The sequence below is a fragment of the Cavia porcellus genome, unplaced genomic scaffold (assembly GCF_034190915.1).
Source record: "Cavia porcellus strain 051 isolate PalLab524CR breed Dunkin Hartley unplaced genomic scaffold, mCavPor4.1 scaffold_19, whole genome shotgun sequence".
Taxonomy (NCBI): Eukaryota; Metazoa; Chordata; class Mammalia; order Rodentia; family Caviidae; genus Cavia; species Cavia porcellus.
Genome location: NW_026947502.1, coordinates 20,907,827 through 20,979,915, shown reverse-complemented (window position 1 = coordinate 20,979,915; position 72,089 = coordinate 20,907,827).

Genomic DNA, 72,089 nt, shown 5'->3' with positions numbered 1-72,089 from the left:
ACTAAAATGTCCAAGCATGCTCACTCATGGGGAAATAAATCATGACATCATTAGCCTAAGAGATACCATTCTTTGATAATTGGAGAGCTATATCAACAACATGGAAGAATCTAACATAATGTCATGAAACAAGCCAATTATTTACAGTTCATTGCATTTAGTTAAATTTATATGATTTCAAAATTCAAAAACAATATATGATGTCAAGAGAGTGAGGAGGAGAGAGTAGAAAAGGAAGGGACACACTCGCGTTTCCTGGGTTCTAGGAAGGCTCTGATCCTGGATCCCAATGCTGTTTGTGCCCATATGTTAGATTTATAAAAATTCATTAAGCTGCATAATTTATGTACTTTTCTGCATGCATGTTTGGCTTCACAAAGGAGCTCAGAAAGGAAAACTAAATTTCTAGTTAAGTCTGCTGATGAACTAACCAACTGTATTTTTTCCCATGTTTGATTTGACTGTCCCAGCCCATGTGTCATTTCCAAGTGCAAAATTTCTCAGAATAGAGGTTTTTAGGGTGTTTTATTTTCAAGATCTAATAGTAGGGATATGGGTCATTGCTGAAAGAATCTGTATTTTAAAATTTTGCAAAGATTCTATTTCAGAACCTGGATTTGAGAGTAATATCATCGTCCGATTTTTGCCAACTTCAGTGTGAATAATAGATTTGAGATGTGTTCCAAGATCTGTTTAGTTACAAGTACTTCAGACGTTTCCAATACAGGTAATCGAGATATATGCTACACTTTGAAAAAAAATCAGTTTTGTGTAAAGAAATGAATCTTCCATATGGACAGTCTAGACACTGTGGCCCAAGACAAGACAAACTTGAACAGGGAAAGGCTTCTGAGCTCTGAAACCCTTATGCTGCAAAGACTGCCTTTGCATAACTGTAAACCTGGGTCTTTCCTTAGTGTCTAACAGTAATATGTGTATTATTCAGACATCTAAAATTATGTGATAATGCTGGTAAGATTCTACTACATCACAAGGATCAGTTTATTTTTTTTTTTGTTTGTTTGTTTTTTTGTCTTTTTCATTTTTATCGGTACCAGGGATTGAACTCACAACTGCCTGCTTGCAAGGCAGGCGCTTATGCCGCTGAGCTAAATCCCCAGCCCCAAGGATCAGTTTAGATAAACTGCCATTTTATTAACAATGCAAAGGTTAATATTCACTGCAGGTTTCTTAAGTGCCAAGCCCTCTTTGTAGGTGCATGGGCTCTACTCCCAGGAATGCACCAGGGAACTGTTTTAGATGATTTCTCTGTGTTATAAATGTTTATACCCTGAGTCTCAGATAGTCTTGAGCTAACAAGACTATCTTCCTATGTGGTGAGACCACGGTTCTATACTTGTTATCTTTTTGCCACTGAGAGTTATTAAGAAAATTCAAGAAAAAAAGGACTATAGTTAATGTTAAATTTAGCCACAGTAAGAAAATGACGTTACTGAGATTTATCTAAATACTCAACTTATAGTTGTTTACACACACATACATACAGACAGATAACCTTATGCTTAACTGTTCCCTCCTTCGGCAGATTTGTGCAATTACTTATCTTTTATCACATATATAATTACATTATGAAAAATTTCAGTTTGTTTATAAAAAACTTCCACAATGAAAAAGACAGTTCTCCAGTGTAGGTTTTATTAGTCTTGTTCTGTACTGTTTTGATCAATTCTATTATACCTGATGATATAGGCAACTCAATTTAAAAATAGCAAGAGGCACAATGGTAACCACTTTTGATCACCTGGTATTTTATTTTTGCATCATGTACTATGCCCACCCTTCTGTTCTAACTGACTCTGTTTTGCTCAGTCACATTTGGTTTTATTCTCTTCAGAAAAAGTAATAAGAACTGTGGTAGTAATAAAACACAAAAAGTGTAATTGTTATTGTAAAAAAGAGAGGAAAGGAAGGTGGACTAAAGGATATAACCACAGGTATGTTTGAGTGTGTAGGATGGAAAACCATATTACTGAGCTTTTGTTGGATCACTGAATAGAACTGTCTCCAATATCACTGTATGAATGTCCACTTTATATGCTTTAATTTTATAATTTGGACAACTGTTCCTCAGAAGACAATATATAACCTATTAACTGGTGATTTCTTAATGTATATTTTTTTTCCTTGAAACTCTGTTTTACTTGTACCCTTTTACTGCTTTGTTTTTCTGGGTCCTTTCTTTTTTCTCTTTAAATAAAAAAAGAAAAAGAAAAAGACAGTTGATAGGCATGGAAGTCTATGGTGAAGTAGTGAGCATCACAAAGGCAGTTCTATTAGGTCACAAACATTTTCTTGATCCCTCTCCAGTCTTTCTCTTTCTCCTTTATTGTCTCCCTCATTCTCTTCCCTTTCCCTTCCATCTCTTCTTTGGTACTTCCCTTCCCTTCTCCTTCCTTCTCTCCTTTTATAAAAATTTGTACCTAAAGCACAGAGAACAATATTAATATAACCTACCATAGAAAATTTACATGAGCAGTTTTTCTTGGTCTCTTCTAATCCTTTGTACACATACACATACACACTTGTGCATACACACACAGAGTCCATAGTTCATATAAATATATGCATTTTTAGTAAAAAGTGATATGCTGCATATACTGTTTTGTGACCCAATTCATTTGTGACCACATCATTCAAAAATAAATCACCTATGAGCTCAACTTCGCATTAGAAGCATTTTTACATCACCTCAAATTCCTGACTCCCATTGCTCCCATGAAACCATTGCCCAATGTGATATATGAATATTTTAAAACTTTCAGAGTGAAGCGGGGGCAAGGAAGGAGAAAAAGGTGAGAAACAGAAAGAGAGAAGAAAGAAATAACACGTGACTTTCAGGTTTTACAATAGTTTAGCAATTTTCAGAACAACTCCTTTGGCTAAATTCTATTTTTAAAGAATTCTTACATTGTGCACCAATGTTTTGAAATTATACTTTTGCCATAACATAATCTATCAGCACTTAAGAAGAATTAAATGAGAAAAGAAATTTTTGTTTTCTCTACCAGTACAACAATAAAATAAAATAAAAAGATGTCAAGTGGTTGAGTCTATTATTTCCAAGGAAATTATAGATATGACAAAGCAAACCTTTTATTTTGAAGCTAAAAATTCTGGACATTAAGAATACCTTTGTTAATCTATCTGTGGTAGACTTTACGTAAGTACAAGATTATCTGACACTCCATATATATTCAAATTTTGTGGAAAAAAGTTATTTGAAAATTAGCATTCACAGTTTTTACGTTTCAAAATAAACATTCAATAGTTGACAATTTTTTACAAACGTTATTATTCAATCCTTGGTTTAATAACAACTGTCTCCATTGGTCACATTTCTCCTAACTAGACATGAACATTTTAATATTAATATGATGTATGGATGTTTTAAAGTTTAAAACAATATGCAAGTAATTTGTATCTTTTGGAGTAGAATAAAAGTGCAAAATAAATTAATTTCAAATCTATCTCCAATGAATGAATGTAGAACAATGGATGTGTGTAAAACCATTATTAAAGACCAAGGAAACTTCAATTGGAAGTATGCACTTATATAATATTTAAATTTGAATAATTATGTTAATAATAATTTCTCTAGTAATTCAGATTAAGGAAAAAGCCAAAGAAGATTTTTATACTATATTTACAGAAATACATGAAACAGTCCTTAAAATAAAAATATATTTCCTTTGTGTGGATTACAGTACTGTATACATGTATGCTTATGTACGTGTACATATAGATTACTCAGCCTGACATGTGTGAATAAATTACAATAGTATGGTAAGATGGATGGACATAAACTGCTCTTTTTGCCAATGAGTTTATCTTATTCCATTTATACTAAAGTTCATTTTAAAAAACACACGCAAAAATAACCAACTCTTTTTGTTTTTAAAGACCAGTTATGCAAGACTTTAAAATATGGTTCCAGTTTATAAGAATGGACCACAATATGCAAAAATTTTAGAACCTTAATGCTGACTGATGGGTGACTGTGTGCACTTGCATGTGTGTGTGTGTGTGTAAAGCAGTTCCCAAAGTTGTTATATCATCTCAGTGTTTCTAAATCCTGTCAATCACTGTAGCTGTAATATACATATTTCATACCATCATGAGCTTCGTGAAATGCATATTTCTGTTTTCAAACACAAACAACCCACTTGACATCAATACATGAAGCAAATATAATGGAAACATTATTAGTAAAATGAACCCATGATGATAAATTGTTGAGTGTTCCTTGTGTCTTAAATATAACGTAGAAAAATAGAATTTTCTGAACTTAAAGTAGAAGTTGCCACAGGATCAAATAAATCACAGCATGCAGCAAACATAAAGAGGGACAAGTTGGAGTCAAAGAAAAACCACTGAGCAAAAAGCCAAAAACAGAATAGAAAGGGAAACCTCATGCAGAATGGAAAGCCAAAGGAGCTGATAGCTTTAATTAAATGGAGAGGAAATGGCAGGAGGAAAAGGAAAACTTCAATATGCAAGCATAAGACTGTCTCAGAAGATGACAGAACTTAATCCTATCAACATCTCATTTGCATAGTCATAGTAAAAAATAACAATGGTATTTTTGTGACCAAAAATATATGCAAAGCAGTCATTGTGATAGCTCAGTAGCTATTTTTGAAATGGAAATTTCCTTGGAATTTGAAACAGCCTCTTCTTCAAAACACCAAAAGGTATCAGCATCTACTTTAGACTAATGAGTGTTTCTTTAGTGTGATATCCTAGACTTAACCGTAGTATTCCCTCAGAGACAGCATTTACCTCTGTCTGTTAAAAAAAAATGATACTTATTTTCAATATGGATATAGATTGTTAAAAACATCTGAAACATTTTTTAAATGACTACATTAGTGCAATAAAGTTTTACAGCTATATCAGTTTGCTTTTTGCTGCACTGAAAAAAAATAAACTATGCAAGTTCTGAGGGTTAAAAATGAAACAAAATTATGGTTTGCTTTGTGGAAAAGTGAAATAAAGTTATGAGACTGCTGCAAAACTCTCTGATTGTTTATTAGTTGTGATTCCTTTCACCGAAGACTGTATAAACTTGTATCTCTGCCGCTGATCATGTGCCTTCATTCAGCACTAACATTTTAGTAAGAAAAAAAAAAATGTTAAATATCAAAGTAATAGATGAGCATTTCTCTAAAAGCCAATTTCATTAAATACCATTGGTATTAATCTTTCTAAATCTTAATTACAGCCTTTTGACATATTACCCCCCATTTGACCTTTTCTGCTCAATTCCAGTAAAGAACCGTAGGACAGAGAGGGATCCCAGCCCATGTAAGTCTACAGAAATGCACCATTTTAACACAGCAGAGCAAACAGACATGGTGACCCAAATTATATTTTATTCAGGAGTCAATGAGACCACATTTTTCAAAACAATCAATCAGGTTCAGATTTTCCTATTTCAACATTTAGACTTTCAAAAACAGGGGTCCAAAAGCCTGACCAGATAAAGTTCTGAAGATTAGGACCTTAGAGGGTAAAAATATCACTGAAGAACAAAACTTCCTCAACTAGGTACATGCCATAAGATTTAAAAACAATCAGTAATGGCAACCTGTAATTGAACAACTTCAAGTTTAGTTGAAAATAGTAGGGGCTGACAGTTCTAAGATTAAAAAAGTAATGATTGTGCTATTAAGCCACATTTGCACCAATCAATAGCTCAAAAGCATCCTTATTTTGTTAGAATCACTGAATAAGTGAAAGTAAAGTCTTTGAGAAAGGGGGCTTAACAAACATGCCCCAGCACCACATGAGGGTTCTTTACTGCTAGACTGCACAAATTTGAAAGGCAATTCATTTAGCGTAATTATCTTTTCCAATGAATTTTCCAATTTTCTTGATGTCTTTCTCTTTACATGTCACACATTTTTCTAAAGTTTCTTTTCCTCTCTCAAATCTTTCTTTGCCATCCTTTTGTTTTCTTTTCTGTTTTTTTTTTTTTTTCTATTTTATCATTTTTATATGGTTTGTATTGTCTGGTCATTTCATTTCTTTTTTTTTTTTTTTTTTTTTTTTTTTTCAGCCACAAACTGATTGGATAGTGTGGAAGCAGAGAAAGTCTAAGAGTTCAGTATAAAAATTTTATGCGATTTATATGGTATTTCTCCCCCTGCATAAGTTTAGATTTTAAATATGAATAGATGATGAAGAATAAGTAATTTCCACTCTTGTGAATATTATCACAACTTCAAGAGCACATCAGCAAAAACAACAACAAAAAACACAGGCAATGCTTATACCTATAATGAATGTTTATCTTTTTTTGCCTTTTAAAAATTGTTACAGAAAGAGAAACTTTTCCATTAAGTCCCTTCAAAAATATTTCCCTTAATTTTCAGGACCTTGCACTTGCCAGGCAGGCACTTGTACCACTGTGCTGTATCCCCAGCCATCCCCTTTGCTTTGAATACTCAGATTTCACCATTTTGACCACTTTCTGTTCTGGAAGCCTTCTTGTATCTTTTTGAAGAGTGACCAGACATACAGAGAAGGCTGCTGCTGCTGCATACCACCCAACAGAAAGGCAGACTTGTAAAACCATTGTGATGTATTTTCCCCCATCTTATTCACCAGAGCTGGCAGCACATGACTTCCGGCTCTTCCTCCAGGTTAGAGTGACCACCAAAGGTAAACATTTCAAATTCATTACGGATACAGAGGCAGCTACAACAGTGCGACCAAAGACACATGAAAGGATTTCCTAAGCTGCTTCAAAAAGTGGAAGAATTATGGGACAAGTGTATTCAAAATCAGGAGTAGTGTTCTCAAGCAGACTAATAGCATTGTGTCTTTTACTGTAATAATTTTTAAAATATTTAAACACACACTATGTTTTTATCCCATATATAAAAATGAGTCAGCCGAATATTTTAAAAAGATGCTTATGATATTGCCTTGTGAAGAGGACTGTGATTAAGCACTTTCTTGTTTAGAAATGAGCAAAGGACATTTGCCAAGACAGAATAAAAATTCAGAGCCTCGGGTGTTTGTCAGCTACAAGGTTATTTCTGTCTTCCTGCTCTAAACAGATAAAAATTAGAAGATGAGTTTTGCATTGCAGAAAATTTTCTTCACTTTTTAATATTACATCAGTTTTTAATTCCAACCCACTGTAATCTTACTCACTGACAAGGAAAGTAAAGTAAGGTTAATCAGTAGGCAGGTCACTGTGTGTTCTCTTTGACTTGAGAGCAATTCCTTTCCAGGTTAGAACACATCTACCTCTCGCAGTGGTGGCCTCCTTGTAGGAAACTCTGCCATTCTATATTCATTGTTCTACCTTGTCTAACTTCCCTGTTGCTTTTCAAAGGAGGTGTTCTGCAGATAATGCAGTACGAATCATAAATTTTAGGGCAAACTTGTATTATTGTTACTAAATCTATTATTTATGGGGAATAAATTTTTGCTAGATAGACATGTTGCTAAACATTTCAAAAATATTTTATTTTTTATCACAGTAACTCTAAATAGAGAAAGGGAGAATTTTACAATTAAGTTTTATACTGTTTACATGGCAGAGGTTATAGAATATATATCAATCCCCTATGAAACACTATTACTTAGGAATAGAACGCAAATTTGAGCTCAGGTTCCCAAGGCCTTCTAATCCATGTGACACAAAGGAGTGATTCTCCTGTCTCGGCTGTTACTTTAGGTTGTTTCTTCCCAGCCTAAGTCCTAGTTCCCATGAAACATTTATCTGGGGTCACTGAACTGCTGAGCTGGTTGCCATGCCTGGCTAGTGTTTGGGGTGCCATGCCTGGTTGGTGTTGGGGGTGATGGGAAGGGAGTTCATTTCAGAGTGGATTGTTTTTAGAGGAAGAGACTGTTGAAGAATCAGGCAAAGCCTGAATATGAATTTCAGAAAATTTCCCGGGATCAGCTGGGATAAAAAGCATAGGCAGCAATTTTCCACGTGCACGTGCAGTCCAAATTCTTCTTGTTAGGTCTGACATGGAGCACTATTTCCATAATGCACATTAATAAGGCAATTTTCTTGAAAAAAATAAATGAGGCGGCTTGCATGCCTTATTCAACTCAATTTCCAGGGGAGCTTGGTTGGTTTGGTGCATGGCGGGGAAGAATGCACCCTTCCCCAGCAAGATTTGTAACTCAGAGGTTCACTGCTGACCTTTAACATATATCTTCATAAGTTCCCTTAAATCCACAGTGTGGAAAACAACCTTCGTGCTCTTTAGTTCTCTGGGGCTTACGTGCTGGTGTTGTGCTAGTCATGTTGCATTAGATGTTATAACTAAGAGGAACTTAGGTTATGCATCATAATGAGATACAAGGAGGAAATGACGGGTGGATGGCAAAGAATCGGACAGCTTGAAGTAACTGACAATGATTCTCATGGAGATACCGTCCTCTTTTTGCAAGATCCCGAGCCCACACAGCCCTTTTTTCAATCTAGGCATGTTTACTAAGCGTCTGGAAGATACTTTGTTAGACAAAGAGTGTATGTAAGGATGAACTCAACCTGATCCTTGCCCTCTGAGGGCTGATAATCAAGTGGAGAAGAAAGACATGCACACAAAGGGGCAGAGTGATTATTAAGTAGTGCTTCAGAGCAGGTTTTGATTCTGAAAGACTTTGAGTAGTGTCCTGGCTCTGCATTTATTAGCGGTGAGGCTTTAATCAACTTATTTATTCTTTGTAAGTTTCAGTGTCCTAATCTGGAAGATGACAGTAATAATGTGACTTATCTTTTGTGGTCTTTTCGCCATGACTGTGCACAATGTCTGATTCACAATAATCACTCTGTAAAGTTATGCTGATAGTTTTAGAAATAGCACTGTAATAAGAAAAGGTAGCATGGTAAGTAAATTAAGTAAAGTACTGCCAGCATACAGAGAAGCAAGTCTTAATTAGATTGCTGAGGTCCTTAAGAAATAAAAGGCAGGGCTAGGGGTTTAGCTCAGTGCCATAAGCGCCTGCTTTGCAAGCTCATGGTCATGAATTTGATCCACAGTACCAAAGAAAAAAGGGTGTAGTCATAGAAATAAAGAATATGTCCACAGCAAAATGAAGCATTCAGATTTGAGCAGTGCACGAGATCATAAGGCTGTCTGTGTAGGCATTATCCAGAAGGTGGGAAACTGTCTACCAGACCATAAATAATAAATTCTTTTCTTTAAGTATATCATGCTTGTGAAGAAGTGTTTTTGCAAGATGATAAGAGAAATGCTACAAAAACACGTACTGTCAATTGAGGAAAACTAAGGAAAGGCTGATATGAAGTTAACAGTTATTTTAATTACGGATCTTTCCACACCTTTGAAAAGCTTATGCAGGTAGGAATGGGATGCAACATACAAGGATTTGTTTTAACCTACCATGGAACCTTTCTTTGTGATATGCCCATTTATAGGAAATCATTTGAAGAATAGTCTTCATAAAGATTGGGAAAGATTGTAGATTTCTGAGTACAAAACCGACCATTACTTTATTTTATGCTGTGCATCTCATTGTTGTGCAAAATGTTTTCATTTTTCCCTGATTGCTGATTTCAATCTTGATCTGTCAAGGCCCACATTCTGGTAATTTTATATTATCTTAGGTAGATTCTGTAATATTTCATTACAACTTTGGAAGCCCAGTTCAAAACGCTAATCTCTACTCTGAATCAATGTTCCACGTTCCTTCCTCTTCCCAAAAGCTGAATTGCTTCCAGTGTGGTAGGACTGGAAGAGGGAAGAAAGATCAGCTGATTTAATTCTGGAATCTACAGCCCATCATTGTATTAGGCAGTACTGACCATTAGTACTTCTGTGGAGCTGGCCTACCCCAACTCTCATCAGTATATGCCTGTGGACTTTTTGAGGCCCTAGAAAGACTCTTGATTTCCTTGATCTCTTGACATGGAAACTTCAGCTCCTAATCATCTCTATCTCTCCCCCACTTAATCATCTCTGTCACCTTTCTCCTTTCCACAAAAACTCAGTTTCCCGTGGCTCCCCAAGATGAGCCAACACAAAGCTTTAAGCAAAATACTTCCTTGCTGGGTAAATGACCAACTGACATTCATATCCGCATTAAGATAACTGACTTGCAGAGTGTCCTAGAGTACTTCTCCTGATACAACCTATCAGTTCTCTCTTCTCAACTCAGAGTAGCCTGGGGATGGAACAGCAAACAAGTGATTCAACCAGTGAACAGACAGAGTGCCATTTTCACTGGCACCACCAATGTCCTGAGTGATTCATTCAGAATCACCTTTGCCTAACCTCGAATGCATGCCTATTTTGATTCCTTAAAGAAGTAACCCCTGTAAGAGAAGAAAATCTCTCACCATCATTTCTGCACTCCCCTCAATGGCTGTATCTTGATGTCCTCTTCCTATTTCCTCCATTTCGTATACTCACACAGGGTAAGGAAGGAACTAGAAAAGTAGAGAGTTAGTGGCAGAAATACACTGATGTTTGGTAGACCTTGGGTTTTCTAGTCCCATGGTTGGAAACACCACTGAGGTTTAGTACAGAAATGGATAATGCTTGAGTTCTTCTTCACATTGTATCCTGAGGGACAATTCCTAAGAAACTATGTCTTAGTCACCAGTCTGCTACAAATGATCCAATTTTAAATTAGGTTTTATATGCACATATACGCATACCTACTTCTGTATGTCTATAATGTATAATATATTATAATACATTATAATATATGTCAGAGGTATAATGGGCTGAGATAGACTTGTGTGTGAATGAGAAATTTGTTGTTACAAACCATTGTGATATTTGAGTTTATTTCTTAGAGCATAGCCTGACCTATCATGACTGTGGCAGACATCAAGTGGCTTGGAAGAAAAATACAGCAGAGATGATAGCATGAAAGCACGGCTGCAGGAGGAGGCTACAACTTTGGATTTTAATAGCAAATCAGAAGAGCTATCCCTGAGGTATCCTTTGATTTGAAACCCAAAGAAGGTAAAATGGGAAGGATGCTTGACTGTCACTGGGGAGAAATTTGCATTTTTCTTTCCCATTCTCCATTCATGATGACACTCAGCTGATCTCTGGGCCTTAGTTGCCAAGAGATACTCTGTGGTCTTCCAATAATTTACCTTTTGTGCTTAATATAATTTGAATACGTTCTATTTCTAGCACGACAATCTAGCCTGCCCTCTTATTTACTGCAAAGAAACTACAGTGACTAAGGCCAGAAAACGTTGGTTTATAGATAGTCTAGTATTGTCACGCTGTTATCATGATATGTATATATTTTAGCATGTTGTGAACCTTATATTTGTAACTGTAAAGAAAGGAAGACAACTACACTGAAGCTGAGGCCTCAATGGGAGTCTTGTGCCTCTGTGATTTTTAATCATCTAAAAATGAGAACGTGCTTTAAAAAAAGGAATTTCAAATGAAAGAAGAAACATCTTTAACTGGAAGAAAATAACACTGTGAACATAGATACAGATATTTAATCCTAATGTGAAATGACCATTAAAAGCTAAGGGTCTCTTTTCATAATGCATCCCTCTTTGATAGGCAGCTGTGTGAAAGAAAAGCTTGTTTTAATGTGAGCAGAGAGTGAGGCACTCTGCAAACACTCAATCAATAATTGTGGAATGAATGTTGAAAGCCTATTTTTCTGCTCCTCCTGGTAGACAAGTGTTCTTGTTTTATTTTGTTTCCTGTTTATTTGCTAGTTGTATTTTCTGCCCAACATCCATTTCCCCTCTTTAATAAGAGTACACAGATTTTGTAGGGAATCTGCCAAACAGCTTTGCAGGTGGGGTAGGGTCATGACATTGGAGGGCTCTAATCTCCCCATGCCAGGGTATAACTCTAGGACCCAAAGCCAGTCACAATGCATCACTTGGAGATGAGAATTCTGAGTGGAGTAAGAGAAGAGAATGGAGTGGTTGGCACTGGTTCCTTTGTGTGAGGCTCTCCTGTTGTAACAGCTCATTAAATCCTGTTGTCCAGGTTCATCAGAGCTCTGCTGATTCCTGTCTGTTCCAATGTTTTATTGCTTACAGTTTTGCTCTCTTTTTTTCTATGCCATAATCACTGACAAGATAAACTAAAACAACACAAGTAAACAACTCCTCCCACTATGTAGACTCAATTTTATTGCTGCAAAAAGAATCTTAGCAGACACACACTTGAGGAAGAGCTAATCAAAATCACTTGGAGACCAACAAATTGGTTATGCCTGTGATTTAGCCCTGATCAGAGTTGGACACGCCTTTCTCTTCCCTGGGACCCCTTCCACCTAATATTCTAATCTTTCCAAGACTTCCTCGGGAGAATGGGACTTTGCTGGCAGCTTTCACTAATACTTCTCTATAACTGAACTTTCTTGTACCTATACTGTACCTTCCAAGGAGACATCTATAACTAAGAGAAATTAAATTTTGGTACTAGAAGTATTAGGACAGTGCACAGCTTTGATTGCAAGTTTACAAAGTGGTGATTGAAAATTGCTACATCTTTTCTTAGCACCTGGTGGAGGATAGAGGTAAGAAGGTAAACATATGCTCAGTAGATTGCAAATCCCTTTCCCTGTTGCCCATTGTAAGTTTCCTATGCATGAGGATAAGATATGGACCTGTTTATAAACATGAGGACAAATAGTCATATTTGAAATCGTTCCTCTTTTTTTCTCTTTTCAGTGAAATAGTAGGAAGAGACACATGGGATGTGTTGCATCGGAAATGGAGGCCAACAGTTCTCACTGTACCAAGTTCAGGTGAAGCAGAACATTTGTGGGAGTCCCTCCTCCATCCTACATCCCTCTGACAGACATCAGAACCACAAGAGCAGACCAGTTTGTTACGGAAACAGCCTCATGATCTTCTAGTTTAAATTTCAACCTATGCTTTCTACAGCCTATCTATTAATATATATAAATCCTTGCTCATATACAAAGACGGAAATCAGTTTTATATAGGAGGTTGCTTATGTCACCTTGGGATGGTCCATTTGCTGGCGTCCTAATGTAAGTTGTACTCTGTCCCTCTACAATTTTTATGGGCATCCACTCTGTAAATTATCACATAACTCCCTGTACTACTTAACATATTTCAGAACAAAGTCAGAAAAAAGTCTACTAGATTTCCCAGCAACCCTAAATAGTAAGTCCCTAATAGTCCAAATAAACTAATTAGGAATTGCAATTTAATTACACATTAATTACACACCATTTTCTTTTTAATTAGTGTCACTTAGAGATGAACTGTGGCCACAAATTTGTTTCTATTGATTTTGATGGTAATAAAGCCCAATTTAAAGTAATAGTTTTTTTCTTTTTCCTTTTTTTTTTTTTTTTTTTTTTTAGAAAACATTATTCAATGCATTAGCTTGGTTTTGTATTCCTTGCCTTCTTACCTAAGGTATTTTATCAAGTGGATTAGAACTTCAAATGCTATAGAAAAACAGGAGCTTTATAGAAGGATCCAAGACATGAGTAATTATTGCCCAGGTTTTTCTATGATGTTTTCAGTGTTTAGGTGAAGCTTTGAGTAATAATGTTTATAAAATGAAGAATAAAAAAAAAAAAAACATTTTTAGTGGTAGGTACTGCTCCTCATTTGCGTATCTATCAATTTTCCTCAGAGTTTAAAACCTTAGTGTCATTTAAATTATATCCAATTGTCATATATATATGTTAAATATCTGTGGGATGTAATAAATAATTGTATAAAAAATGGTTATCCACTGTGTTAAGTCTATCACTGCAAGAACATTTCTTTAAGTTCTAAAAGAACAGATTTGGTATCTTTAAAAATTCAAATTTTATGCTGACTGGAATTTTATCACAGTTATTACTACATTCTACTACTAACTTACAGTATCTAATTTATGATGTCAATTTAAATGCAATATTTTTGTATTCTTTTTACATTTTAAATTCATCACAATAAATTTGTATTTCCTTTGTTAAATCACTTCCTGGCTCCCAATTACTGAACACATGACTTTGCAACAAAAGACAATAATTTAAGTGTTTTTATCTATAAACAAATTCTAATTCAGTAGCTGAGTTCACAGCACCTTAAAATTTTTTTTTTGTAGTGCAACTCATTTGGGACCCCTCCTATCTCTCAGGAGTGATTCCCTTTCATCATTCATTTTCTGCAATAAATTTTTCTATTCTTCAAAAATTTTTTTTCTTAGAATAGGTGCATAAGTCAGGAAAAATATCACTAATTCAAAACTACTATCAATATCCTGTTATCTGGCATGGTTCGTCTCTACTACCAAAGTTCTCCAAAGTTGGCCAAAGAGCTTGCAAGAAATAAAGTGAAGGAAACATACTAATTCATTTAAGAAAAAATGAAAGCATGACATTAGCAGTATCTGGAGAAAATTTTCACTCTCTTGTGATTTGGAGTGGTTTTTATGTGTCACAGTTTAGATGCATGCATGACTTCTTGTCACCTTCCGGACCCAGTCACCCACTCCTCCTGGCTGATGTAAGTGAGATAAAGATTAAGGATGGAGCAAAGTGGACAACCAACTGGACTAAGTATGTTACAAGTCATAAAACCTATGGCTAGGTGATTGGCTGAACTCCAGGATTATGGCTCTTGAGCACTGGTCATGGGACCAGTCTGAAGACACAACTCTTAATCCTTTGTTTACACATGGGAAAGACCAATCAAAAGGCACCATTCTAATGTTTTGTGTATATCTGGTGAGAGGCCAAGTGAGTTTTCGATTGACTAATTTACATCTGAGGTGAGGCCAAGTGAGTTTTAATACGACAATTTTCTCAGTGGAATATTTACATGGTGTGGTAGCCAGTCAAGATTTTCTGGATACTAAAGGCACATTTTCTTTGTCCTCAGGGCTGCTGTGAGCCTTTTTCACTGAGCTTCTCTTCCTCTATAGAGTACCCTTTTATTGTATCTTCAATACATTTACATCTTGACTTTCCTGTGTTCGGGGTCTAATTCTTTGTTTGGAACACCAAGGACCTAGAAAGAAGCCACAAGGAATCCCTTTCCTGGAACATAATGGTCTCCATTGTAACCTCTTCCTCTGTCTCATTGCCCATGCTAACAATATTACTGGTTAGAGTGCTTAGTTGTTTCATTCCTTTAGATGTAATCCTGAAAAGAGTCATCCTCAAATATATATATATGTATATATGCATATATATATATATATATATATATATATATTTCTAGTTACCATACAAAGACCATTTGTTTTTAAAAGAAATTTCTCCAAATCTAACAGAACACTTTCTGTCTGCTGTAACAAGTTACGTATAATCCTAAGTGCAATGTATTCTAGTATCCTACAACCCCCTTATAACTCAGAAAGTAGAATCAATCCACTTCAATCTGTATTTGGTGTATGTTTACTGAAAAACTCCATTTGGTCCAAGGAATTGTGCCAAACTTATTTTTAAAAAGCCTGATGTCCTGGTAAAAGTTGATATTTTTTATTAAGGTTTCAGATATTAATAAGTACTAGTTTGTTATATAAAACTAAAATCTTTACTGCAGTCCAAATCGGACTCATGTTTTCAATTTCAAGTGGAAAACTGTATTTTTCAATAATAAGCTTTATTATTATTATTAATTATTGGGATTGTTTGAGACAGCATCTTGCTATTTACTTCAGGCTGACCTTAAGCTCACTACATAGTCCAGGTTGGCCTCATACTTTCAATGACCCTGAACCTCACCATGCCTGACATCAATGAAAAGATTTTTGGAAACTCTTTTTATTTATTTGGTTTTGTAGAAAATTAATGAAAACTATCCACTTCAAAACAAATTTCTGGAAATTTCTGAATTAAGACCAAAATATCGACAGAAATTTAGATGTTATGCAATGGTGTAAAACTCCTTACAAACCAATAGCAACTCCTTACAAACCAAAACTCCTTACAAAACCTTACAAAACAAAATTCCTTACAAACCAAAAGCAATGTTTAAAATGCAAATACTATTAGTAAGTAAAGTTCTCAGCTTCATTATGCTTCCAATTTGGAAATTAGCTCTGGAACTGATGCTAAAGAACAAGGTTTTCCATCAATTATACATATGTTTAATACAGCACAGATTGATTTATTTGGTAAGTTCAGAAAAGTGAGAAAGATGGAAGAGAACAGAAAGTGAAAGACTTCTTTAAAGTAAACTGACTGTAGCACAAAGATGCACTGAGTTTTAAACCATGAAAAATCAACTTTGACAGGAAGTATTTAAAGTGATTTCTGCCACTTCTTTTATTTAATGACCTGGAGTCTGAAAATGAAATTCAACAAAGCTATTTTTGTTTCTCTCTGCTCAATTCACTTAACATACCTGCAGAACAGGAAAACAACTCCGTACCTTTCAAATGATTTGATATGCCTGCTTCAGATCTTATCAAAATGAAATGAATGTGACGCTGAATAGCACTGAAATTAATTAGAAGCCTGACTCTGTCATATGGTGAAACACGCGTGAGGTTTTTGAATCCTGAAAGGTATTCTTTCATAGACTACATGTTGGCAAGAGATGATTGGGGTCGTTTCCGAAAGAGCAATTCCTTCTAAGGGCTCATGATTAAAATCTCTTCAAATACTGCCTTTGTTTATAAATACCGAGTGCTCTCTAGTCATAAAGTAATGAAGGCTAAATATACTTGTAACTTGGTGCAAAGTTAGAAAACAAGTAATCCTTTGCTTTTATATTGTATGCGAAAACATCTTCCACTCGTGTTGAGTAACACTGAATTAACAAGATAGAGAGAGTTGTCAGTAGTCACAGCACAAGAAAACACATCAGGAATTTATTAGATTTGGATTTATCAGTGCATAGAAATTCATGATGTTTAACTTAAAGGCAAAAAGAGCAGAACACTTTGAATAATAGCTTGAAGTGGATGATTAGCTAAGGGGATGCAACATTTAATAGCCAAAATAAATTACTATAATTATTTTATTACCTATGCTAACTGATTCCATTGTTTTTATTGAAATAACAGCTCCCTGAGGAAGGGAACAGTGCCTTTCAATGAATCAGTGAAGTAGGCTTGTATATTCTCCTATGGCAATCAAAACAAGTGAAAAATAGTCTTCATTGATAATACTTTTAATATATGCATTTCAACACTTGGAAAAAATATCCCACAGAAAGAAAAGATTGCCCACTAAAGACAATATGGTTCTTTGCAACTGTTTGGTCCTATATTTAGATTCTTTTATGAGTTCATGTCTTGAGAAATATTCTTTCTTTCCCTTGTTCCGACATTTTATTTTCTAAGGAAGATCTTCTGGATATTGGGATATACCTACCTTCTGGCAAAAATGTACAATGTACACAAGTGCCTGGATTCTTCCACACAAGATTCTCAAGGCAGTAGAGAAGAGGGGAAGTAAGTCAGATTCAGAGGGTATGTGAGGCCATGCAATAACAATATTACTTATTCTTAGTTAATTATACTTGAAATAAATTACAAGTTATTCTTATCAAAAGTAAAGTGGATATATTATGAGGTAGGTAAGGGCTTCCAAGTACGCTATGAACTGGTGGAAGACCCTCTCTCTCTCCTCTCCTTCCAGAGTCTCTCATGGCTTCTGAGCTTATCTGTGTTTGGGAGCATCTGATGAAAAAGCCTGGTAAATATTTCTTCCTTCATGGAATATTTCAGATGGGAAATAAAAGATTCATCTCCCATTGTGGACTGAAATTCCACAGAGACAAAACATAAAATCAAAGAGATGAAAAATCTGCTTTAATTTAGGAAAACTGAAAGGGTAAATTACAGAACAAAATTTTCAATACGAGCTTGGGCTTTTTCACCATTTTTTAGACAAAGATATTTTTAAAGTTTTTCAATCTAAACATGTCATGATTTTTATCAGAATGATTTTATTTTGTTTAGAATCGCAATCTGAGATTCAGATACTTAAAATAATTTCCTCCAAGACTTTGTCAAAGTTGGTAAGCTCAATATTTATTCCTTTGTTCACATTCAGCTGTAAAGAAACATTTACTGAGCCCTATTCTAATGTGGACACCATATTAGGTTTTGGCAATATAGTGGCTGCCTATAAGGACCTCAGACTCTAGGAGTAGACAGATAAACAACTGGCAATGCTGTGGCTGAGCAATTTAATAGAGATATGTGTAAGAAGAGGAGGGAAGTAACTTCACAGAGGACAGGGAAGTGTGTACACAAAGAATCAAAGAATTGCATGACCAAGTAAGGAAGAAATCTATATATGTCTCTTTTTCTTCCTCAAGGAGAGGAAAATATGTGAAATAAAGTTAATAATTTATGTTTACCTGGAATATGTACTTATTGTAAAATCAGTGAATATTCTGTAAGTGACATACTTAGGCTATGCATTTGGCAGGTGTCATTGCAGGCTTGTGAGAAGGAAATACAAGGAGGGATCACTTACATGGATGCTCTTCAAGAGATACTTTCCACCTAGTGGCCAAGTGATTTACCAATCACCCAGGCATCCCTGCATCAGATAATCACAAAGAATGGTCTCTGTTAGGCATATTAAATGCAGCATAAATACATTATGCAATGAAACTGTGGCTCACAAGAAAACATGTTAAACTTCAAGGCATCTAGCAGGACTCTAAAGGTGTGATAGATAATACAGTCAGATAATACAGTCTTGTAAAACACATGAAATTTTAAAATATTACTGCTTAGTCTGAGACAGGCCCTCAGTTTCTTTTCCTGAATCCCATCCTAACACATGTATCCACCCATATCCCAGTGTAAATATCTCTTCATCTATAGTCTCTCCTGACCTTACCATTTATGTTCCATTACTGTTCCACTCTCTATGTCCTTTATACCAATATATTTATTTCTAACTTATTTTGCTTATTTCATTTTTATAACTTCTTTATGAAATTTTAAGCCTCAGACCTACATGACCATTATAGTTGTACCAAAACTCCCAACTGGACAACAGATACTTATTAAGTGAATGTATGCAACAAGGAAAGGGTAAAGAGATGAACACAATTGTAAGCTGGATTTCTTCTTTGCCAAATTTTAATAGGGACATAAGTATCTGGAGGATTTAAAAGCAGGGATAATAGAATTGAGAGTGGCTTTTGTCCTACACACTAAAACACTCAGTGTGTGAATTTGAAGATGTTCTAGTTAGCATTTCTTCTAATCCCCTTTTAGATTCTTGTATTTATGTATTAAGGAATTATTCAGAAATACTTTGGAACAACTTTGTGTTGAGATATTTTGTCTTCTTTTTTGTAGATTGTGTGTATTTGCATGTCATTCACTGTCCATCTGATTTCTTGATGCTAAACTGTGATGATGTTTCACAAGTGATCGAGGTTTATTAGAAACAATAGATTTGCTCAGGGTACAATCATTAACAACAAAGTTCATGAAGACATCTTTACTTTTCCCATTTCTATTGGCAATATTTTCTTTTATCAGCACATTTTCTCCTAGTAAGCAGATTTTGATGAGGTAAGAAAAGACAGCTAGAAAAAGTCCCTGAAATAAGATTTAAAAAAAAATTCCTTCTTTCTCGTATCTCCTATTTTCAGAACGAGGCTGCTTTTTCTTAATCATCAAGCCAATTAAAAACCCCAAATATCAGAAGAACTACAAAGGAGAGGACTGCTCAAGCATCAAAGCAAATCTGCAAAATTCATATTGTAATGGCTGGATGAAAGTTAAGATTTCTGTAAAACACCATACTCAGTAACATAATATTGATTTGGGAATTTCAGGGAAATGAAGTTATTATTTATAATGATAAATACTAATATATACTATGTAAACTCCACTTACATGGCTTATTTTTAAAAATAAGAGGTTTGACACTGAGGAAATTTCATGGTGCATAGTTAAAATTCACAGCTGACACATGATATATACCCATGATAGTGTAGTTCTTTTTCTGAGATACTGGCTTTCTATGGTTTCAGTTACCCTAAATCAACTGTATTCCAAAAATTTTGTATATTAAAATCTGGGAGTAAACAATAAGTTTGAAACTGTGAACCATTATGATTAATGTGACAGAATCTTGCATTGTTTTCCTCTGACCGTCTTCCTCCTTTCCTTGATATGAATTACCCCTTTCTGTAGCATAACCATGCTGTCTTAGTTACTTTTCTCTCTGTTGTTGAGACAAAATACTTGATGCTCAAAGTTACGGAGGGTTTTTTTTTTTTTTTTTTTTTTTTTTTACAGGTTGGAAGTTTCAGTCCATACTCAAATGGCTGCAAGCAGCAGGATGGAATGGCAGGCTGCTATAAGCAGCAAGCATAAAACACCAAAAGTGAAAATACATGCCTTCTTTCTGCTGTTACACTGTATACTGGCTCCACCCCTGGGAGGCTGTAGCATTCACTCCACCAATCCCAGTGCTAGACAATGAACCAATCAAAAAACTAGATACAGCTGTGTCCATAGTTGCATGAGACTTGGGAGAGGGCATCTGACATATAAACCATGACACATACTATATGTTAACCTCTCATTAGTCATTTAGTAGACTATTAAAGATCAGATCCACTATCTGGGGATCTCAGAACTTGTGTTCAAGCGACCCTAACTTTATTTTTACCTTGTTTAAAAATGCCCCAAAGTGCATGATTAATTATGCTGGCAATTTGATTACAGTATATGCTTATAAATGTTCTCTTTTTAGTTATTAATCTCTGATTATATCTAATTTAAAAATTAAATTTTCTCATAGGCATGTACAGATATATATATCTCAGGGTCAGTATTATCCACAGTTTCAGGCACACATTAGGTAGTCTTTTTTTTTTTTTTTTTTTTTTTTTTTTTTTACCGGTACCAGGGATCAAACTCATGACCTCATGCTTGTAAGGCAGGCACTTATGCGGCTGAGCTAAATCCCCAGCCCCAAGGTAGACTTGTAATATATCCCTCCTAAATGTACTTAAGAATTGCAACAAATAACTACCATTTGTTAAGCAGATAGTGAGGACTATTTTACACATACTGTTTTTTTTTTTAATTCCCAGGACAACACTATCTTACAGAAAATATAACTCAGATCCAAACATTAAGTATAGAAATAAATAGCTATAAAAGAGGCCAATGGGACTGAACCCAATTCTAACTAATTGCATATCTATTACCTTCACTCTTTTCTTTTGGGGGTTTGGTAAAGACTGGATATCATACGTTGAGCTCATTCTCATTCTGAGGAAGACAGATAAGGATGAAGTGAATCAATGAATCATAATTTCTTTCAATTATGCTGCTCATCTAGAGGGATCCTTTTGAAGCTCTGAAAAGGAGGCACTTGTTGCAACAGGTAGGCTCTTACTGGTGTATCTACAGTAAATGTGATGTGCAACACAAGTCATGTTACTGATACTAACATCCAAGTAACAGATGAAGCCGATAGGTCTACACAGTGAGGTGTCTTAAGACATCATATCGACTTTATGCTTCAAAATGAAGAAGTGAGGCAGAGGCAATGAAAGGAAAGAATTAAAATAATAAGAATTTCTAATCTTGTCAAAAACCCTGTAAGGTAAGAATTATCCTTACATTTAAATGGAGGCAATGAATACACAGAGAAATTAAGGAAACATTTAGGTTAAAATTTACAAAGGGAATACATTATTTAATAGAAGAATTATAATTCTTGTATATAAAAGAATAGTATATATAATCAATAATATTATTTATTGCATCACTCGTGTTTAAAGTCTGAATTCTTTCACTTTTATTATTTTACAGAGAACAAAAAAACCAGACTAAAGCAAATCAGAACAGAACAATACAAGTAATAAAGGACTTTAAAACAAGATAACAGAAAATCAACAGTGGCTGTCTGAGTGCTTTCAATCTAGCTAATCTGATACTTTTTAATCTGTAGTTGATTAGGTTCAAGTGGTCAATATGCTATCCTAAAATTAGCATGCTACTTTTTAACAGGAGAAGAAAAGAGAGGGAATACTGATAGATATTTCTAGAGGACAAACTTTTTCAAAGTGACCATGGCTATTTTCAGGCAGATCATTCTTTATTGTGGAGCCCTGCTTCCTGCATGGTAAGAGGTGAAGCAGTCTGCAGAGTCTTTGCTGATGAAATATACCAGTACCACCTCAGGCCCAGATTCAGCCACAGAGGTCTCCACGCATTGTCAAACATCTCTTCTGAATTTTCTCTTTCCCCTTTAAGATCCACTGACCCAAAGGAATTGAGGAGGAAAAGCCTAAACAAGGACTCAAGACACATGAATGATAGACCTACTTCTCTCACTGACCAACTCTGGAAACTCCAGAAATTACTGAACTTAGCTTAGATTCAGAGATCTTATCTGAGAAAAGGACTACTTTATTTGTTAAATTTGGCAAGTTTAATGCCTTCAAATAAATGTGAGGTTCCATGCAAAATTATTTTGGACACATAAACATGTGTCCAGTGTTAAGAGCATCATTATAATCACGTCTGTGGAAAGACATACAGAACAAAAGAAAATAAAAATCAAAGAAAAGAAGTTTAGATTATAATAAGAAGTATTCCAGTTTTCTGAAAATTATCAGAAGTTATACCTTAAAGGATAATAATTCTTTTCACTTGAGGAGATGATTTCCTAAAGCTGCCATGCAAGAAAAAGCAGGTAAATGTAACAGAGATTTTTAATAACACTACAATTTTTAAATCTCCATTCAAAAGTGAGAACTAAGAATCTATCCCATTTTCCCATTTCATTTTAAGAGAGAATAATAAAGCAAGCTGGAACTGTAAAGCAAACACTAGTATCAGCTGAATTAATTTTTAATTTCAAGTATGCGACACTGACCAACTCATTTCATCTTCCAGAATAGTATATTCTGCATCCATTCAGTGGAAATTAAATCTAATTAATTATTTTCCACTCTAATTTGGAGCACTCAGTGAAGGAAATATATGTGACATACAAATAGTGACACTTATAAATATGACACTTGTTCCAAACCACGGTATCAGAGGAGTCTGTAAAAACCTGAAACTAGAAGTTCTTTTGAAACCATTGTTTCAACAATAAAGTTCTTCTACTGTGTTTAAAAACTCTAATTCATGTAATGTGTTCTATCTGAGGTCAGAAAGATTTTGTTTAAATACAAGGGGAAGGACTGATGACAAAAATAAGAAACCTCTGATCAACAAACTCTGGCCACCCAACTCAAATTACAAATTATATAAAATTTCCAGAAATTTGAAACTGAATATTTTTTAAAAATTATTTTTCTGTATGCTTTCTACAAAGGAGAAAATCATACCGTACAATACTTTACCTAGTCCCTCCTTGAGGTATAATAGTAATTCTGAATGTTAGGCTTATATGCTTCACAAACATAAGCAGATTATCAGTAGAAAGAAACATGCCCACTGAACTTACAGAGAAAGAAGAACACTTGTACTTGTGAGAAATATGATAAAACTGTCAAAAGCACATGAAATTAATTATGCCCATTTTGGAATATACATCATTTTTACCACAATGTGACAATGGGAATTATATTTTCACAATATTTTAAAGAGCAGAAAAATCTATGAGTGTTTAACTGACACTTCAATAATGATATCTCTATACCTGGGGGACAAATGTGCCTTCTACATTCAGAACTGTCTTCCCTGATATTTTTAAATAGTCCTGCTTGTTACATCACTTTCTGCAGTCACACCTAGGTTTAGTTAAAGTCAGTGCTAGCTTGTTTTCTTGAAAGTTAATGCTTGAATACTACTTTACAAGGATGATTTGATTTCTTGTTCTTTTCTCAAAAGTTAATGCATTTCTAATGATTCAATATACTTTTATGAAAATTCTGTTTCTTTTACTTCTATCACTTCACTCATTTAGTTCAGGATCCCAGAGATACTGAGTGTACAGCTTTCCAAGGCTGAATTTAAGACACTGAAAATGCTATACACAACTTTTAACGCAACAGATAAGGGCCATGCATGGCAGCAGGCACCGACCCTTCCTACCATGGAATGGCTTAGTAATCTACAATCCTGAGCCCACTAAACAAACTCTGCGGGACTCATATTCATAATTAGTTCTTCAGCAATCAATTTGAACTGGATGGTTTTCCTGAAAGTATTGGTGGGTATAATGTAGACAGCTCTAAGAAGAATTTAAGACTTTCAAAGACGTGACAAAGTATTATGCTTTGTGAACCACAAAAAGCACATGCATGATAGTTTAACTCAGTGAAACTTTCCTAGCATTCTAGACAAGAGTCAACAGTATTGTGTGAATCCCTAGATTTCGAATGTTGGAGTACAGGAGATAAATATATATATATATATATATATATATATATATATATCTTGTGACAATAGCATCTCTTTTACTTCTTTTACTTTATCCATCTTTATACTCTGAGTCAGAAAACTCTTTGTATTTCCTTTATATTTGTAGTAGTACATTTGTGTTTGGGAAGAATCTTGATTTGGAAACTAAGAAACAAAATGTGTCCGTCATATTAGGCTGTGGACTCAGCAATACTTCTGACAGATTTCTGCCAGATCTGGAGAGCCTTCAATATTATCTTCTAAATGTTTATTGAAGGTTAGTACACACATTTTTCCTTTTCATTGTAGAAAAGATAAAACCTGTACAAGAATTGTGTTTTACAGCAGCCCCTTCTCAGTGTCATAAAACTGAAGCTGTAATTTAGGATAGCTACAAAAGAGAACAGGAGTTCAGGATTTTTCGAGTTTAAGACAAACACTTTGCACATGCACCAGCTAAACCTCCAGCACTTACAATCCTGTGAAGTAAATTCAGGCCCTGGGGCTTGATGGGATAAGCACTACAGGTACTTTATAACAGCAAGTGAAATCATCAATTTAACACATTTGGTACATGTGCTGTTCAGTTTTTGAAAAGTAAAAAGAAAGCTGAAGGAAATGAACAAGGCACAAGACTTGATGCTAAGCATTTTGAAAATGCACATCTAGAATGGAAACATAATTTATCTTGCAGTTACACGAGCATTCCAGAGGCCTCTCTGCAGAGTCAGCAAAGTGCCATGCATTGGCAATCAGCCTGGAGGGAGGGGAGGTCACCGACTGGCTTGTACGAGGGAGACCTTGCATTTTTGTAAAGATTCTGATCGGTAATACAAAGCTGGTACTACCTACCTTGACTAAATTCTGACATGCGGAAGATTAGAATATTATAAACATAACTTCATGCCCTCTGAAAAGCTGGCTAATGCCTTATTCTCCAGGTAAGGACAGCATTTCCAGCTTAGTTGATTTCAAAAGCAAAAGTACACCATACTTAATGCATTAGTAGTGAAAGAAATCATCAAGAATCAATACTGGCTAGGAATTTTACTTTGCATATCAGCAGCTGACTTCAGTGTACATGACATCTCCAGTAAGACAAATAAGAAACAATTACATCAACTCCATAACTGAAAATAGCAGCACCCAAAATAAAATCAGTAAACATTATTTGAGCTCTATCCATAAGTACAAACCATGTGTAAAGACTACCAAAGGTATCTGGAGTACCAAGCAAACCTAGTCATTGCTCAAAATGTACTTTTAAATATAACAGAACAAACAAGTAAATTTTATATTTATATTACACATACTATACAAAGTCATACATATTTAAAAAAATCAAAGAATGGAATAATAAACATTGGTTGTATCCAATACACAGGTTAAGGATCAGTTTTAAGAGCAAAATTTATAAGGGCAAAATCTAGAGTCTAGAAAGAATGCTGACATGGTGACGGGGAAGATTAATAGATGATAACTTATAGATGAATATAGGAGATTGGTGGGAAAAAAGTCTTAGCTTTGACTTAGATTCAGTATTCTGAAGCACTAAAATTATGATATAATTTTGAAAAATAAAATTTTGACAGAAATTGGGTTGCTTTATTTGCTACTGACCACCCAACTCTTGGTGGGCTATTACTAAGGATTAGATAGAGATATTAGTAGCTGAATGCAGTCGGTCTAGTTACATAAATGGAATCACTATTGTGCTTAAATTATTCTGTTCTGACCTGTATTGTTATATTGCTATGTCCTCTTTTGTCTCAATCTCTCCCTTTTTTTTAAATGTATTTTTTAATTAAGGGAAATTTTTTTAAAAAGTTAGCAGGATATATTATAGTAACTTTTTTGGTTTCCTATTAACCTGATTTGAAGCCCTGTATTGCTCTCACCACCTTGTTTTGACTGATTTTACTCTATTCTGTTTTGTTTTACAGTATCAAATTTGAGTGTATAGGCAACTACTTTGAAGGCAATAAGATTCACTTTGATGCCCATTCTAGTTTGACTATTACCTTCTTTTGAAGTCCTGTAAGGTCTCCAATGTTTAGGTTTTATTGGTTTTGTTCTCTACTGTTTTGTTCAATTTTATTATACCTGATGTTATAGGCAATTCTTTTTAAGGTAGAAAGAGGCATTATGGTAATCATTCTTGATTACCTTGTATTATATCATATACTATGTCCATCCTTTGTTTTGACTGACTCTACTTTGTCACATTTGGCTTTATTCTCTTCCAAAAATCTAATAAGAACCGTGGAAGTAATAAAACCCAAAAATGTGTAATTGTTATTATAATAAAGACAGGAAAAGAAAGTGTTCTAAAGGATACAACTGCAAGTGTGTTTAGGTGTGTTAAGATAGATAACCATATTACTAATTTTTTGTTGGATCACTGAACACAACTTTTTGTAGTCTCACTGTTTGAATGTCCACTTTGTATGCTTTAATTCTGTAACTTGAACAACTATTTCTAAGATAACAATATGTAATCTATTAATTAGTGATTTCTTACTCTTTATTTTTTTTTTGAAATTCTGTATTACTTGTACCCTTTTACTGTTTTTTTTCTTTAAAGAAAATAAAAAATAAATAAATGGTGTGAAAGGTAAAAGATAAAGAGTTTGAACTAAAGAATGGCATTGTATAACAGAGAAAGAAAGGAATTGAGACACTTCAAGAGGATAAAATGAACAAGCATAATTTTATTCATAGGAGATGTAAAGTTCACAATTCATCTACTCAATAACTCAGGGAGATCCTCTTTTGATGATTTGAAGTCCCATCATGAAAAGTGTTGTGGCTGGGATCCATTATGTTTACAAGAGGTTCACTGTACTGAAGGCTTGTTTGCCAGCTAATGGGATCTGGAGAACTGAATGGATCCTGAGTTTGAACTTTATCAAATGGATTAACCATTACTGAGTGTACTAACTCAATGAATTGTTAGGAAGCAGCGGAGGTGAGTGAGGCTATATATGTCTTTGAAGTGGGTGTCTTGTCCTTGTACCCTTCTTCTCTGGCTTTGGCCCCTTCTCTCTGTCTCTCAGCTGCCGTGAACTGGGCAGCTTTCCTTGGCCATTCCCCTCTGCCAATGATGCTCTCTTGGAAGCAGCTGAACACAGATTGAAACCTCTGAAACCGTAAGCCTAAATAAATATTTCCTCCATTAAGTTCTTTATGCCAGCTACTTGGCCATAGCAATAGAAGTGGGCAAACACAAAACATAGCAGGTCTCCAAGTAAATGTAGATATTAACAGCATCACATAGTAACAAAAATATAGGCAGGAGGAAAAGAAAGCACTTCAAACCTGCATGTGGTTTTACAATGCAGAACAGAATTTCAAGGAAAACTGTTTCTAATATTCTACCCTAAGATATATAAGCTTTACACAAATTGTATACAAATAGTGCAGTACAATGTTCTTAGCAGCTTTATTCAAAAGGGCTTCAAAATAGAAGCCGTCTAAAACATGCCATCAGTAAAGTTGGTAAATAAAATATTCCATATCCTTACAATGGAATAATAGTCACCAATGAGAATAAGCAAGTTATCATCTCACAGAAAAATACAGATTAATTCTCATTAACATATGCTAAATGTAAAAAGCTAGGAAAAAATTTCACAGTGTTGAGTCTACTGGTATAAATAAGAAAAAAAATTTATGATGTCAGAAGTCAGCATATGTACTTATTTTGATAGAGATGGTCACTAGTGGAGACCGTGAAAATTGTGTATTTCTCATGGCTTGTGAGGATCTTATAAGTGTAGTCTGCTTGACAAAATCAACCCTGTTCCTTTAAGATTTTGTATGCAATATATTTTTCTGCACTTATATGTCGACAAAGCAAGTTTTAAATATAGTAATCAGCATCTGGGTGTGGTACTGCATGCCTTTAATCCCAGCAATCTGGTAGGGAGAATTGTAAATCAGAATCTAGCCTGGGCAATTTAGCAAGAACCTATATCAAAATAACGTTTCTTAAGGTTCGAGGTTGTATTTCAATATGAAGGGCCCAGGGCTCATTCTTTAATACTAAAATACAGCAAAATAAGAAGGATAACAAAAAGAAAAGGGAAAAAAAGACCTTGGTGAAGATTATAAGCAATTATTACAGATAGAAAACGAGCCAGAGCCCCCCAGATGGGTCTAATACATCTGTAGGAAACATGGGTTATAAGAGAAGCAAACGGGCCTCTCCTGGGCTCAATTGTATCATTGGTTTTAAGTGATGCATCAAAAATAAGGTTTTTTCTTTTTTTATGGTCACCTGAATGCTTTCAAAAATCCAGCCTTACACAGACTGCCTTAAAAATCATATACTGGTTGTTTTCTTTAGGGCATATAATCATCCCAAGGTCTTGTGTGGGCTTTCCATGGAAACTCACAAGTGGTCATAGACAGGAACAATGTTCTTCTTTATCCCCTGGAAATAATGGCTTCCAGCCAACTCCTGAGAAGAATGAAACTGCCTTGGATGGCACTCCCTGCTGTGCATTAGAATTTCAGTTACAGCTGCTACCTTGTTATAACACCCACATTTCTTCACTTCCAAGGCTAGCTTCTCAGAAAAAAAAAAAAAAAAAAAAGCCTGTATTCATTGTCTAATTATCAGTTTCACATGCCTTGAAAACAGGCTATGGCTAAAACACGTGTATGACTCAAAATATTATCGTAAAATTAAGATCTGGAACAATAAAAAATTTTCAATCAGTGTTAATGGGCTCATATAACAGAAAAATAATGATGACATCAAGTTAGCATTTTTTTCTTAAATCTTAACTTCTTAATGAACAGGTTTATTAGTACAAGGGTGAAATGATTTAGTCAAATGGGGAGGGGGAAAAATTTCACATGGAACAAGGTGGGCCAAGAACTAGTTTCAGAACACTGGCAGCCAGCCGAGCACACCTCCAGAAGGGGACATGCAACTTTAATCTTTATTATGGAGCGATCATAAGTGGGCTGATTCCGAACACCATCTGCTCTCAGTGAAGCACAGGAGTTACAGGCTGTTCACTCTGCTATGCCCTTCACCTCTGCTCCTCAATTTCACCTGCAGTCCCATTTGGAAAGGTTGAGTTTTATTAAATAGAAAAGTTTATTATAATTAATATTCTTTACAAGAGCCATTTATTTTTCACAAACAGAAGAATGAGCAGCTGAGATTCTAAACAGCATTATCTATCAGAGGTTTCCAGGCAGGAGCAGGGTGAACTTTCTATTGTAACCTCAGATGAATCTTTGAATGTCAGACACTACATCAGCTCTTGAGTCCACCTGGGTTGTAATGCAAGTATCCAGTTTAGAATACTGATAAAGAGGCGAAGACAGATTTTCAACCTATAATGTACATTTTTTTTAAAAAAAATTGTACGTTCTTGGTTGTAAGATTATAATGTTCTAAATTAAACCAAGAAGGGATCTCAATTGTTAGCAGTGTTATTGTGCCCCATTGAAACATAGTATCTCAAGTTACTTAGTGTCTATGTGAGCATCTAATAAGCCCGTGATGCTACACAGCATGACACAAATCTGACACTAAGTCTATTTGACTGCTTTGAAATATAGGGAATTATAGTAGACTGAATACAGTCTTGCCATGTTTTTTACCCAAGTCCTAACCTTTGGCAACTGTGACTGAGACCTCATCTGGAAATAGTGTCAGTAAGATCTAACTAAGGATTTTAAGATGAGAACATTCTGGATTTAGGGTGCCCTATGTTCTTGTGAAATAAAGAGACATTTAGGTAAAGGATACAATGAGGAAAGCTACTTGAAGATGGACACAGATTAAAGTGATTTATATATCATTCTCAATATCAAAGATTTATGGAAGTAATGTGAAGGTAGCAAAGAGACATGGAATGGATCCTTCTTTGGAACATCAGAAAAACGTAATGACTATCAGCATGATTTTGGACTTCCAACCTCCAAAACTGTGAGCGATTACCATGATCTCCTTTGTGTAGTTCCACTTTGCACATCTTCTGTATACTCTTACCTGAGAACATTACATAGAGGAGTACAGAAATAAGCAATATAAAACATCTAAATTGTTTAATCTTCTGAATAGCATGGTGAAATCTCACACTATCCCACACCATTCCACCCATTACATGAATTATCACTTTTTCAGTGTTTTTACGGTGTATATGGCACTCCCCCATTAGTCACTTAACAGCCTTCTCAGAGCACAGATTCCCTATCATGGCATCAATATATAGTGTTCAAGTAGGCTGCAATGTACTTAGTAATAAACTCAGAAGGCAACAGTAGGAGACTCCAAAATGCTCCCCCCCCCAAAAAAAACAAAGTAAATCCTGTAAGTGTGAAATTTAACATTCTTGACTAAAGGAAAGCAAAAATAAATAATTAAAAGGTATGGTTAGATTGCTATAATTTATACAAAGAATGAACCTCCCATTCATGATGTCATGGAAAAGGAAAATAAAGTTTGTAGTATTATTTACTATTACACAACTGAAATGTGTAAAACTGATAGCCACAATATATAAATGCTTAGCTAATATGGTAAAATTATTAAATTTAGGTGTGAAAGACATGAACAGTAAACATCCATACACCAGAAAGCATTGAGCCTGTACCAAAAAAAAAAAAAAAAAAAAAAAAAAAACTTAGCAGCAAATTCCCTGAAATGAGAGACACTACTCTACGTACTTCAAGTAAGGCTTGGTTGTATACATTCAAAAGTAGGTATAAAGAGTTCTGCAGTTTCTGGCATCCACTGGAGGGCTACACATACATCCCCCACAAATGAAGGGAAACCGTAATATATTTCTCCTGTCTTAAGTTATCTAACTTATGCTAACTTGTTACAGCAACTCTAGGAAAATATTATAGGAATAATCACTCTGCATTTATATTTTCTGATTTCTATGAGCTTAGGAATAAAGATTAATTACATTGGTATTCAGAAGACATTGGTGGTTTAAGGAGTTAAATCTAAATGTTTAAATATTATTATATTTTATTTTTGGTCATTAACTTTTTTTTCCTGTGCCAAGCTATGTTAGAGAGAATGCTTAGAAAACCAAAAAATTCTTCAGGTAACAACATAAACACAAAAGATATCAACTTCATGAGAATTACACACACACACACACACACACACACACACACACACCCCGATTCTTCAGAGAATCCTTCAACCACACAGTATGTAAAGCTGAGCATATAGTTCATACACCAAAAAAGTAGGCTTATAAATCCTATCTTTCAGGGATCTTAGCACTGTCGCATACTCTAACTGTGGAAATATAAACATTTGCCCCAGATACTATGCACATTTACACATGAAATCAGTATGCCATTGTGTTTTCCTGATTAGTATCACCAGAATGCCTGTTGACTTACACAAGGCAAGCTCCTGCCACCCAAATCCAATTAACAAATGTTACTATTTCTTGGACTTCCATTTCAGTGGCCTCTCTGAAAAGGTGCCACTAAATTACTGTCAAAACACATACTTATGGCTCAGCATAACTCAATTATCCTGATAGCATTTTTTTCACATGTATCATTTGCTATTTAAAGATTTATTGTTCTGTCTCTTAAGAAAAATGGTGGAGCAAATAAAAAACTATTTATTCCTAATTTGCAAAGGTAGTAACATCCAACCTTGACCTCTGAAAATGAGATTACTAAGGATAATGTTCTAAAAGTCTATTTGTCATCAAACAGAATTTTTAAGCAGAGTTATCTTTTAAGATTGAAGCACTTGTCTTTTAAGACTATTCTTATCTTGTGAAGTTGCCCTTGTGAAAGATGAACAATGACAAAATATTGGAGTATTAGGTTTGACAGAAGATAGCTGGGGGAAACAGAATTTCAATGTTATCAAACATTGTAAAGTTTTCTTTTTAGTAACTCTAATGGCATATGCATAAAGAAAAGTGGCCAGAAAATCTTTTACAATAATAACAGGTACTCAGCAATTACAGTCATAATTTGGATAGAAGAAACACTTCAATACAATAAAACAAAATGCATTTTTAAAGAGTACCACTTCTCCAAGGAGTTAAATGCATTTAATAGATATTTGAGAGCAAATAAGTCACACAGGAAGTCAAAAGACTAGATTATAACACACGCTTTGAATTTAAGTTAAGTGTCAGGAAAAAAATTATGCTAATTTGCTTTTTTTATTATTTTTTATTCCTTATCCATGAAGTGCTGGGTGAGGGGAAATGATTTCTATGTTAGTTACTTTGTGCTATGGCTTTAAAAACTACCACAAACTGGGTGAATTAAGAAACACCAGAAATTTATTTTCCCCCAATTCTAGAGGACAGATATCCAAGAGCAAGGTGCTAACAGTCTATGAGCCTTCTGAAGGCTCAACAAAGAATCTTTCATTTGCTCGGTGTTTGCTTCTCATGGATCCTAGCAATCACTGGCATGCCTTGGCTTGTAGATATGCCACTGGAAGGTCTGGTCCCTCACTGCCTTTTCTGTGGCTCTTACTTCTCTGGTGTCTTTCTGTGTGTCCAGTCCTCATAACAACACTGCTCATTGGACTTAAGGTCTACTGTAATCTAGAGCTACTTCTTCTTCACTAATTATAACTGTAAATATCCTGTTTTGAAAAATGTCCCATCTTGAATTTGTAGATGGACATAAATTTGGGATACACTATTAAAACCACTATTAAAATTAAAATAACATATTGTTCAATATTAACTCTGGCATAAAGAACAACAGTGTCCTTTCTTCATGAAGTTCCAAAGTTTCTTCATGAAACTTTATATAAGGATGGATTATTTGATCTCAGTGGTTATATGTAGGGTAAGAAGAATTATTGTTTTAACACCTCCAACTAGTTGGCCCAGGAAGTGAGAAAGTACAATGTGGTAAAGTCCCAAACTTACTTTTGTTTTTCACTATACCTTGAACCCTGGCACTTACATAAATGCCTGCCCTGAGAAACAATGAGATAAGGATAAACCTAATGCATGGAAAATTAATCAATACCATTCTGTTGCTAGTGGATAAGTGGAATTTTTATAAATACAGTATGTCTTCCAGTTAACTATAATCAGGCAAACTATATTTTCTCCTTCAGTGTTCATTATTCTAATTTAGAATAGCTGCATGAAAGGTTGATTCTCCTCAAAAGCTCTAACAGTCCTCTTTCTTTATGAAGGGTCACTGCTGTAGTTTAGGTCTTTAATGCCCTTCAAATGTCCATGTCTTAAAAAGGCATGACTGCTGTATAGTGCTACTGGGATGTGATAGAAACTTGGAGAGGCAGGGCCTGCTGGGACACCTCCAGCTCACCTGGATGATGCATCAGGGGTGGTGAGTACATGATTTTGGACCCCTTTCCTCTCTCTTTTGTTTCCTAACTTGGGATGAGATGAGTATTGCTACCATGACATGGTGTTTCACCAGGGCCAAAAGCAAGAAGGCCAGACAAAACTAGACGTAAGCCTGCAGCACTGTGAGCCAAAATAAACTCTTAGATCTTAATTCACTTAGGTATTCTGTTACACTGATGGAAAGCTAAATGACAGTCACATGTATTTTTCCTTAGTGATTTTTGATTTATGTCCTCCTGACTCTGCAGTCTACATGTAGTATGCATTCATCTAAATTATAGAATCTATCAGAAATAGATGTTTAAAATTTTCTATTAGTATAGGCCTGTGATACCTAATAATTACATTCAACTCGGAGAATTGGTCTGTGTACACCCTGCATATTGATCATTTTTACTTCCTCTCCTTGCCCTGCCTCATCTCTCCCTCCTCCCCTACATCCCCACATTCACAGGAGTCTTAACGATACAATGATTTTAAAGAGCTAATATGTTTACTACATACTTTAAATTACTTCTCCTCTTGCAGAAAAGATCCCTATAAATTTGAGATGTTCCTTCTTTTGAGTTTGAGGTTTAAAAGACTAAATTCTCCAAGGTCACAATCCTAGTGAGTGAATGACCTGCGATACAAAACCAGAATAAGTCAGAGCCCAGGTACTCTGTGATCCTGCCATATACTATGTCCATTCTCTCCTCAATCTCATATCTACATACAAGATGCTCAGAACCTTCCCTCCTCTCCACACTTGTAGGGGACTCTCTGCCATAGACTTCTTGTCAAGCTACTAACTCGTCAACCATTACATCCCCTTTCTTCTTCTTTGAAAGCCAGACACCTTCAGCTATCTGTCTGCCAGGATATGAGCCTGAGAATTTCCGAATCAACAATCTCTAAAGGCCTCCATTTACTCCCAGGTTATTTTTTTGCTCCTCAATGAAAAATATTGAAATATGTCTCTTTCCTTTTAGGATTTTACTATTCTTCTCAGGATTAAAAAAGAGACCAGTAAAAACCATGGAAAAATTACAAATTTCATGGAAACATTGCCCTCTTTTTATTTTTTTTCTGTGCAGAAATCTTAATAAATATTTAAAGATTTAAGGACTCCTTGAATCAGTTCCCCCAAACTGTAATGAACAGAACCTAAATTTGTTTGAATAAAGCTAAATCTTCTCAACTTGAAAGAAAAAAAAAGTGTTTTATTTGATTTGGTTTCTTTTCAGTTTTTGCTTGTTTTTGCTCTGTGGAGGGTCTGATCATTAAAATCTGTGGAATGTTCAGAACAAGGTTCACCCTGTTTTAGGATCCCCAGAGCAAACTTTGGACTCCTTCCACCACCTGAATCGCTTGTAAGAGCAAAGTGCACAGTCTGCATGTTTTTTTCTTGCTTCAGGGAAGCCACAGGTCACTTCTCCTCCCATCAGACCTCAGGAACTGTCCGCAGTTGAGTCAGCTGTGGCCTTAGGCTTGCTTTGTTCCACATTTCTTATGTTCACCTTTACAACTTTACTCTCTTGAGTTCTACTAAGTTACTGATAGTTCTGCTGTTACTCTGTCCTGCTTAGTAGTTTCTATAGAGGACAAAGAGCCCAGCACAGACTGGGAGCCCAATACCATGGAAAGATCAGCCCCTTGCAAAATGAACTTAAAGAGAAATCCATTTTAGTGATAGCACACCGTAGTTGTTTCTAGTACTTTATTTCCTTAAAAATGTGAGCAGAAAAGCAGTAACTATACTTCAAATTATGCAGACAAATGTAAAACAACTTTAAAATAATGTATCCTTATAATGTGCAGCACAAAAGATATAAAAATAGAAGACGTATGTCGCACCTCTATGTGTTTATTACTTCTTAGAATGAGGAAAACCAAGGAAGTATATTGTGAGTCATTTTAAAGTGGAGAACAGAACGCTCAATAATGACAAAATCAGTGCATATCAATTGCAAAATACCATATGCTACCGTGTAAAGGACAGGAGCTAGAACGTCTCATCTTAAAGGAACACAAAATGTTAAAAGTAGAAAACAAACACACATTCAGAATTTGGAGTGTGATATGTCACTAGTTGGATGAACTTGAACAAAATTACATTAATTCCTGCTCTGTCATACTGAGTTTCTAAATCTGCCAAAACAGAACCTTTCCTAAAGGTACACTTATAAGATGAAAAAGCACAATTTCATGATAAGGTCCATTGGAGACACCTAATGTATGTTAGTGCTCATTTTATAGCCCTGCACCCATCTGCTAAAATAATAACTACAGTAACTGATAATTACAGGCGGCTTTAGCTTTACAACAGTTTACCTTTCTTGCCACTCTTAATTCTTTTTTTATTTTTCTCCTACCGATATTTCTATTGGACCTGGAAAAGAAACGGTTTTCAAATTCATGTTATGAAGAAAAAAGTCCCTACACAAACTCTCAGAAATCTCTTTGAAGATGCTTTATTTCTTTGGAAGATAGTTCCTTATTCTCCCATGGCTGTTCAAAACTGGGTCACAAAAGGTTAACTTCTTAAAGAAATAAAGAACATGGGGCTTTTTTCCAGAAAAAATATCAGTCACTGAGAATAAAGCAATGTTTGTGTAATTGAGTAGTTATTTAGCATTTTTCAATACTCATCAGTAATAAAACTTTTATTAGGAATGTGATGCAAAGCTCTAAAATTTAAATACTTTTGAGCTACCTGTATAAGTAAAAAATTGATTTTATGGGAATATAGAATTATTTGGCTTAAAATATGAAATCATTGAAGCAGCGATGGAAGGTTTGTGTATAATTTTCAATGATTCTTTGCATGGAATATGTTTCTTGATATTTTTATTTTTATATTTAATCAAAGGTTTATTTGTGAAACATTTTTTTAAAAAGGTATGAGTTAGCAAGGTTTTCTATTTCTAACAAAATATCATAATTACATACAGAGTTATGTGTATACTGTAGACTTTAAACCACTGACATTAGTATGAAATCGATCTTCTGATTCATATCTTTTAAATGTTTTCAATGTATCTTTTTAAGGGGACATTTATATAGTGGAAATAAAAAGAAAAAAAAGGCTGAAGCCACTGTAAATACTCAGGTGATTGTCCCTAATGTAACTCAGAGTTTTCTGCTGAAGGAGGTAACCTACTCACCTTGGGACTCTGACTTAAAACCTTTTGGAGGTACTGCCTGACAGGAGATGTCTCTAAGACAAAGGCAAATTGTCTTGATCTAGAAAGGACAATGACTCCATCATTTTCAAGAAGAATTCATGGAAAGTCCTAAAAACTGATCAAATTGATTTATTTTCTTAAAAAATAAATATTAGGGATGAAACTGAAAATCCTTCTTTCTTAAAAAAAATGTGTCTTTAAAACAAAACAAAAGATTGGCAAATATCACATAACTAAAAACGTCTAGCAACCATTCCAGGTAACTGTAGGATTAACAATGTAATTATCAACTAGTGATTTCTTAGCATTAATTTTACTTTGAAATTATGTATTATTTGTATTCCTTTTTCTATTTTGCTTTTTTCTTTAAATTAAAAAAAATCTAAATTCTAATTCATCATCAACTTCAAGAACCACAGCAATAAACTGCAAAAGTAAAGGAAATCATCTGTTATCATTTCTATGACAATGATCCCAAAGCCTCATGGGCTCACAGGTGGGATTTGGTAGGTGACCAGATTGTGGGGTCATGATGCTCAGGAGTGGGTTAGTGCACTGATGAATTCATATCTGTGACTTAGGAGCTGAAGCCGGATTGGAAGAGGTGGTCACTGGGGGTGTGACCTCCGTTGATCCTTCTTTTTGCTTTCCGCAGCCCTGCCAGGAGCTGCTTCTCCTGTGCTATCTTTTTCTTCCATAATGCCCTCCCTTGCAGAGAGCCAAATAAGGACCTTCACAAACTGTAATCCAAAATAAGTTGGTGCTCCATTAATTTGCACGTGTCCAGGGTTGTGTCTCAGCAATGAAAAAGTAACCAAGACATCACCCATAAAGGATGAAGACACCAAACCAACTTCCATTTATGTAAAAGTGCAAAACTCTAAAGCCAGTAGATGTCTGTGCCAGTGAATATAAGAGAAAGAGTATAGTTATTTTCATATACTCAGGAAAAGCTAAATTTTCAATCATGTGATTATAGAATTTATAGATTTTCACTAACACAACATCCATAATTTTGTATGTAAATCTATTTATATATGCTAATTTATCCACCAATCATCACCACTCTATTTACATGGGCATATGGATCAGTAGATACTTCAGCACCAAATGAACATGTCATTAAAAGGAGCAGTAATGACTGATTTCTCACTAAAGACAAGAACATCATAAAAATGCCCAGTATCTCCACTCACTAGTAGTTTAATGGGTCAATGCAATAAGACAGGAAAAACATCTAGAGGCATAAAGCTCATGAGGCAACAATTCCAAAAAGCTGAAAGAACTGATTTTAAATACTATGACCAGCCAAGCATGATGGCCCATGCTATTCCCAGCACTTGAGAGGCTGAAGCAGGAAGATCACCATGAGTTATAGAATACCCTGGACTATATAGTGAGTTCAAAGCCTGCTTGGACTATACAATGAGAACCCACTTAAAAAAATTATAGTCAATAAGAATTCAGTAAAATAACGGGGAACATAAAGCATTAATAGGTTTCATATGTCTTTAAATAACATCCATTTAGGTAACAGAGGAGAAAAAATTTTCATTTTAAGTAGAAAATTTAAAGCTTAAATAGAAAGAAAAATTTGAAAAAGTAGGTAAAGTACAAACAAATGATGTAAATTTCCTGAAAGATCAAAAAGAAAAAAAAAAAGACCTGGATAAATGGAAAGCCAAACCATCCTCTAAAATATATATAAATCATTGTCATAAAAATGAAAATTGTCTGTAGTACAATGCAAAATAATCACAATAAATACAGAAATTTGTTCTGTGAATCTAGACAAGTTAGATACGGCAGCTTTGCTTGTGAAATACACTAAACAGAAATTATTAGAAGGAAAATGTGAAAGGTGAATAAAAGGCAAGATCAACCTGTCAGAAATTGAAACATATTAGAAATCCTTTAAAATAGGTTTTATTATTTTTCTCAAAAAATATAGGTAATGGCATACGAATAGTGAGAAAACAATCATATAGAATTGAAACTTTATCACCATCACAAGAGCATAAAGAAATAATATGTAAATCTTCGGTAGCATTTCAAGTTAGAAAGGAAGTAAATATTTTAATCAGTAATATTAGGTCAACTGAACAGTCATTTAAAAAAGAATAAAATTGGATCTAAATCATATAATCCATATTAGAATAATTCCAAAATTAAAATTAGAAAAATTACTGAAAAAATAAATGGAATACTTTAAATCTGAGTGGAAAAGGAAAATATCTTATCACTCAAAATCCAAAGGTGATGACAGATACATTGAATATTTAAAAAAATGGCAAAAGAAAAATTCATCAATTATATTACATGTAAATGGTTTATCCTCTAACATGATATAGGCAATTAATTTTAAGATAGCAAAAGGTATTATGGTAACCATTGTTGATCACCTTGTATTGTTTCTACATCATGTACTAGGTCCAGCTTTTCCTTTGACTGACTGTTTTGTTTTGTCACATTTGGTTTTATTCTCTTTCAAAAAAAAAAAAGTAGTAAGAATAATAAAACCCAAAATGTGTAATTGTTATTGTAAAAAAGAGAGGAAAAGAAAGTGCTCTAAAGGATACAACTCCATATATGTTTAAGTGTGTAAGATAGATGACCATATTATTAAGTTTTTGTTGGATCATTGAACACAACTGTTTGCAGTTTCACTGTTTGAATGTCCACTTTGTATGCTTTAATTTTGTAAATTGAACAACTATTTCTAATATGACAATATGTAATCTATTGACTAGTGATTTCTTAGTTTATTTTTTTGAAATTCTGTATTACTTGTACCTTTTTTCTGTTTTGTTTTTTTCTCTTTAAATAACATTAAAAAAAAAGAAAAAGAAAAAGCTCCTAATGTTTACAAAGAAAGTTTCAACACTCCAGTAAAAGCAGATTAAGAAGTATGAAGAAAAAGCATAGCAAACATATTTATGCATATAAAAATTTATCAGTCTTATTCATAGTAAGATACACATGAATGCAACTACAAAAAGGTGAAATTTCTCACCTATTAAATTAACAAAACTCCAAAAGTGTTATAACATGCTTCAATGGCAATGCCAAGGAGAGAAAGGCCCTCAGTACCACTGATGGAAAGATTACAACACAGCATCATTCCTTGAAAGGGGAATTTGAAAATATTTTTAAAAATCACAGAAGTATTAACCCATGGTCTCTGCATTCCCACTGTAAAGATCACATCCAGTAGAAAAAGAGAACAATCCAGGTATGCAATACCAAGGCTGAAGGTTATTCAGAGCAGAATTATTCAAAACAGTGAAATACCAGAAGCAATCCAAATTTTCAGCACTGTAGGGCAGGTTTAATGAACCACAGTGCTTCCTCCAAAAGAACGTAATACCCGGCAATAAAAAGAAATAGGAAAGCAGTATTGATGTGCTGATAGCAAATGATTTCTAGAATACACAACATGAGATCTGTAAGAGGTTTGCATGTGAACACACATAAGCATGTATTTGGTGATTTTGATAAAATATAAACACTGAAAAGAGAAACAAGAAATAGTACAGGAAAAAAGGAAAGAGTACAGGAAAGGGGATAAGAGATTTCTCTGAAGAGAATTTAAAGTATCTTTCAAGACATCAAAGTGCATGTAATTATTAAAATATAAATATATTGAGAAATAACCCTAAAGTTAAAAACAGTGTGAAAAAATTAATAAAAATATGTGCAATATATTCTGAGACAAAAATAAATGTTGAGTTTCACTTAGTGTTTTATTTTTAGAAGTATTTTTGATACAATTATGAAATGAGAAATAAGTCAAGTATATACACTAATTAGGAACTAAGTACCTCAGTTTAAGAGAGAGAACAAAATTGAATGAATTTTAAGAAATAAATCCTATTAAATCTGTAGTAGGAATGTCATAAATGCTACTATTATATTTACCTCTTACTATACCTACTCCATCTGTATCTATTTTTATACCTGAATCTTTGCAAATTTGTTCACTTAAATAATCTAAAAGTAATCATTTCATAGCTATGAAGCACTGCTTTCTAGAAAAATTCTCACTAAAAACAGCAAGGTTCCTTGGAAAGATGGCTAATATGAGGTCCAAAGAATAAAAGATAATAAAAGAAACAAAGTAATCTTGGGCTCTCATTTTTGACAGGCAAGCACAAACCAACGGGAACTTAATCAAGCACATAGGACCAGCTAGGTAAATTTGAAACAATCTGACCATCAAAGACAAAAATGAATAAATAACAATATTTCAATGTTCAGTTCTTTTTTAGTGATACTTCATGTCATTTATTTAGCAAGTTATAAGTGAATACCAACTACACATATTCGTGGGCATATACAAAAGTGCACATACAAACACCCATACACCTCCCCGCCACAACTTTGCATGGGTTTGGATGGTTTTAACCTTAAACCCAATGATCCAACTCAGTCTCCCTAAAAGAGAGTGAGAATTTCACATTTTTTGTTTTCTGATCTGATCTATTTGAAGATAATAACATTACCTTGTTAGCATTCTTCAAATGCTCAATTGAATATACACTCCTTCAGTTCTAACTTTCAGTGTACGCACAATACAAATGATACAGTTAAAGTATAATGACCAGTGAAGAGATGATCAGGCAAATCTGGGACACAGAACATTCTATAGGATAACTGGTCAAGTCTGTCCAAAGAATTAACGTCATATGAATAAAAATCAGAAAACTTTGATCATGGACTTCAAAAGAATAATGAAGGACAGCAATCAATAAAACATATGAATATCAAAAGACTCATTTTTAGGGAGTAAAACCTTAAAGATTTTAGAATATATGCAAATAAATAAATTAATTTGTAGTCTTGACATTAGATCATATAATCTCCTTCATTGTTCACAGGAAGTTATTTGCAGGACCCATCCCTCAGTAGATACCAAAATCTATAGATGCTCAAGGGTCTCACATAAGGTAGTGTAGAATTTGAACATAATCTGTACAATCCTCCCATATACTTTAATAACTTCATTTTAATATTTAAAACAATGTAAGTAGTTGTCATACAACTGTGTTGGGAAAAATGACAAGGAAAAATTCTGCACATGTTCAGAACAGATGAAATATTTAAAATATTTTCAGTCCAACATTGACTGAATCTGAGGATACAGAATCCACTGACAGGTACCACCAACTGCTTCTAGTAGTGTCATTACATTTCACCTTTCTTACAGAATTACAGCTATGGAGAGAATTTTTTTATTTCTTGGAAAACACATTCTGGAATTTTTAGAGGCAAAGTTTTATACTTGTGTCCTTCCTTGCACGCTCCTCTCTGAAACAGACCATGAAGCCCAAGAATGTTCTTCTCTGACTTCCTGCCATCCTGCTCCCCAAAATAGCCTTTATGTGACAGGAATCCTTTCTTATACCGGAGAAGGAAACAATGTCACTCCAGGCCAACCTGAAGAATCTCAGCCTACCCACCTTGCAAAGCTCACCCCACTCTCTTTTCATTAGTTCACACCCTTTTGTACTTAATCCCACTTCTACTCAACTCTCCAGAAAAGTACATAAAGCTGCTTTTGGGGGTTCATTCATTAGGCACCTATCTCATGTAAAACACAAATTTGTATTCTTTTCTCTGGCTAGTCTTTATTCTATTACAACACTTCTAACCATGAGTTCTGTGAGAGGTAAGAGGAAGTATCACGTTTCTTCTGTACTGCATCGCATGCATATTATTACTCAAAATCCATAAGTTACAGAAGGATTCACGCAATGTTTTGTATGTAGCTCTGCTATTGAAAGACACACCACTGCATTTCACACAGAATAGTTCCACTGCTATAAAAACTGTCCTCTGTTTAACTTTCCTCCCTCTCCTCACTATCCCCTGGAAAACAACAATTTTTTACTGTCTCTACAGTTTTGTCTTTTCCTAAATGGCATACATAAGAAATTATGACTATGTAGTCTTTTATAATAACTTCCTTTACTTAAAAAAATATGCATTTAAGTTTGCTAATCCATATTTTTAAGTTACCCTCTAAAATTTCCATCATAAATTTAATTTGTTTCCAAAGACACAACTCAAGTGTCATGGAGAATCCTGACATTTAAATTCTTCTATTGAAAGATAATTTTCAAAACTTTACTCATTTCTACTTTAAATCAATATTATTAAAACAAATTGAACAAATCAGTGTGTTTCACTGTGAAATTTCCACATAGATATAATGCTTTAATCATAGGTTTTCTATATATAATTCTTTTAAATGTCTTTCAAGAAATATAAATCCCACAGTGACTGGACATAAACTTTCATTCATATATACGAAGCTATATATAAATACTTAAAATATTTCCTTTAGAAAAATACTTTTCATTTTTAAATAATTTTATCTTGTAATATTTTACTACCTTTTTTCAAACTTCTCTCAAAATAAACATGTGTTCAAATTAATTTAAATTGTCTTCTGAGAATTTGAAAACATTTATTTATTGTAATAGTTACGATATGCAAACATATAGCTTCGAAAAGCAGTTAGGAAAAACAGATAATGAAATTTTGTTGAATGTTCCCCCAGAGATATGGACTGCCAAGGTGATATATTTATTCTCAACATCTATTCCACATGTATTTTGAAAGGTCCTTCATTACCTGAGATAGTTTTTATTTCCCCTTGAAACAATACAATTACATTTTGAATGTAGGATAGGTAGAATATTGAACTTTTTTTGAAAATTTAATGTAAAGTCATTATGATAGAGTAGGATCACAAGGACATTGGATGAGTTAAGTTTAAAAAGGGTCCTGATAAGAGGTCAAAGATTATGAAATTCAATCTTTCCAAGCCGGTGTATCTTTTGAAAAACATTTATGTAGGCTTAGAAAGGAATTTCTATACCTAGAGCGAAGATTATTATTCTAAACCATCTAAAGGTAGTTTAATCACAAACGTTCTCTTTCTCATCCCTTTTCTCCCTTTCTTTCCTTTATCTGTAATCCTTCTTCATAATGCAGTTATTTACAATAAAATACATTCAACTCTCAAGAAAATTTTAGTATATGTCCAAATATCACTAGGCCATAGGGTTCTTATAGAGTGACAAATCTTTCATAATTTCACTGTGCTCTCAGTTACCTGTGGTATGTGATCTATGGCCAGGCAAGCCCTGTTCTTTAAATAATAGCCATGTTAACAAGAGGTATATTGATTTCATCCATTATACTAAGGATGGTTCTCAGATACATCATCTGATTCTCATACATCTTAATCTGAATTTTATAAGTGAGGTTATGAAGCTTGGTTTAGCAAACAGCATTCCTTGTTCAAAGTAACACAACTAGTGAAACAGGAAAAAAAAATATATATACATATATATTTTTACATATATGTATATATATATATATATATATATATATATATATATATATATATTTGTGTTTCTAATCATTGTACCAACCTACCAACCTGCTTCTGTCCTCTGTTTCAGGGCCTTTAATATTTCCTGGGTTACACTGATGCTTCTTGAGTTTTTGAATGAATCAGTTCTATAACACAGTTTTTCTTTTCAAATTTCTCACCTCCAAAATACCTGAATTTAACGAGTTGACTGTAAGATCCTTTCAAGCACTAAAGCTCTATAATTCTACTTCTTTTTAGTCTATAGCATGCTAGAAACCTGTCACATGAAACAACTGCTAGTACGATACACCCCGTCTGCCACTCTTTTCCTTTGGCTGGTAAACACAGTTTCTCCAATCAAAATCCAATTGTAATTTTATCCTGTCTCTTGCTTCTTCCAATTTTTCTTTTCAGTTTTGTTATGAATTGCTTCTTCTTCCTTTTTTTTTTAATTTTTAAGACTGTTTCGGCTTCTTTACTGCTCACTTATTTGCAGAGTCAAAGAGACTTACCAATCAATAATCTAGAAAGTCATCTTTAATACTTGTTAAACTTTTTAGCTGAATAAGGCTCAGACTATTAAGGAATATGTTGGCTCCTCACAGAAACTGTTTCCTTATGAAATGGTTTTAATAGACAGAAAAGTTCTCCAAAATTTTTCCCTCTCTATTTTGCCATGTTAAGTCAATATCTTCTATTACAGTTATCTTTTTCCTTGAAGGCATGAGGTTCTCCTAGGATTCTTTGAAAGGGCAAATATGATAAGCAAATGAAGGGAGGGAACAGTGTGCAGAGGAAAGGTAGAGAGAAGTATAATCTCTTATGAAGTTATTGAAATTATTTTACTTAAATAACCACTTTGCACCATCCTGGAGACCCTGAGGGAATAGGGAAAGGACCAGGTACATTTTGAGTGTTAAGATTGGAGAGGGCCTGATGAAATGAGAGGTGGAATCTCTTGAGAATCAGGGAGCAGCCTGAAGGCATTGTGGTGAAATGACAAATGGAACTGGGAACTTTGCCTGCTTAACAGTTTTGCCCAAGGCCAGCCTATCTATGGAGGTCATCTTCTCCAGCCCTACACCTGCAGACTTGATTGCATCAAAACCACAGAGGACAGTTGAGCTCCTATTCAAAACCAAAATATCTCCAGTGAAGGAGTTCCAATAACCTTATTCTAGAGAAAAAATTATCACAAACTGTTTACTCTACTTTTTAGGAAAGTATAGGCACTCAAAGCTCAGCAATAAGGATAACTCATTGCAAAGTATGCCACTGCTGTTCTCTGAGATGGCCAGGCACTGTGCAAGCAACAGAAACACAATGCAACTTGCTTCCGAGCAAATTAAGTTGTATCTGCCTCAAAACCTCCACAGAGATTTTTCAAGAGAGGGAAAATTCTTGCATATAAGCCCTGCAGGACACTAAGAGCACCAAGATTTCTAATTATTTTACCACACACATTCTTACTAAAATAACCCTCAGGCATACACATCTGTGGTGTACACTCTCACTGATAACTGGATTTCAACTCCTTTAGAAGGGCTAGCCCTTAGAAGAGACAGATAAGAGTTTAGATACATGGCACAGGAAGGCTTCCTTAATCTATAGGACTCTGAATGTTCTGGACGTAGCCAAAATAGCTAGGAGCGCAATCAAAAAGAGTGCATTAGAAATTACAATGGGGAAGGATTATAATTTAATATGCCCACCATCTCCTCTTACCAGGGTATATAAAATACTCATAAAAGTCAGAAAACATTACAAAAATGCATCATCAAGAAGTACGTTTTCCGGCTATGGGTCTAACACCATGGTAGAGTGCATGTCTAGCACGAGTGAGACTCTGAGTTCAATCCCCAGCATCACAAAAAGAGACAAAGAAATGTGTCCTCCTGCTCTCAAAACTGCTTGTTATCTGAGGTTCACCTACTAGCAGTCTTGTTTATTGGTATCTTTTTATTCCTGAATAAGGGGCATTAATGTCAACATGGGTAGCAAGATACTAAATTGAAAATATGCACCAGCATGTAGAAGTAAAGCAGAGATCCAACTCTTCATTGCTGTCTTCACTTATGAATGAGAATATTAGCACATTGCCTTTAATTTGTTTTTTCTATGATCGATCTTTGAGAATATATCATGAAACACTGAAGTGTCACATAGGAGGTCAAGGTATATGTGTGGGATTAGATTTGATTCCCTGATTGCTAAAGACAAATTTATAGATTACTTATGTTTTATTTGTCACTTTTTTTTCCTTTTCACACATCTGAGTCAATTATTCTAAGGTGATTCTTTTTTAAACCTAATCCCACATTCATACAGCAAGCCTTAATGAGTCCACTAGGAGTAAACAAATTAGTCTCCAGGATGTATTATGCATTAATTAATCAAACTAATAGTATTGTATAATGTGCACTAGATGAAAATTAGTTGTGGGTGTGCAATACTCACATACAGGGAGAGAATCAGAGAAAAAATATGGAGTAATAAAGAAAAATCAGCTTCTGCGAATATAACTTAAATAGCACTGCTTCCCACCTCTTGTTTCTGGCCACTCAATGGCAAAGATGGCTTTTACAGTTGAGATAACTATGAGTTGGAGATGCTAGAAAGAGAAAGCAAGCATCTGGGAACAAAAATGCCTCCAGGTCTGCAGGAAAGGAGAGCAAACTATGACCTATTCCCTTTTTTCACACAATTCAGGAGAAATAATTGTTCTGATATTTTTAAGTGACTAAAAAAGTCAAAGGCAAATTAACATTCCATGACACATGAAATTTATGGAAAATTCATATTTCAAGCATCTTTAAAAAGTTTTACTGGTACACTGATACATTTCTTATTTCTTGTCTATAGTTATAGATGTACTACAGCAGTGAATTAAATGATTGTGAACAAGATCTTGTGGTATGTAAAAGGAAAACTATTTATCCACTGGATCTTTACATAAAAATTCTAAGAATTCTAGAGGAGGAGAAGAATTTCCATCTATAATAACATAGGTACTTATATAGTGTTAAAAAAATACAGTTTTAAAGCTGGAGACTGGACCAGATCTCATGATGTGCTAGAAAATCAAATAACTTTTTTCTCTTCTTGCTAAATTTGCCAGTCTCATTCTGAACCAGAAGAGATACTGTAAGTTACGGCTTCTATCTGAATGCCCCCTGCAAAACTTTATGCACTCTTCGGTGGAGCTGGTTAAATCTAGGATGTCTGATACTTGGATTAAAGGGAATAGGTACCAAATTATTCCACTGATTGGAATTAGTATAGTTCTGGGTGTGGCTGAATAGTTTTACTAAAGATAAAAGTCCCCACCCTGGTTGTGGGGATAGTGCCACCCAACAGACTTGCAACTAGTTTAACATAAATGGGAAACACGGAACGGCTATGCTGCTGCTGCTGCTGCTGCTGCTGCTGCTTGCTATACCATTGACTGTTTCTCCTCGGTGCTGCCCCTCCGCTATGCCATCCTGTCTTGAAACGCTGACTACGAACTGAAACCTCTATATACTATGAACCAAATAAACTTTTCCTGCTTTAACTTGTTAATATGGAGTATTTTGTCCAAGTAGCAAGGGATAAATAACTGACATATTATATACATCTTCATTTGTAAATTTGAAAAATGAAAATGTCATAGAAGATGAAGACAGACTGAGCAATTGTTCCAGCCTAAGTTAGACAAGAGTTACAGAATGATTAAATTCAATGTGTTGCCTTGGATAGCTAGATAGTTTGATGCTTATTTTGGGGGAAATAAATAGTATTATGGAGATAATTGTAAAATTAAAGTATTTTTGATGACTAAGATGATAGTACAGGTTCAAAGCTAGTTTTCAGTGTTTGAACTGTATAGTTTTGTTAAATGAACGTGACTCTTGAGGATAGAGAATATTTTCAACTAAAGAATCTTAAATGTATCAATTAATCTCAATTGTTTCAGGGAATGTATTGATGCATTAGTATCTTTATGCAATATGTTTGCCTACATATATATGCACATACATATACACAGATGAGGGAAGAATGTCAAATTTTGGTAAAATGGTAACAGTGTGGAATCTGGGAAGAAAACATGAGGGAGTTGTTTATATGTGTCAGAGCTTCTCTACAAGTCTAAATTATTTAAGAGTAAAACTGTATGTAATAAAATGATAGTATTTCTCTGCATTAATATGAACCACAAATGCCTGGGTTGGCAGCTCCTTTATCTCAGAAGTACTACTTGGGTCCCCAGTGGTCACTGGGTATGATGGCTTTGTACCCTATCAGCATAACCAATCTGAAACTATCTTTTGCAGATTTCCACTTCTTTGTAGTTCAGACTCAAAAGAAATTCACACAAGACTTGGAAGGAAGAAGAGAAGCAGCAGATAATATATTTTCCTTACAATGGTACGGGATTGGCATTAGGGCAGCTCACGTATGCTGTCCAAGACCTAGGTGCCCATCATGCTGATGTGGGACACACATGTCATTTAGTTCACACTGTATTTCTTCCTGAAGCTCTGCTGTGTCCTTGGCCAATGTGAACACAGTTTTGTGGTGAAGGCAGCATCAGCTACTTTGGAGAGTCCTCAGGGTAGCAGTTGTGGGTGGTCAGAGAAAATGCTGGACTCCCATTTGTACTTGGCCTCACATCTAGCTCTCCTCCCAATGCCACAGAAAGTCTAGTACCTATTTTTAAAATCACTTATTCTTTATCAGTTATGGTGCCTCTGCTCCTCTGATCAAACTGTGTCTTACACCCTTGGCTTCCTAAAATAAAGCAAAGGTCATTTAGCAAGCACTTGACCGTTCCTTTCAACTCAAGTCTCATGTCATTACATTCTCCTTTGAAAGCATCTCGTTATCTAGAACTCCTAGGAGAATGTTCCAAGAACTGCCAAATAATAAAAATGAACAACATCACCATTTGTTGGGTATCTTGTATGTGAGAAATCCTGTGCCCCCCATTATCTTTCAAACTAACACCCTCAAGCTAGTTTTCATCCCTATTTTTACAGATGAGAAATTGAAGGTCAGAGGGGTTGTCACTTGCTCAATATCTCCCAGTTAAATAATAGCAAAACAGGGAGTGAAGTGCAGTACTTTTCACATCTCAACTTGATATATATTTTTAATTGTACCAAGCTGTCATCTCAGAAAATAAAGGTAGCCTCCCTATTCTCTAGAGGATATTATCTTTGTGACAGCCAAGAAATTTACTGAATCCCAATATGTCTTTCTTTTTTTCCCCTATAGTAACATTATGTAAGGAAATGTAACTAATGGGTGTGTATTACCTTTTTAAAGCAGTCCTTATGTCCCAGAAAATAAAATATCAAAAATCACTGATCTGCAAGGTAAGAAAAGCACAAGAGCTATTCCATTAATCTCAGTACACAGACAGTTTCAGTTCATTTTTGTGGTCTTCTGTCTATGTCACTTTACTGCAAAAATGGCAATTCTTATTCAACATTTCTCTCAATGTACATCTACATCTATGATCTCATTTAAGCTTTATAATAATGAGCTTAGAAAATATACAGAACTCATGATATTAATGCTTGTTTTACAGACAAAGAGACTAAATCTGAAAAGATTACATAAGTCATTTCAAGTAGAATCTGGTCTTTTTATCTACCTCATTCTCTTTCTTCTTCAATCTTATAAAAGCATTCGGATTTTGCTTGAAGACTCCCATCCTTCCAGAATTTCCACTCCTTATAGTTGGTCTAGGGCTGCTTCTATTCATTATTACTAACAACAGACATATTATATAGGCCTGCAAAGTTCCTGTCTATCACCCTTCTGATTACAAGGCTTGGTCAAAATTGGATATGTCACATATGCCAGTTCATTGAGAAGTACCAGAGAAAGACCATACAGGAAGTGCCCTCTGTCTCTGAAATTGGAGCTAATACGATGTATGCTTGCACTTGCACAGGTCAATACAGGGTGAAGCATATATCAAAAGTCAACACAGAAATAAGAAATGATAACGATAGTTCCATGTAATATGGACACCAAGAGTCATCCATGTAGAAGCAACTAAGAATCTCTCAGATATCTTTAAAGTATAGGTTGAATGCTTCTAAAACCAAAATTCCAAAATCCAATTTAAAAAAAAAAAAATACTTTGAGCGCAAACACATTGCCACATGTGGAAAAGTCCACAAATTACCCAGCTTGATAGGCTGTAGTCAAAACCCCAGCACATGGATAATACTGTGTAGTTACCTTCAGGCTATGTATGTAGTGTGTATAATGAAGAAATTGATAAATTCAGAGCTTAGCTGTGGGTCCTATCTCAAAGATATTTCATGCAAACATTCTTGATTTCAAATACTTCTGGTGCAAAGAATTTTGCACAATAGATACCCAAAGTGTATATTCTACACACCCAACTGTTCTTCTCTTACCCTGTTGAACTCTTTTTCCATCTCCCTCTGGTGTGCTCCCACTCTCACCACTCCGCTGTTTGTTTTTCCCCTCACTTTCTCTCATGTCTTTTTTCACTTTGCGCTCCTCCGAAAGTCTCCTCCCTTGGCTTGCCCCTTTTTTTCTCCTCTCCTCTCCTCTCCTCTCCTCTCCTCTCCTCTCCTCTCCTCTCCTCTCCTCTCCTCTCCTCTCCTCTTCTCTCCATTTTCAGTCAAAATAATTTTATATAATTCACATTCAAATTTCCATGTCTAAATTGCAGACACTGGAACTCAGGTCACTAACACTTCGCACATAAGAATTTCTTAATAGGTATGCTATCTCCTTAGTAAATGACACTTCTGTTTCCTGATTTCCTGGAATCTCTTTGTAGTGAGCATTCATTTCTACTTTGCTTCTGTAGTGAATTATTTCACTTGGATATGCATGGATAAATTAATGCCAGTAGAACCTGACATTTTTCTAAACTGAATAATTGCATATGTATTAAAAAGTATACCAATAAGGCAAGACCAATTTTATAGCTAAATTCCTGTGGAAGAAATCCAATTGGTTTATGTTATAATCAAAGTTGGACATTGAATTATAATGCAGTCATCAGTGTTTTGCTAAATTACTTATTTTTTCTATATTTAAGAAAGACTTATAAATGGACACATGCATTTATGAAGGGTTTCTGTGAGTGGTTTTTCATTCACTCTTTTTTCCCTTCTGTTTCCGTAAAATGGACAAATCCTATACAGAACTATAGCAGAATGCACTATATTATGATGGAAGAGAACTGAGAATATTTTTGTCTCAGTGATGAAGAAGCATGCAATATGTAAAGTATAAAAAAATAGAAGTCATACTGTATCATACAATAAAACTATTTATTTGCTTTTGACTGAATAAATGGTCCAATATTTACTTGTATAATCTGATATGGTGAACAAGTAGGTCTTGTTCAAGGCAATCAGAAATCAATTTTATTAGCTGAACTTATAAAAGTTGAGAGTTAAATAAAGGTTACTGGAAGGTAGAAAGGCTGGAGAGGTGGAAGAGGGGAGGAAAATTTGGTAAATACCTACTAAGCTCAATTAGAAAGGGTGACTGTGGAAATTCTATTGTATTATATATTCAAAAATGCTAGAAGAAATGATTTTGAATGTCATCACCTCAAGGAAACAATAAATGTTGGAAGAGATACATATGCTTGCCTGACTTGAGTATTATAGAATGAACTCATGTTCTGAAATGTCACCCAGTACCCTATAACTCTGTACATTTTTTTTGTCAACAAAAAAACTTGGTCATTATTTAAATCCTTTTTGTCAAGCTAGTTGTTCTGTCCCTAGAATAAATCTTGTGTAGTCTCATAACTTAATTCCTTAACTGTACCCAAAAAATCATTCTTCAATCTCAGGCATGAACGTTATCTCCTTTTAGTAATTACTTTTTCCATTCTGTGATATTGATCAAATGTCCAGATCAAAATTAAAACTTTTTCCCAATAGGCTCCTCTGTAACATTTGAGAGCCTCTTTCAACTGTCTCTGATAGCAGAAAGAGGTGATGTAGTTGGTTTCTTTCTCTGTCTTACCCACTGGTTGTTTTCTTTCATTCTCTAGGGCCAGATGTTGCTCCTGCAAGGCCGAACCAGAAGCCAAACAATGAATATTCTGATAGGAATATTTCTGGGCTGACATTGTTGATAATTTTGCTTGGAGATGGCAGATGTTTAAAGGTGACTCATTTGGGCACATGTTCCCATTTATTCCGGGACATGTCCTCTGTGTTCTTTGTACTTGATAGTGTCTTTCAAGGAAACAGTTTCATGATTCCTTTCCAATTCTATACCTCGCTGTTGTCTCTAGTTTCTTCTAGTTGGTCACTTACTACTAAGCAGATGCTCTCAACTTAATAACCAGTCCTCCTGATATAGGGTTGCAGGCAGTTATCTCTGGTCTGCCTTTGGGAAGGGGAAGAACATTTGCTTGCAAATGCAGCCTTGTTCTCTTCTGCCATTAGACAGTTTAAACAGCTTCTACCCTAGCCTTCTCTAAAGACTTCAGACACCAAGACGCCACATCTATTAAACCCCACAAGTCACATCTCTAGCATTTTTCAAGTCTTCATATCCCTTTGTAAGTAGATAAGAAGCAAAAAGAAAATCATCAACTTATCTTCATAATAGGGTGTTATTAGACAACTCTCCAGCATCTAACCTATGGCCCATGTAAAATCAAGCTTCTTAAATAACTGGCAAAAGCAGTATTAAGCCACTTTCATGTTCTGTTTGTACAGTCCACCTCTTCCTTTTGGAATATGGACAAGTTATATCTACCTTCTTGGACTTTGGCAAAATTAGAATTATATTAAGCAACCTTTTGATGCAAATCACTTCCATGTTACTGTTTTACCAAATAACCTAGCATTGTCTCATTTATAATATCATATTCTCTAGTCAAGTCAATCGTTAGCCATGTGTTCTTAAATAAGTTAGGGATAAAAACACTTTATTTTTACCCTTCCTGTATACATTTGACATTCTTTCTTTCATTTTCTTGTACTAGGAATTGAACTCAGGACCTTGTGCTTGCCAGGAAGGCACTTATACCACTGAGCTATATTCACAGCACATTTAATGTTTAGATTTTTCAATCAACTAATTTGTTTGCCAGCTGGATGCTGAATAAAATTACACAGTTCTGAAAGATTAAATGAGCCAACCAGTTGGAGAATGTAAGGAAATTTCCCAAAGGAACAGTTCCCATGAAATAGCTATCACCCAGCATGGAAGCTCTCTACATCTAACCTCAGGAGAATAGATCTTGACACATTGGTTTTTGCTGTTGTTGTTCCTTGGCTGGATATAAACTGAGAGGTTTGCTGAGATTTTAGTTTCAGGCCTGAGCAAATCTAAGGGGACTCTTGTTTACTATATGAAGGAAACAGTCGACATATCTTGTTACATTTGCACAGTTGTTCTCAACCAGGTGAGATCTATCCCCCTTGGAAACATTCAGCAATATCAGGATGTGTTTTTGGTTTTCACAGTTGGGGAACAGAGAATGCCACTGGTATCCAGTGGAAAGAGGAAAGGGCATTGCTGAATATGTTATAATGCACCAAAAAGCCTACCGCAGCAGAGAATTAGCTGGTCTAACATGACAAGAACACTGAGGCTGAAAAGCTGTAATTTACATAAGGTAAAACATCAAGAACTATAGAGGGAGGCTAATGGATGTGGAAACTATTAAATTTTCAGATACAAACTTTTAACCCCTTGCCAATTCTTTAGCGAATCTACAGACTACACACTATTCCACTGATAAGAAAAGAAACACGAAGGGATCTTCAACTCTTTTCAACTTATCTAAAGTACTGAAACCATAGCAGATATCTTCAAAATAGTTGATAACATGTTCTCCAAAAGAATTCTCAAAAACTGTGTATGTCCTCACACATTTTAAAAGTGATATCTACACTTTAAATTAGCTATGTGCAAAGACTCGGAAGTTATGCATCCTTTAGCAGTTAGTAATATTACATATATACTTTAGACATTTTTGTCAAAAGTTTACAGCTTTAATTCAGTTATTTCAATTTAAAGAAGTGTGCCCTGAGTAAGATGATAAGTAAAGGTAACATTCAGTGTCAAACTATCTTTTATATCACGTAATCCTCCAAGTAGAAAAATATCTGATTTCAATTTTTAATTTAACAACAGTATTATGCATCCCTGTGACTTTATTTATTAATTCTTATTTAAGATACATTGAAAGAGGAGAGGAAGATAATTAGTTTATCACTAGAATATAACATATGAGAGGGCACAATTTATTATTTCTTTTGGTCTGAACTGTAAGCATATATTAGGTGTTTAATAATCATTTAGGTAATACTCTATGCAAGAAGAGATGATAGACGACAGACAGAGAGATGGAGGCACTGATGGAATAAAATGTCTCTTCATCTCACTGAATGTCTACATTCTCAGACAATCCCTGGAATTCATTATTACCTGATGCAATATGTCACACTGAGATATGGATGGCATGAGAGTTTATGTGTTTCAGTGTAAGGAGACATGAACACCATGCACTGGGAACTGAGGAGGAAGAAGTGGTAGATCACAGACAGGTTCTCAAGAATTGCTTTTGGAAAGAAGAGCAGTAAAAGAGCAAATTGTTTTAAAGTTATGATGCCCTGTAACTTCTCTGCAGTCTTCTTGTTTGAAGACAATTCTGCTGAAGAGTGGGCAGTGTCGTGTTAATGAGGAAAGAAAGCCAGTGCGATGAGCTTGAAGGACAAAGATGAGTGTGGGATCCAGGACCCGCCAAGATCAATGATCTACAGAGAAGACAATTCGCAGTTATAAATGGATGAGAGAAGGGATGTTTATAAATTAAGGATCCTAAGAGAATTGTGCAGGGCAGATAGAGTGAGGCATGTGCTTGGAGACAGTCTCCTTTCCACCATCTTCCAATCCATTCTGGACTCCATTAGAATGAGCCTTAGCCCAGAGAACATTCTTTTTTGTGAGAAATGGAATCCTCACAACCAATGCTAGTCCTAGCACTGTCTTCGCCTGTCTCACAATCCATATACACACCTTTGTTCTGCTGAAGTGTGTGCTTCCCGTGACACCTGGCATATCCCACTATTTTATCTGTCCTCTCTGGGGACAGAATGGATCCTACTACTACTGCAACCCAATAGGAATCTGAAACAACTAACTCAACTTCATGAGCTGATGCAAAGACTCTCCTAGCCATGGGCGACAAATGTCAGGTCCTGAAGCCAATCTCCCTGCTCTTTCTCTAAGCTAGAACATTTCTTTTTTATCCTAATTCTTAACTGAGTTTTATTTTCTTTTGTGACTGTACTTCTAAAATGCACTGGACAGGAGTGCTCAGACTTCTCCTGATAATAGGCAACAAAGGCCACTTGCTCAGCAGTATAAAAGTGACCCTCTGTATCATTTCACACATTTTATGTTTCCTCCTGGAAGTTGTCTATCCTTGACATTCTATTAAATATTTACTCACTTATCTGTTCTTCATCACTAAGGAATATGAAGATGGACATTCTGTCGTTTTTTTCATAGCTATATTACCAGTGCCTTGGATAGGGTCAGGTACACAGAAGGCACTTGATCAATATTTATGAGTTAAGTGTTGAACAGGATAGCTTGGAAATAGCTGCAGACCACGATTATGGAAGCAAAGGGCTTTGGGCCAGCAAGGGGAGGACCTGGTGCTTGTTTAGCCAACTTGGAATTCCTATTCCCTGGCTTCATAAGATGCAGGGAGCTGTCATTAGCTGGCAGTTCTTTAGTTGCATTTTTTCTTCTAATCATAGGTAATTATCCAAGGAGTACAGCGGTGATTGTGGAGTGTATGTGTACACATGTGCATGTGCATGAACATGCTTTCCAAAGGCTGAAAAAAAATTTTTGAATGACATTTTTAAAAGGAAGAAAGGGAGGAAGATGAGATAAAATGAGAACATCAGGTACATGGTTGGAGAGTAAAAACTTGCCATAAAAAAGATTATAAAAGAAGCAGAAAAAGAAACTAAGAGAGCTGTAGAAGATGGTAGCTTCCATAGTATGGAAAAATGGACTGATTTTCAGCAGCTCTTATATTGCTGTTATAATGTTCTTTCAGAGATGACTAATATATTAATAACAATATCAAAAATATTTAGGACAAGATGCTTTGTTCTGAAACGTTCAATACCTAATTTTAATTTTATCAGAAGCAGATGAGTCACAGGTTAACAAGTATCATTGAATATAGAAACAGCTTTGTTTAAATTCATTTTAAATATTAAAAATAAATAAATGTCATAACTTGATTTTTGTGGAAAAGAAATGATTAATGGATAAAGCGATTCTCAAATCATCAGGAATCAAAGTAATTACCTTTTTACTAAGAAGCATACATTACTAAAAGTAAAGCTACAAAGTATTGACAGTGATGTCTCAGCCGTGACATTATTTCACAGTTAATAGTTTTTAGCAAGCCCATAATACAGGCAGCATTAGATTCCTCTATCAGATGAAGAAATTAAGGTTTAGGAAAGGGCAATACCTCGTCAAGGTACAGTAAAGTTCATTCAGAACACACGAGCAATGTTTGTATGCAATATTCTATCTAAATGTTTAACCAAATTTACTACAATTTGTCATGGGTTTGGCCGTCTAGACATGGTAAGCTTCCTCTTACGACAAGATTTCATTTGAGGTACCAAAAAACCTAGAAGGTTTTAAGCCAGGCAAACTCTTTGATTGAAAGTAAATTACAACCATTGTTTGCCCGCTCACTTTGACTTCTAATGTACATCTGTGCTGGAGTGCAGAGATGAAAGCCTTGTCAGTCACAGGTATACTTAAAAAATCAATCCCAAAGCAAGAAGGAGTTTGAAAGAGATTCTGCAGTGGTAACATGAGCTAGCCCCACATGTCTATTTTCTATTCAATTGCTTTTCTAAAGTTTGAAAGCTGCTTGTTAACACTGGAATTTTAAAAAATATAGAAGATTTTAAGGTGTTTGTTATTTCTAAGTTACATGATGGTGTTGACTGTTTTCTTTTTCTGAGATGTCAGAAGTAAAAATGTAGTTTTTGAGATGTCAGTAGGATATAATCAATGTAATTAATCATTATGACACCTACTCACATTTAGATATTATCATTTATTCTTTTAATTGTGCTAACATTTTATTAAATAAGAACACAGAGCTGCTATTCTTTCAGAATTTTAATAAGATTTTACTTTTAATTACTAAATATCATAATTTCTGTTCCATGATTTCCTTTTCCTTAATATGAGGGAGAAGTTTTATTTAAATCAAGTTTCATTTAAATAGTCTTTTATGAAACAACCCCTCCTCTCTAGTGAGCTGCTGTGAGTGTGGCAGGCTGCGGAGGCCCAGGATGGGAGCCGATAGCATTTACTGGGATCCACGCCACGCTGGGACCTGATGTGCCAGGAAATCAAGCAACTATCGCCCTCCCTGGTTAGTGGCTGTGAGCCTGCTGGTGTGTGGGCTAAGAATCAAACATCACATTCCCCTTCCCGCCCTTAGCAAGTGGGAGGCAGTGATCTGGACATCCCGGAGAGGTTGACCATAGGCAATGTAGCAAATTAGCGGGATTTCCTTCTACCGTCTCTTTGAAGACAAACACTTTTATCACTGTTTTGATTTGTTCTAATTATGGTGTTATTTTAGCCTGTTTTATTTTGTTAAACGTCAATATACATGAAAATATGGACAGCTATTTTGAAGAGAGACTCTATGACAGCCATTAGTTACTTCCCTATTGTCTGGTTTTGAAGACCTAAAACACCTTCCTCATTCTGTTTGGATCAGTTTTACACTATGTTGTTTTGTATGAATTCTCTGTATGTGAAGACATGGACAACTATTTGGAAGAAAACAAGAGACAATATGATAGATAGTGAAGATCTCGTGTCATCTGGCTTTGAAATTTATATCTCTTACATTGCTTTCTTATGTACTATTTTGTTCTGGTTTGTTGTGAGTGAAACCCTTTTCCACAATCTCCAACTCTTTCTTATCCAAGGGTGTCTTTTTCTTTTTTTCTTTTTTTATTTAAAGAAAAACAAAACAAAACAAAACAGTAAAAGGGTACAATACAGAATTTCAAAAAAATAAACAGTAAGAGATCACTAGTTAATAGATTACATATTGTCATCTTAGAAATAGTTCCAAGGGTGTCATTGAAAGCCCTCCAAACACTGAATTTGCAAACTTCCTTGTTCTATTCTACTATCATATTTTTGTTCCTCTTTTTACTTTTACTTCTAGGTACAATTAACATTTCCAGATGAAACTTTCCTGTCTCTCTCCCCACATTTCTGAAGTCCTGTCTATATCCCTCCTTTCTCCAATTTTGTATCATGAAAGATTCTGCTGCCATGCTGGCAAATATTCTGCTTCAGCTGGAAGGAAGGGAATATACAAGGAGAAGGGAAGACAAGCTAAGAGCAGAGGGTGACAAAGCCTCCTTGCAGGGCCTGTCTTTGAGCTGTCTCAGCAATCTGGGCTTCTGGCACCTATAAATTCAGTTCTTTTCCCTTGTCTGTCTCTACAGAAATCCCTAGTGTGGTTTCTGACTTCTTCACTTGACTTGGACTGACAAAGGGATAAAGTCAAGTGCTAAAAGTCACTTGACTATAGATTACCAGACAAAAATCTGTAGGCCATATATAGGAAAACAAAATCTTTAAATCTTTAAATTTGCTGTTGTAAGGACAGTTGGCCAATTCTGAGACTAGATGAGTGTAGCTGTGATCATTAATTGAAAAAGCTCATTATTCTATATTTTATGGGTAATTTAAAAATACTGTTGCACTCTTGCTTATTAAATAATTTTACATAAGTTTTTGTCTTTTTGAATATTTGCTACAGGGTCTCACTATGCTGTTTAGGCTGGCCTTTAGCTCACTTAGTAACCAAAGACGGTTTTGAACGCACAATGATCCTCCTGCCTCAGCCTCCTGAGTGCTGGGATTACAGGTGTATGCCACCATACCCAGCTTAAATTTTACATTTTCAAGTGTATTAAATTTTCTGTAAAAATTTTTTAACTTGTGTAGATTTCTATGGTTGAACACCAATAATTACTGGAACAGAAATTTAGGCTAAGCAATTTCTTCATATTTTAATATCTTACCAAAGAACCAATAATAATACGTGAGATCCTCTAAAAACTTACTTTAATGTCTGTAACAGATAAAACTGTATTGTTCATCCTTTTCCTCTTGGAAAACAAACATCATTTGGCAATGGCGCACCTTTCATAGATGCTTTGCTGTATGATATTTACTAATTGATAGTTTAACAAATTATTATGTATAAAGAACTGTTATCTGTTGTTTAAAACCACATTTATAAATCAGATACTTTTTCCACTTTCCATTAGGGAATGCAAGATCCACATGGATTAAATAATTTAACTACAACTCTAGACTAAGATAATCCAATACATACCACAGTCTCAGACATTTTCATTCTCAGAAGTACTACTTTGCTTTGGTCTTCTATTTGTTAACTTGACTCTTTCAGGGAAAGTACATAGCCAAACATCAAGTTTTATAATAATTCCACTTGAAAATCCTATTTAACAAAGTACAGTATATTTCATCACATACATTCTATGGCTTATTTAAAGAAAGTCAAGTAAAGAGAGAAGAACAAAGAGGTGAAAAGAGGAGAGGAAAGAAGAGAAGTGGGGAGGGGAGAAAAGAAGAGAAGAGAGAGGGAAAGAGACAGAGAAAGAGGAGAGGAGAGAAAAACAAAATGGAGCAAAACAGAACAACACTACCTGCAATAAACAGGAAACTTATCAGGGACAGGGCACTAAGAAACCAAAGAGGAGGAATAATTACCTCCAGGAATATTGTATTATTAAAATGTGTAATGAGAGTTACTATGAGAGTAGATTAAACTATTAGGGAACCTGCCACAAGTGACTCAGTCATTTGAAAGATCATTTATCATTTTCAGTCAAGACTTTCAGTTCATTTTTCTGGGTGATTTTTAAAAAATACTCCTAAAAAGTCTTCATTTAAAAATCTTTGATCGTTAAATAGACACCATTATTTTTCTGTAGAGAAAATAAAGGTACATTTAATAATTAATGCAGTTAGATATTCATTCTTTTTTATTTTTTGTGGTATTGGTGATTGTTCATATTTAGCTATAGACCCAACCCTTTGTTAACTTTTATTTTATTCTGATTCTTGGAGACAGAATCTCACTAATTTGCCCACAATAGGCTCAAACTTGTGATCCTTTTGCTACCACATTCTGGAGTTGTGAGAAAACAGGCATGCATACTTTTTAGTTATGTTTTATTTTTGTTTTTTGAGGCATGGTTTTCCTGTGCATTTCAGCATGGACTTGAACTCACTTTGTAACCCAGACCAGACTCGAAGTTCACACCCATGCTTCTTCCTCAGCCTCCCTAGGGCTGGGATGACACCATTTGCCACCACACCAGGCTACATGTACATGTTTAATTTACAAATTCAATCTTATAATTCACTTTTCTATGAAGGCACTGAACAGTTAGCTAGTAAATCTTAATTAAAAATAAAATTCTGACCTTTGATATAGACTTAAATGTACATAATCACATACGTATACATGTACATAATATAGATTTAAATGTACATATACGTAAATGCACTCTTTTTGTTAACAGCATGTTAATTTCTTCTTTGATACTTACCATCCAGTTTTGTCTTACTAAGAAGTGCTTATATTGTTGGAAGTAGCAATATATCTGGCTAAAAATTTTATGTCCAGTCTTGTGAAATAAACACAGTGGGGGGGGCAGCAACATGTAAATAATTACCATTTGATGGAGCTTCTATAATGGGCTTTTAGAGTTGGGTATGGTGCTACACAACTATAGTCCCAGCACATGGGAGGTTGAGGCAGGATGATTGTTGAGCATTCAAGGCAAGCCGGGCTACAAAGTGAGTTCAGGGCCAGCCTGAACTGCATAGGGAAAATCCTGTCTCAGAAAGACAAGAGAAAGAGAGAGAGAAATTTTAAGAAATCAAGCTTTCATGATTTAATAAATCCATTGTTTTCTTTCTTTCTGATTCATTGATGTGGATACACATACAGTGATCCAAAAGCTACACTGTAGATGTAAGGCAAAATCAAGGAAGAGGCTCTATTCCTTAAAAAAGTAAAACAGTAAAAATAACGGAACAACAACTACGAAAAAGTCCTCTAAATTGTAGATAGAAATGCCAGGGTCTGAAACACCTGCCTTTTTGCAATTTTAGTTGCTGTAAGAGATATAATTTCAGGTATTTTACCTGGAATCGCACAAAATTTCCTGATTTACAATGAGAGGGTCTAGGGTAAGTGGTACCGTTAAGTTTTTTGGTGGGAATACATATTACTCTACATTATGGAAGACAAACAGGCATGAAACATTCAAAGTATAATAACATAAGTACCTTTGACTTAGTAATTTCACATCTAGGAATTTATCCAAAGAAAATAACTGAATCTCAATATCCTATACACTTACAACGATGTCCATTACAAGATTGCTGACATATACTAAAACAGACCAATCTAAATCCTCAACAATATACAAATTAGGCTAATTACGCAAAACTTGCACTCTTCCAATCCCTAAAAATGATATGTATAATAGTTCAATATGTAACAATATTTACCACATTATAGACATATTTTAAAGTGGTATTATACATTTAAAGTTCATTAAATGTTATACACATAATGATATTGATAGTTATCCATAAAAATATGGAAAAATATGACAGATGTGCATAAAATCTACCTGCAAGGATATATGCCTGCAAGATAGGTATCTCTAGGCATTTTAATATTGAGTCATTCATATTTATCACTTCTAGAAAACAATTCATAATAAACATGTATCACTTATAGACAAGAAATAACAGTGGGAAACAAGCAGAGGTGTTTGTGTTTTTGATATTAAAACATAATTACAACATCTAGTTTTTTTTTAAATGAAATCAATATGGTTCTTTTACAGGTTCCTAAATATATACGTAGACTGTCTCAATGCTTTTCACCATAACTGAGAAGTAAATTTGTGGAAAGTTTCCTAATGCAATGAAGATGAGTTTCTCTGACTTCCTTTGGCAGGGGTTCACACAGCTCCGCTCCACTAACTTGCGATCAGGTGACAGCATGTGGCAAGAGGAGACACGTTCTTATCACAAATTGTGATGTATCCACTCGCCTGCTGAACTGCTGGAGAAACAGTGTGCTTCTCATGCAGTATTTATCCCATGTCTGGCACACAAGTGTCCGAGTACAAAAGAGTCAGTTATCTCCAGAATTCTGTCCACTCCCTTTCCATCCCAAGTTGGCACTAAACTCCTTTTTTTTTTTAATGTAAAATCGTCTTATTCTTGGCCCAGCCCTGTACAGTGTTAGTAGATGGAGTTTGATAGTGAAAGGGTACCCAGTATAGAAACACAGTGTATCTGAACTTGAAAATGAATTGGTTGCCAATAGAGAAATCATATATCTGAACTAGGTAGCCCATCTCCATAGCACATGTGCTCTTCTCTTTCCCTTTCTCTCCCTCTCTCCTTGTAATGGTAACTAACACCTTTCACGATCATGTTTGCCCACAATCTTGGACTCCTGAATGACTACAGTGCACAAGCAGCTCATTCTCTACCTCATCAGTAGTTGGAGAATACAATAAAGAAATACACATGTGGGTTGGGCATTTGGCTCAGTGGTGTAAGCACCTGCCTGGAAAGCACAAGGTCATGAGTTCAATCCCCAGTACCAAAAAAAAAAAAAAAAAAAAGAAAAGAAATACACAGGCTTTTTTTTTTTTTTTTTTACCATACAGATTGAGTTGTCATTGTAATGTAACTTACACTGTTAATTTTATGTAATATATTTAGCCATGTATATTATAAGGCTAGTATAACTTTCCAATTTTTTTATCGGTTCCAGGGATCGAACCCACGACTGCCTGCTTGCAATGCAGGCGCTTATGCCGCTGAGCTAAATCCCCAGCCCCATGAACTTATTTTTTAATGCAATGCATATGTCTGTGTGTATACATGTTATATATTTTTCATTTATTATGAGAAGCTTAAATAGCAACCAAAACCTATGTACATACACAAAAACTCACACATATTTGAAAAACAATGAGTTTAAATTCCTTGTTTCAGAAACAAATTTTGATTCTTTGGAGTTAGTGCAGTACCAAGCATCTCTTTATGCATACTCACAAAAAGAGAGATAAAGTGACGCATACACAGACATATACAGTGAACCATGAACATTCAAGCTGTGAATCACTTCACCTTATGAACATTCGTAGATGCACATAGCAGAAGCAGCTCTTGCGTGTGCTACACACTGTCGCAGTTGTGCTTCTGTGGGTTTACTGTACACTGTGATAGTGCGCAGTAAGTAGTACAGTGCTCAATGAGAGCCCAGGACGTATGGTAACAAGATGAAAAGCAGTGGTGATGTGGAGCAGACTGCTAGGAAGCCCAAAGTAACAATCACAGGGGAAAAATAGTAAACATAGTGGAGACCAAGGCAAAAAGATGGTAGGTATCACTCATTTGTGTAACGTGAATTATTCAACCATTGGCCCAATTCTAAAGAACAAGGACCAGATCATGGAACATGTGAAGTCTGCTGTGCCAGTAAAATGATAGAGGAGATGGAGGAACTTCTCAGTGCATGGATGCAGGATCAGCACATGCATATATTTGTGTCTCAGGTTGCAAGATTGATTTTGTTGGACTTTTGAATGACTTCCCAGAATGGAACTCATGCCTGTCTCTGGGACTTAATCTAGAAATAGAAAGATGGCTTTGGCTCTGGCTAACAAGCATAGGTGAATTAGTTATAATAGTCTATGTACTTTTACGTAAATTTGCAACTCCCATAATTGCAAGTGAAAATTTAAAAACAGCTGGCCATGGTGACACAAGGGTAGTCCTAGTAATGAGGGACTGAGGTGAGAAATCATAGAAACCTCTGAGTAAAGGGCCAGCCTGGGCAACACAGTAAGGGACTCACCTCAAAAAAGTTTCTTAAAAGGACAGATTCAAGTTTATAAACTGTAAATTCCCTTTAAACAAACTGGACACACTCCTAATGAATCTCTTGAACAACTGCTGATGTGCAAAAGTGCACAAATGTCCGCTAGGAATTGGTATGACAATGCCGGAGCCAGGGTTGCTGTGACTGTAGCTCTCCAAGTTTCCAGAAGCAAATGGTAACACTCCAAACCCAATTATCCTGCCTTCTGTTCAGCTGGCTGACCACTGGATTGATTACAGAGCAAAGGTAACAAAATTAAACAAAACAGGGATTTCGCATAAAAAGGATTTCTCTCTGCCTTTGTGATAAGGTGTATTATCATCATTATAAAAGGTTTTAACTAAGTGAGGCATTTTATATTACCTGTAAAATACATTTTAAAGTGCTAACCTTGAGAATAATAACCCTGATTAATTATAGCTCCCAATAATTAATTCACTCTTTTAAAATTTTTATCCAATTATAATTCTTCATCCTAGCTGGTTTCCACTGGTAATCACTCATGCTCCATAAGAATAAAATACTCAGAAATGGACCTAATTCAGCAACGTGAATATGGCAGTACTAATTATAAAAAAAATAAACTATATAAACTGTCAAAAATAATTTGACACATGTTTCTTTTGACAAGTTAAGGAATTAATAGTTTTAACTCAAATGTTTGCTTTTCATAGTTTTGCATAGGTTCTCTAATTTCTTCATATATCTTTCAAGAATTGCTAGAAGATAAAAATCTTTGGTTCTATTAGGCTTCATATTCACTTCTAATCTCCAAGCAATAAACTTTAAATAATACTGTACAGCACCCACAGGCCCAAACATAAACAAATGAAAAAATATTAAATCAGCCAACAAAACCTTCATTAGTTCGATTTACTGAAAGAGTTAATCTTTTTTCAGACTTCAAGTACAAGTTTACTTATAGCAACACTTACAGCAAAACTGTGCCTTGAAGTCTTTTCCTGATTAATAAGAATAATCCCACAGGGGAAAAAGAGAAAAAAGACATACAGCTGAACATACCCAGACAGGTAAATTTTTCCTGGGATAATAGAAACAAGGAAAGCTTTGAATTTCTTTTTCTTTCCTTATAGTGCAAAATATAAATTCAAGCTGAACAGGCTTTCTTTAAGAAATGTGATAAAGGAAAATGGATGCACCTTGAATCCATAATGCTAAGTGAAATAAATCAGCCACAAAAGTTTAAATCTTGTATGGTTTCTCCAATGTAAGAAACCCAAAAGAGGAAAATAGAAGAGAGATAATAGGAAACAGGGAGATAGATCTTTGGAAATGACACGTGAACCAAAAGATGGAGACAGAAAGAGGAAGGGGATAAAAAAAGATTTAAAATGTGTCATGCGCATGTAAATTCCTTTAGCAGGTCATATTACATGAGGTTAAAAAGATGAGAAGTAATCAGTAGCTGGAAGTTCTGTATATGGTACCAAGTAAAGCAATTTGTTAAGAGACTTGAGAAATTAAGAGACAGGAATCTGAATTCAATGTAAATTATATATTTTTCCCAGGCTGAAGATATTTTTTAACCCTTCCTTTCATCTCCTTCAATTATTATTCCTTTGAAAAATATCATCTGTGCCACCAGGAGCTAAGGGTGAATTGGGAATAGGTGCACTCAATTAAATGCAGAGAAATGGAGACTTGATTATCTATGAAGAACCACTGGGATGCTTCAGTTTTGTAACTGAAATGGATGTTGCTAAGTCATGTCCAATAAGAAGAGTGAAAAGGGAGGGGTAAATAAAAATAAAAAAAGAAATCCATTAGTAGTTTCTTAAAAAGTTGTTCCACTTGATGCTTTTAATTTTAAGAGAATTATTGGTTCCTAGGAATACCATCTTCTCATCAAGTGATCAGGAGTTAGAGGCATTTGACTTTTCAACCAGGGGCCCTGTAAGTGGCATGATTGTAGACGACCTCCTGAATGACTCTTTAAATTAAAAAAAAAAAAAAAATTACGTCCATTTTGTCTAAACTGGCCCTGTCTTCATGTGCTGATATGTACAGAGCTAGCTAAGCTATTTCCTTTTCCCTTCAATTGGCTATAAGCAATGTTAACAAGGCTACCTGAAACACTGATGTACAATCTTTGAAGCTAGACACAGTCTCTGTTCTCCCACCTCAGTGTCTCCCTAAAAGGGCTGAACCCAGTGAGATGCAGACACTGTTCCAGGGCTGCCCTTTGGGTTTGAGTCTCAAGATAAGAGGCTACGACTTCCCAGGACACAAAAGTTTGCACATCAGAAACCAAAGCACCAGCCTCCTAACCACTAAATGCTATCTCAGTTGTGTTATACAGATTGGCCTTTCTGCATCTCCTTCTCTGTGCATATTTCAGAGATGCTTTCTGACTTCTTAGCTAGGCCAGCTCACAGTTCTCATGTAGTGCCTGCAATCCTCATAGTCACTCATCCTCGAGTCACTCCCTTCATGAATTAATAAAATTTTGGTTAGGCCCTGGGTCGTGACTTTCGTTGGGTGAACCTTCATTGGGCCAGATCCAGGAACCTGTGGCTTCCCATGACTATAAATATCTTACTGTTTTATCCTTGCTGTGGGTTGCACAGGAGGTGGTAGGTTGGAATTAACTTTCTAGAATTCCAATAATTTTTGTATAAGATTACAAATATAAATATCCCAGACTGCAACAAGCACAGAAAAAGGAACTTCTATAAAAAGTGGACCCAGATTTAGAGTAATAATATGCTAAAGAACAAGGCCCTCTCACCTCATGGACAGGAACAGGGTGCACCTGGAACTTTTCTTATCTAAATTTTAAGTTATTTGTGTAGGAAATATGTCTACTGCATAGATAGATAGATAGATAGATAGATAGATAGATAGATAGATGTATAATAGATAGATGTATTTCTGTGTTGTTATATGTGTGTATATATATATATATATATATATATATATATATATATGATTTTATTAGGGCTTAAGAGATGGATATTATCACTAAGTCATATAATTTTCTACCACTGAGAATATCGACACATCTAGGCTAGCCTTTAGTGGAAGAGTTAAAAGACATTAAAAAATTATGGAATTAAAAGGTGGAATGGTTTTCAAATATGAAATCCAGGGAACACAACTGGAGATGGGAAGGATGAGAAATCAACTCAGCCTTTAAAGTCTATGGGACCAGCAGAGGTCCCAAGAAGCCAGAGTCAAGAAAACAAGACCACTCAACAGAAACCTGCCAAGGTGGTGGCGTGATCTGTCCTGTCCTAAAACTCAACTGGGAAATTTCACAGATCAGGGAACAATTCCAGGTCACAAAGACCAACAAGTGACTAGAATTATTATGTAGGGTAACTTAAATTATCTTTACTGTATTATCATGGTAAATACACTTTAAGCTGGAAAGTTAAGACAATAATGTTGACATGAGTTATATGAAGAGGTAAAAATTTTTTAAAAAGCACAGAATCAACTGAAAGCCACAAGCAGTGATACCAAGACACCATCACTGCCTAGTCTACAGATCCCATGAAAGCCCTTTAATTTTGTTATTTGAATCGACCCATGTTTCATATTCCCTATGCTCTTACCTCTTGTGCTCAAGCATGAGAAAATAGTCCAGTTCTTATGCCAACATGCCTCTGTCTGATTTTTCTGATTTCACAAGAACCGAAAATCAGTAACAGTATTACGATATTGCCATTGTTAGCTTTCATTTAGAGTTGAAGGACTCAACTCATGCTCGCAGACTTCACTGCATCTGACAATTCTATCCATGGGTCTTGTCCTTCAACCTTCCAGACAATGCACACACCAACTCTTAAGTGAAACCTTAGCTAAAACTTTGGAGGTCCATGTAGAAGGCTTGTCTCAATCCAGAACTGTTCTCATTCACAGGTTTAGCAAACTACCATGAAATTCACTTTCTCATTGGACTAGTTTACACCGAAACCTTTGAATTACTCTTCAGATGTGAAAAAAAATATTTTTTTTAACTTGTACCCAGGCAAAATACAGTAAATGATTAAATGTCATATCTCAGTTGTGAGAGACAGACTCAAGGAATATGGATAGAAAATAATTTATACTGAGTTTCTCCTCTGCTCTGTTATATGATTAGGTGCACCAATAATGTTCAAGTGGGCATTGTGTCTGAAGCCAACATTTGGATGATGCTAATTTAAGCACCAAACAGAAACTATGAGACTGGAAAGAAATATAGGCTAAATTAGCAACAGCAAACACTCTTTATGGAAAACATACACAAAGTCCCTAGCACATTATTGATGGACACAGGAAGAACCATCACTCAGCAGGCTTCAAATCCATCTCACTAATTCTCCTGGTCTTAATAAAAGACACTAACACAGAATGGAGCCAATCTGCAGAGCCACGGTGCGCCATGAAAGCTGAACACACTGGCGAATCCATAAATCTATGGTCATGAGACACACTATTTAGAGACAAAGAACACTTTGAAAAAGTTCCAGTCTTTATTAAAGAAATATAATGGTAAGAAACTTCATTACCTAAAATTAATCTATTTTAAGTGAAATTACCCAAACTTCTTATTACTGTTAAAAATCAGACAGATTATTTAATAAGCAAGTGACTAGCATGAGGTAGGTTTCCTAATACCACTTGTGGGAATACATTACTTAATTTGATTATAGTTAATTCTCATACTAAATCTAAATTAGGCATAATTATCCACATTTAACAAACAAGCCTGAAGCTCAGTTAATACAGTACCTTGTTCAGGTTCTCACACATGGGCATGCCCAGTACAGATCGAGTAAGTCTATGAACAAAGCCCTCCATCAATAACAATGACTGGGAAAGAAAGGAGCAGAGATTCTTATTAATACTGCGATCCTTACACTTAATTCATAGAAAATTTATGCATCTACATTTTAAAAGGCAACACATGTTTTCCAATGGTGCAATTGTTGCCTTTTGGTTTTGAAAGTACAAAGTTTGGTTTACAAGCATAATTTTTCTAGAAACATGCTCGTAATCCAAAGCCCTTGTATTTCAAGATGATTTGCCCATAAAAAATAATGGAGACTCAGATGATTCATTCCACAACACAAAAATGTTCATATAAAAATGATTGTAATACTGTAACAGAATAAAAACTAATAAAGAAAAGTAAACTAATTAGCCTTTACTTACCTAGAAAATCTTCGTGGCTCATGTGAGGATGATGAGAGGTTATCTCATACGATGACTTCACTATCATTAACAAAATTATTGCTAGCTATTGACCCAGTTGAGTTTTTTTTTTTTTCACACAGCTTTAACAAGGAACCTGTCTATGACATTTGCTTTTCCCTGCGTTTACAAAGCCTTATTCCAGTGGTAATTTCTACAAAATGTTTCATTCTTCCTTGCTTTTTACACATCTCCCTAATCTGCTTTGAAGCAAGGGATTCCTCTACATTTTTCACCTTCTTCTCTGCAAACAAGACCTCCTCCATAACCTCTTACTGTTGAGAACTGATCACCCACAATTCCACAGTAAAAAAGAGGAGAAATGGCATTGCCCATTAATTAAGACATATCTATGTACATTCCGTTTTATGAGCTCCTTCCTAAGACTTTGGAGAAATATACGATGCCTGGCCCTTGCCAGGCTGATGCAGAAGAACTAAACTGATGCTGGAGAACTAAACTGATGCTGGAGAACTAAACTTCCACAGAAACATGCCACAGAATTTTCATAAACAAGTTATGGAATAGAATATTACTTAGAGCTAGAGACACAAAAGGGTTCATTCTCTTTATCTTCAAGAGACAACTAGATCCTGAAGGATAATCTCTTTCTATTTACTTTACAAAAAGTTAAAAAAAAATCATAGTTCCAGGACTAAAGAGAGCTGAAGACTACATGTTCACAAGGACCATCCACCTTGTACTTTGAAATTTATTGCAGGTTGGTGATCAAAGGCCATTGGAACTTACATGAATGTGTTCAGCAGAGTACAGCTGGCTTCCCCTGTCACCAGCAAGTGACTGGCCTCCCTGTGGAAGTCATAAGTCATCATTTCTGTAGTATCTCAAGTGTCACTGTGACTAACTGTATTCAGTGTGAACGCAGACCATGGAAATATTTGATTTCCACAAGGCAAAACTCGATGGGGCCACGGAGGCTGGGTACAACAGAAGAAAAAATAAAAATATTTATTCATTGATAGATTGGATATTTTCAGTGAAGAAATCAAGTGTAAAACTCTTAAGTCTGTTATTTTTAACAGTATGATTGCCTTCATTTTGAAGCATTTTGCATTTGTACTTTGCTGTTTAGTTATTAACATACATACATGTTCTTTAGAAAAAGCCACTGGTATGCTTTGGTCAATCACAGTGAGATTGTTAATTTGCATGATCTTTTGGAAAAGGGTAAAGAAAAGTATCCTAGAGATTGTTATAAAGTTAATTATTTCAGCAGATTTATGAAATTAGAATGTCTATCTCTAATTTAAATGAAAATTTTAAGAAGTGAGAATTAAGTCTTTAGAACTCAAGAGAAAAGTTAAAAAACTTGAATGATATGAAAACTGCTGATTTTCTCTAAAACAAGATTTGTTAAATTTGTCATTGCTGAAATTCAGGGTTGCATAATTTATTTGGCTTTGTTTGTTTTGTTTCCTGAGGTGCTCTCCTGTGTCTGATAGAATGTTTAACAGCATCTCTAGTTCTACTAGCATCTACCTTTTCTTTCACTGTGAAGAGCAAACGTGTTACTAAAATTATTAAATATACTATCGGAGGAAGGAAAAATCACCTATGATAAAGAACCACTGCTCTAAACATTTTTGGCTATTTTTATCTTAAATTTTTGGGTAAAGCTTTTAAAAAATTATGTTAGAATAAAAATGTGACTTTGGTGAAAACTTGTAATTAACCCACATGCTTAAAAGTCACTGCTTGTCATAAAGACACTTTTTCCCCCTCTAATTCAATTGAAAGTGCAGGGCAGGAAACTCATTCAGATGAAAATGAAAACAAAATTTTATGTCAGCCCAGCCTTCAAAAATTGAATGCCTGCAGTCTAAGCTTTCTAATAATTTTGGCTTTTCAGATTAGAAAAGGCACCTTCTGATCTCCTTTAGTATTGAACTGAAGTAAACATGAAATTGCGGAGTGGGCCAGAATAGAGACCCCACACCCCGAGGAGGTTTTCCTAGGAATGGTATTAAGGAATACGTTTATGAGAAAAGTCAAATATCTTTCATATAAGTGGCCTTATGGAGCATCCTAAGTCTCACTATTGTTTCTGGGAAGTCCTAACATCATTGTGGGTCAAGTTAAAATGCTGGCTGTTCTACCTAGAACTTTATTACACATCCGTATGGATCATGGCTCTTATTTGCAGAAGGTGTAACAAGCATATTTTTCCTGCACTCAGTGAAGCATACTGGACATTAGCTAGTTGATTTTTTTCCCAAATGAATTGTGCTAAAATTATTTTATACAACTTCTCTACACAAATATAGAATGACTTTAAGAATGACAGAGCAAAAATCCTATAGATGCTTTTCTAAGCAAATCAGTCATAACTAGTAAAAATTAATGGAAAATAACCTAACTAGCATAATATAAAATCTTCAAAAATGTCTAAGGGCATATGGCAAATGATACACTGCTTAATTAACTATGTCTATTAAATCTTTCTAAGAACAACAAGCATCTGTGTCACCTGAGTCAATTATTCCACTCCTACACAGTTCTGCCTAGTGGGAACCTTAGGGAGGGCATGCACTGGAAATCCCTGCCCCTCAGCTCCCAGTTTAGGGTCATAGTACTCCTGTGGGAGGGGCAGTCACCAGCATTTTCCATCCTTACTAGCTCTAAGTTGCA